The 72,089-nt window shown below is 40.3% G+C and overlaps 1 protein-coding gene across 1 annotated transcript; it reads right to left on the reverse strand.

Moving 5' to 3' along the window:
* Positions 1 to 7,017: 7,017 nt before the first annotated feature.
* Positions 7,018 to 33,708, reverse strand: LOC139602500 (polypeptide N-acetylgalactosaminyltransferase 18-like). The gene is made up of 4 exons (XM_071452391.1): positions 33,493 to 33,708; positions 30,643 to 30,757; positions 18,466 to 18,630; positions 7,018 to 7,494 (listed from the first exon to the last, which is right to left on the reverse strand). Exons 2-4 carry the CDS (start codon positions 30,682 to 30,684, stop codon positions 7,348 to 7,350), a joined length of 354 nt encoding a protein of 117 aa, XP_071308492.1. The 5' UTR covers positions 30,685 to 30,757; positions 33,493 to 33,708; the 3' UTR covers positions 7,018 to 7,347.
* Between the last annotated feature and the right edge of the window lie 38,381 nt (positions 33,709 to 72,089).

Below are 72,089 nucleotides of genomic sequence, written 5' to 3' on the forward strand. Positions count from 1 at the left end.
GTACGCTACTCAATGCTCACCTTGCCCACCTCACCTTGACTGCTGATATCCAGCTTTACTTCCTAAAAAGAAAAAGAACAGAGCTGTAACAGAGTCACACTTGACACTCCCCCTGCAGAGACAAACGGTGACTGACCTGCTCAGGGGAACCTCCTCACTCGGGATGGGTGGATGGATTTTGCCCTGGATTTTATCCTTCTGCGTCTGAAAGAAAGCGAGGACAAACGTCAAAGGGCTGCAGGATATCTTCACAGCTCCAAACATCTTCTGTCTATCTAGGAATATCATCTCGAGTCCGGCGACACCCCACAAACTGCGTGTCCCTGAGCCTTGTCCTGTTGCAGCAGCCTCTGCGGCAGGGCAGAGCAGCTCCGGCACAAACATGTGCAGACACCCGTGACACAGAACGTGACCAACGGGGGGACGTTAAACACGACACATTATGCTTGTGGTGAGGGTCTCGAGGGGAAAAGGCAAAAGGGACCCCAAAGACACAGTAGGTAACACGGTACACCCGACAACACGACGTGGACCGGAACTGCTCTGCCCTGCCCGCCTGCACGCTGCCATCAAATGTGGAGTCTCTCCCTTTAGCTCTCCTAAGAGGCCCCTTGGAGAAGATTGCTTTTCCCTCTGCTAATTTTTCAATCTGTCCCAGGAACTCCCAACCTGCTGCTCTCCCTTCTCCAGGCCGTGACCCAGACTTATCTTTTGGATGATCAGCGATGTGAATCCACGTTGCACCTGAAATGAGTCTGCCTCAGAGGGCCCCGTGATCGCCTGTTAGCCTCTCGGTCAGCTACAATAAAGAAAACCAAAACCAATGTATGAGTTCAGAGTTATGTGGGCCAAATCCCAGCAAGTCAGCTACTTGCCCTCTCCTGAGTGTGCCTGGCTCCTTCAGGCTCCACCTTCATCCTGATTCCAAGGCTGGGGGCATTATTATGAGTGACACCTGGGTTAGAGAAAAGCAAAGTTAAATGGCATTCCTGTGAGTGCAGTGGACCTTGTGTGAGGAAGACATGGGAATGCCTCTGCTATGCTTCTGAAAAGCCCTGTGAGGGGGGGCCCTCAAATAAACACCCTTTCTCACCCTGCTGCCTGCAAACCCCCCTGCCCCCCAATAACTCCTAACTGGATACCTGCTCACCCTCCCTCTCCCAGTCACAACCCTCAACTCACCTGAAGCCTCCATCTCAAACATCATTTTTGACACTGGGCAGATGCCTCCTGTGACATGATCAATCTGCTGAAAGAAGTGCTGTGCTTGACACAACCTGGGATCTCTGGAAGCTGTGCACCTCCTAGAAACAATAAAAACACAAAACAAGAACAAAACCAGAAATTGCAAATGCACTTTATCACCCCTAAACACAAAATCTGACATTGTCACCTTAAATACTCCCTGTATTCCATGCCATTTTCTTCACAGGATCTTCCAAGCCTCGATTGCTTTAGATGCCCAGAAACACCGGCTGAAAGCAAGCTAAGCTGAAAGAGCCTCGTCACTGAAATGACAGGAGAGCCCTCACCCCAGCACATCCCAGAGAGGGAATGAAGCCCCTCAGCAAAGGCTGGGGTTAATATACCCCGATGGCGCCCGCCTCCCATTCCCATGATGCCTGGGAAAAGGGAGGGGGCTAATCCCACCAAATATAAAAGCCCACAGAGCAGCTGCAGCTGTTTGGCTCCTCTGACTCAAATTCAAAGGGAGTAAAGGCCTTGTTATAGAAAAAAGCTCTTCAGAAAAATAACAGCGCTTTCTTTTTTGACACAACTGCTTGGAGCAGAACAACAGAAAAATGGTAAGACATAAAGCATTGTGTTTAGGTAGCATACCTAGATAAATTGGGTAATTTGCTGTTAACTTACATAATTAATCTGTGTTTAACAAAAGCCATTTAATAAATTAACACCCAGAACTTCAGCAGCCCAGCTGGCCCTACCAAATCTCTCTGTTGATACATACAGTAAACAAAACCAAAATCCCAGGAATACCTATCAGAAGTCTAGGAAAGAAACCTCTTGAAATTAATCCTACCTCAAATACAAACCAACCTGTCCAGAAAGTTAGCTTCACTCAAAAAACTATTTACACAGAGTTAATAAGACCAAGAAGTAAAACAACACACCATCTACCACCAACGAATACAACAGTGAAGGAAAAAAACCCATGTTTTTTTCTTTTTTTTATTTCAACTAACTTCCTTTATTAGCTAGAACCAAAGATTTTGCCAGGGCTGTAAAAAAAACCAACAACTTCTTTTTCTTCTTCTCCTTCTGAAACGTCCCTTCTCCTTCCCAAATTCCTTACAACTTCTGAGTTTAAATCCAAGCCAAAAGCAAAATTCGTGCGCTTGTGAGTCCGGTGCTCCTGTCAGATTCTCTGTCTCACTCCACATCTTCTTACACTTTCAGTCTGAACGCTGTCCTGCCCTGATGAGTTTGACAGAAGCATTGGCACATGTTAAGAGGGCATTTCCCTCCCTCCCTCCCTCCCTCCCCAGAGCTGGTTTCCTTAGCGCATTTCAATCGATCCCAAGCCCGCAATGATGCGCGCTCACCTCAAGGCTCACAGCAAGCACGCAGCAGCTCAGGCTGCCTTGGCTCCAGGGCTCTGTGCTTGGATAGCTGAGAAAACTCCCGATGAGCCTCTGTTCCAAGACATTGGAATGCAATTTCCCTGTGCATTTGGTGGCAGCTTTGGGTCCCTCTGGGGGACGGCACCCAGCGTGACCCCCGCCCCTCGCCCGCCCCCCACCTGCTCCTGCACCGCCGTGGGGCTCCCTCTCCCGGGCACCTTGGGCTGCCCCCAACGGCATCAGAGCCCCGAGCCTTCACCCCGCCTTTCCCTGACCCCCAAAGAAGGCTCCGAACGAGTCCGACTGCCCTGGACAGCAGCGCAGCGCTTCCCCCAAGCCCTTCCCCAGATGATGAAATCTCCATGTGATTCAATCTCTCCTAGGAAAATTCAGTCAAGGGTTTAATATCTGAAAGCTTTACTCTCAAGAAGAATCATTTAAATTTGCCATCCTTGACAGGAGTTGTGATTGTGAGACCAAGTAGAGGAAGTCATGCTGCGGAACAATAAAATGATTTAAATATGAACTGGTTCAAGCCTGAACTGACACTTTGAATGTTTCTGTCTCTCTGCTAAAAAAATTGGGTGTAAGAGAGGGGTTTAACTTTGTTCATTGCTAAATACACAGAAATCTAACATTGAAGTGCCTAGGCACAATACACACAGGTTAGAAAAATGGAGGTGGTACACATTGCATTCAGCTGCAGGCAGAAGGATTAGCTACCTCACACATACCCAATGTGCCTTCCAAGATATTCAATTGAACTTTGGACTCTGATTTCTAAGAACAGGAAAGTGAGGCAGATTAGGAAAGTGATGCCTGCCAGAAATGTAAAGCTAGCTTTGATACAGGTTTGGTGGTTTTGTGGTATTTTTTTCCCTCCTGCAATGCATGCCCAGGTAAAAGGTGTTCAATAGCAAAGCACGTTAGGCACACTAAAAGTCAAGGCAATTCACTTCTTTAGTGTGATGATCTTTCTTCATCTCTTAATAAAAGAAGCTCTCTCTGAATGGCTGCCAGATCTGATGAGATATGGTCAGCAAAAATGCCTAAAGCACGAGACCTGTTCTGGAAAGTGCTGCCCATGCACAGCTTTTGATTCTTGTCTTTGCACTGCTTGTGTTGTACTTTTTCTACTGTTTAGAAAGGTCTCGGCATCCAATATTGGTGGCAAGGTCCTTTTTGTGCAACAGGATGCTTTTTGTGGTTGTCAGTGCTTATTCAAGGTGATCTGTCCACAAGTTTGGGACATATTTTTAGAATCTCCTCTTTAATTGTGAGCATTTCCAGAGCATTTAACTCAAGTGATACTTCTTGTGTTAACAGCTGAACAATGTCTAGGAGAATACAGAAAACTATAAAATAATGGTAAATCACAAAAATATGATGCACAGAAAACCCTTATTAACAGATGCTGAAAATAAGAATGTAACCTTTGGTGGCTTGTTTTGAATTTGAATGAGTGCTCTTGTCATCTGCAGCAAAATATTCCTAACTGCTATGAGAATAACTGGCATTTATGGGCACTTAAATATGGTTCTTTACTATCTGTGTTTGCAGAAAATGGGCAGATCTTCCTGAGGTTAGCTGTTGGTATGCCACTTCTAGAGCAGATGGGGAAATAAAACACTGAAATCAAGTGATTTTAGCAATGAGAGAAGCTAAGGGACTATCAGTCCAAATGACAAGCTGGGGCTCACACCATTCTTTGTGTGTGCTTACAGGAGCTTTGGTTCTCTAGGAGTAAGAAAGAGTCTCTATGTTAAAATGTTTGCCTGCTATTGTTCATTAAAGAAACCCCAAAACTGCCACCCACACAGACTTCTGATCAAGAATGTCAGCAGAGTTTAAGGCTGAACTCTTCATACTTTTAGGCCTGAGCAGTCACCACCTTCTAAACTGTGGTCTAGTTTATTTAGACTACTCAGTTTCTTTCCTTTTAAAATTGGAATTAAAATTTCATGCACCTTTGGCCTTTTGAACTAATATATATTTGTTGTTTTCATATCCTAAGATTATATTCTTCAATTGAAAAACTATCCTATCATATATGCACCTCAAATGAGACGACTTCACTGGAAACAATATATTATCATGAAAAGTATGCTTTTGTAGTGCTAAACAGTTTTCAGCTGGTTAATCACAAAAATCCCCTCAGACTGTTCAGAACAAGACTGAATTCAGGTAAAACTGTCATTTCATGTGACAATGCAAAGCTCATCTTAGCCAGTAAACAACAATACACTGCTTTGCTGTCAAAATGTAGCCATGAAGGACAGACCTGAGACTCAACTTTTGCACTTTTAAGTATTTTTAAAGCAAGGTGTGCAGCAGGGGGAAAGTTTAGAAAATCAGTAGAAAATGCACTGTTAGATAAAAGCCTTGCTAATTGCCTCCAGAGCCTCTGCGTGAACACAGCTATTTTGTATTCTGGTTGGAGAAGTTATTGTGGAAAACTTCCAACATTCACTTGAAAAAATGTTGAAAAAGGATCATGTGTTCTGTGTTTTTTGTCAGCATTAAAAATAGCTGCAGTGCTGAAGGTGATCTGTGTAGCAGTGATGTAATTGTGAACCAAAGCTGACATTTTGGTGTCTTATCTGCACGTCTCAAAAGGCTCTAGTTGGAGAAAGTGCACTTTAATGTAATTTTGCTTCTGTTGTGGTTGGCCAGTGAGCTGTCTGTGTACATGCATGCTGATGTTTTAAATATAAATTTACATGTATTTGATGATGTAGAGATACACACACACAAATACACATAATTTAGGTCTGCAAACAAAATGATGCTTACAGACACATTTTTACATTGATTGTAAAATGTAAGTGTGACCTTCTAAAATCTGTTTCCCTTTATATCTCCAGCTAAATAAGTATTCAGTGCTACCCAGTATAAAATGACATATGACAGCTACTTGCTTAATTATAATTTTTGCAACTACCTCTTGATTACCATACACAAAAAGGCTCAGTGATTAGTTTTGACTGATTAACTTCTGTTTATAAAAGATACAGAAAAAGACACATGGTGTTGGAGGATGAAATTCTGGTCCTTCAGAAAGATGAAGCCAAAGAACCTTCCCCAGCAAAAGAGGACAATCCTAAACCATGCCCTGCACAGTCACTCCCAGCAGATGTTGGCCAGCCTGGAAAGATCAGGCAGGCAAGGATAATCAGGAATTCTCCTGTCAGAGTTCCAGCTGGGAATGACTGGGTATGGTGTCAGTCATCTGTGCTCCTGAAACCGGTAGCTTTGTAAAAATAAGTATATAAACAGATCAATGAATAAATTCCCGGAAGCTGGATCCCTTCTGAACAGCCCATCTTCAAAAGTATTACCCAGGGTCTCTGATAGCAACCAAGCCCTAACAGCTTTTCCCTGAGGATGTGGAGATGCTCTGCAGGCTCTCCTCACATCACCAGCACAACTTTTTCCTCCTTGGTGCTGGTGGCTTGCCCCAGGTGCAAATGTGGTGAGAGAACACACAGTGGGAGACCTTGGGAAAGCACCCTAGGTGATATCCTGGCACGAGGGATGATACCTGACAAGATATTTGCTGTCCATAAATATTTAAGCGAGTACTGTAGGAAGGCGGCTTGGGGTTTCTTGCAATGTTCTATTTCCTTTAATTGTCAGTATCTCCTTATCAGCTGGTAGATGTGGTAGGTGTACTGTTATTGTCAAGAAAAACTGATCAAAATATGGGGGAATTTACATACAAATAAAAGCTGCTGGAAATGAACTCTAGTAATCCCAGTGCTCTGGTTTACCTCATCAAATTTCCTCTCCTCGCCAGTCTGAGCAGAGATGAAGAGATGTGGAATTGCATTCACACCTCCTTCAAGGCAGGAAGAAAAGCAGAGTGAATTCATCCCTTTTTCTCTTGGATGGAGCCACTTTTACCCAAGTCTGCAGCACCCAGGGAACAACTGCATTAAAAAAAAAAGACTTGTAAGAACAATGAAGAATTGGAAGGAAGGTTCAGCCACTGAAATGGAGGCCAGCCCACTGTGAAATGTCAGGGTTTATATTTTACTTTTCTTCCAGTAGCTGCTGCTTTTCTCTTGGGATATTTTTTCCCTTCTTTTTAATAAATTCTCTTCCCTGCCTCACTTGAGCCCTGGAGCTTTCTCTGGGGTTTTATTAAGTGGTACTGGAGAGGAAAAATACTTGGGGACATAACACCTCCACACCCCAGACCTTTCCCCTGTATTTGCACACCGGTACCTACCGTGGCCTAGACAGAGCTCTGGAGGGAGAATGGAGAAAATCCTCCCTTGCTGTAGCTGCTGGTGTGCAGGTAGAACTCTTTATCCAAAGTCTGCAGAATTCTGATGCTCTGCAGCAACATGCCAGGATCAGGCTTGGGTTAATGAAGCAATGAAACCAGCACTTAGCTTCCAAATTGATTTCCATGGAGACACCTACCCAGTAATAGTGTTTGGGCTTTTTTATTCAATAAAAGTTTGAGATATAAATATTCTCCATTTGCTTAATAGTTACAGTTGTAAAATATTTTAGGATAGCCTACCCGTCACCTGTCATTCAGCATCTCTATAAATGTCGTGAAAACATCATGGTGAAATAAAAACTTCTTATTTCCAGCCCACAAACCCTATTTCCACACACTCACAAAATCAAATCAGAGACAAAAAGGGGAGAGAAGGAGCTGGGGGGACGGGGAGCGGGAGGGATACAGTACAGCAGGCGACAATGCAGTACTTGCTACACAGTAGCAAAAGAAATGGGTACAAAATTTAGTCTGCTATAATGACAAGCTTCTCAGGACATTTGTTATGGACCAGCGTTGTCCAGTGCACTTCTGAAGGACCACTTGAAATCCAAATTCATTTTCATTGCTCTCCTGCAATTCCAGGCAGTGCTTGGATTTTCGGTTCTGGATAGGACCTCCCTGTAGAGATTGGGGCAAAAAGAAGAAGAAAAAGAAAAAGAGGGGTTTGTGTTAAACACTGACCTTGTTGCATTGCTCCTGCGGGGTAACAGAAGTTATAGAACATTCCAGTGTCCATCTACTGTGAAAACCTTTACAGTTAGAGACAAGGTGAGGATTTGCTGGATTTGGAATGAAGGTTCCTTTGTTGCAGGCTGGTTTAATCTCTGATGCAGTTTGCAATAGTCTCAATTGCCTGGTTTCCATTTCAGCAAATGGGATTTCTGGAATGGAGCTGTGTTTCTACCCATGCATTTTAACCATAAAAAAGCCAAAAGCTTTCCTGTTTGCTTGAGTTCCCTGATTTTGTGGTTCTGCTGCACTTCTGAACACCAAAATAAGGCAAAACACAGCCATGGTATGCTGCATAAATGATCAAATGCAAAAACTGTTTTTTCCTTGAATACTGAAATGTCTTTTATAATCTTTTCTTGCTAATTCTCAGTATTGATTCTGTTCAATTCCCAGCTTAATGCTGCCTTATTAAAGCCTTGCCTTCATTGTTGAGTTGCATCAAGCTTTAAATCTGCTATCACACAAAAACCTATAGACCTCAATTACAATTAAATTGTCATGCAGGTGACATAAATTACATTTCCCCCTCTTGAAATCTATTTTCAGTTGGTTCTCTCCTCCTCTCTCCTGTCTAAGGAAGGCAACAGATAACGTGTACACATCAGGGTCTGGGAGGTTTCTGCCAAGATACATGGAGATAGAGTAGGGTAAATTGCACACAGGTCTGAAAGTGGCTTTCTCTAAAAAGGACCTTGGGCTTGTGTAGAGAATCACTGGCTGAATCTGTAAATCAAAGAAAGGATTTGGTGCAGATTAGTACACCTGAAGTATGGAAGGAGCAGAAGCATTCAAATCGCTTATAGGTACGATGGGAAAAAAGAGTTTCTGTAAAAAACCCAAACTGAATACCCAATTCCATACAAAAGCCCACCACCTCATAGCTCTGTTCAAGTCTGTGTTGTCCCTTGTATTATAAAGTCATTACAAAGTGGAAGGACATTGGCACAAACCCCACAGAAAGGCTGTGTGCTGTTCCCCAGCCAGGGGCAGCTTGTGCCACTCAGGGCAGGTTCTGCTTCATGCACACAGGTGGCTCAGGGTCCCCTCCTATCCCACCAGTAATGCTTAGCGAGAACTTTCTCTGAGATGGGACTTCTAAAATACCATTTTGGGCCTGGTTAATGAAATACAGAATTAGGTTTGAAAGCTCCACATTTTAAATATAGCTTTGGACAAGAGGGACATTTCTAGAATAATCCACAAAAATTTGAAACGTGTGGCTCCCATAAATCCTCCTGGTAGGCCTATGTGCAGCCTTGATAAAACTCCCACTGATTACTTTGCCAGACAGACAGGCTTGCAGAGGCATTTAATACACCTCCATAATGAAATGCTGAATGAACTGTATTTTCCCACTGCTGTGTAACTGTTATTGACATTTGTATTAATAACAGTAGTTAAATTTGGCTGCCTGGTGGGAAAATAAACTCCAAACTATCCAAAAGTAATAACACTGCACGACATACAAGAAATTTGAAGAAACTAAGATGAAATTTTTTTCAGTTCTGTATTATATGCCATTTCTTGTCTTATCCTAGACACTCACAGTTTATCCCTGCCCCTCCACCAATCTCATTCCCCCATTCCCTTTGTTACTTTGGCCTTCTGGAGATCACTGCAGCGAGGTTGATTTTTTTTTCTCCAAGTTAATTTAATGAGCTCTGAACCAGATTATTCACATGTGAAACTCTGAGGTAATGGATATTTTCTCATTGTGAAAGGAACAGTTATCCTGTTTTCTTCCAGAATAACATTTCTATCCTTGATGAAAGCTGTAGAGTGTGGTTTTCCACTGGGGAGACTCAGGGTTGCATGGCACCCAGGCTCAGCTCTCTTGGCTTAAACTGGCAATTGGGAATTACACCTTACAAGTGTTTCTGCCTAAAGCCAAAATCAAGATGAACTTCCCTGTGTTCTCAGCTGATGCTGGAGGTGCTTGTGTCGCTGTTAGCTATGTAAAGCAGTTTTGCATCTTCCATTTATTGGTTGTCTCTCATCCGACTTCTGGTGCTTGAGACATTCTCAGCTTGGAACCTGCACTGAAGCTGAGGAAAGTTGTCCCACTTTGTCTTGTTAGAAAACTGCCTTAGTTGGGGTCCATTATTTGCCTGATTTCTGGACTTGGGATATGACTCTGTGCATGGCACTCTTAGGCTTCTCCTGTCATTTCTAATTTACTGGCGTAAGAACAGGAACAGAATTCCCTCTCTCCATTTTTTTGTGAAGTACAGCACTTGGAGCTCTGTTAGGTAGAGGAAGGCACAGGGTTAAAACTTAAAGACTGCCATGAGGACTTAGAATCTTTCTGCTTAATTCCCATTTGTGTCAGTGGTTAAGGGTTTCTTTCACTTGAATGGGCTGAAATGCCACGTGGATTTGGGGGCGGAGGAAGGAGGATGTTCACTGTGGAGACAACGTTTTTTCCTTTTTTCTAAATTTTGTAGAGCAGACCTAGGTGTTATAGTAAATGTGTTCATGAGAAACACTAATACAGGCAGCTACACAAACTAAGTGTAAACCATTCCTAAGGAAAAACAAAACAAACAAGCAACCAAAAAACCATATTTAAAGCCCCCTCACACTCCTTCACTCTCTCTGAAGTGCCCTCATGTAAAATCTGGCTTTTATTTAACAGAAACAAGGGAGTTGGGAGATAAAAAGCCAAGGAAGCTCTTTTTGATGTGGGGAAAGTGCTCTGCATTGGCTACTGAAAACCAGCCAGCTGAGTATATTGGAGCTGCTGTATGGAATACAAAGAGACACCAAAATTAAGTTGTGGTTCATGTGTGTGAATTGAGTATTGCAGGGAGCACAGATGCTTCTAGCAAGATGTGCTTTTTTTAACCACAAAAGGGAAATGTGAAGGCTCAAGCCCTGTGAGGAGCTAAGCTGTTCTGTTTCCAAGAGATGAGAGGCCTGTGCAGAGCCTCAGCCTTCAGCCTTCAGAGTGGGTGCAGTGCACACTTTACTCAGAGTCATTAAGAAAATTAAATCCTCCCCAAAGAGTTAGGCCCAAACATTCTGCAAGTGTTTTGAAAGCCAGTGGCTGCACTCTGCCCCGGGGGCTCTGGTGAAATCCAGCTGTGGTGAACGTGTGAGGACGGGGCTGCAGCACAGCTGGATGAGCACTCCCAGCTCACCTGCACAGCAGCTCTTCAGGGCACTGGGCAGATCATTTAAACCCCCACAGAGCCACTTGTTCTCCTCTGCACAGGGCCTTGAATGTGTCCTACAGCAATGGCCTGGGGTGCAGCAAGGAAGAAAGGCAGGATGAGCACGGCTGGCTTTCAGATCCACACAGACAGGGAGGAACAAGAGCAGTGCCTGGTTCAGCTCTGCCTCTGCTTTGGCTTTAGAACTGCTCTGAAGTACAGGGAGGAAGGTTTCTATACTCAATTCACACACATTACTTAAAATTTCCTGTTATTTTTCTACTTACTGTGTCTGTTTTCACCCCTTCATATGCCCAATCCAAACCTGGGACAGTGGTACTGTCCTGTCAGCTCTGGACTGCTGACAGTGCACCTAATACAGGCTGCAAAGCCTGAACTAGTGAGCTGTGTAAGGATTAAAGCACACAAACTGAGTAACTCCAGGAAAAAAATGAGCAGGCAGGACTGAGGCATCAAAAGCTAACACTGTCTTGTGCTCCTCTAACTGGCCTGGCCTCCAAATTCCAGCATTCCTGAATGGTTTCTGCAGTCTGTTGCCATCATTAGCATTTGGAACCCTAAAGCCAAATGCAGGCAAAGGTGCCCTTTAAGTGAATTATTTTTTGCCTTTTTTTATAGTAAGCAGTTATCCAGACTTGTATAAAACTCTCATAATTGGATTTACTGCATGCTTGGCAAAAGGGTTTATTGTGTTACTACACTTCATGCTCACTGAAAGGAGAGATGCCCATCTGGGTTCCTTCCCCCATTCTAGGCAAGATCTCTACTTTCCAATTTAAAGGCAAAACTTGATAGCCTAGAGTAATGTCTTTAAGCATGAAACATTAAACATAATTCTGTAGACTGAAAGAAGTTTCAAGAGGCATTGTGGGCAATTGAACAGAATTAGGATTAAGAGCACTGATGATGAGAGACAGCTCAATGGCAGAAGGAGTCTCAAGAGGATAAATAAGCATCCAGGTCAACTCTTCTGTAAAAAATGGACTGAACGTGTCAGCACTAACAGGTTTGACTGGGAACTGCATGGTTTTTGCAAAGCAAATTGAAGCAATTCCTGTGAGAAACACAAATGTTCTCAGCTCCTGCTGGTACCCAGACACACAGAAGGCTGACTGGGTGATTTGTAAGTGTACTGTTAATGCTAACACTGTCCCAAGTCAACATCCTGTACACAGAGTGGAAAGCAACGCTTCTGACTTCCTTCAGAGTTACTGCACTTTCTGCATTTCTACTGGATGGAAGGGGGTTCCTTCCCAGTCCTTCACTAAAGCAGAATTTATCCAGTGCCATGGCATTTAAGGACACCATCTGCTGTGCCTGCAACCCCTTGCAGTACAAAGTTGTGCAAAGCAATCAGACAGTTTAGACAGGCTAGTTTTTGCTGAACTGTTCTATGGGATCTGTTTTGGTTTACTGGGGGTGGCAGATGCACAGGTACCAAACCTGATCACTCTGTAAGGCCCGGTCACTTGCAGAGAAGAAGGATGAGGGCTGGAGGTTGTCAGCATTACTGCAAATCAGACTGATGGCTGTTTTTAAGGACTTACTCTAAAGGGAACACTTTTCCTTTCAGAGTTTACACCTGCTTTTTGCTCATCATATTAAGGCTCCTGTTATTCTGCCTGAAAGAGAAAAAACATGCTTGCCTAAACCTGGATTTTTCAGAAAAAGGTCCTTAAAGGTTAATAAGTATATCCAGCCTCCTATCACATACACTGTATAGATCACTGCATTCTCCAGTCTATTAATTTTCTATGTGGACCTCAACCAGTGACCTCAAATATTTACATGTTCACTCTGCCTTTGAGGCAGAAACTCTAATCTTTGCTGTTGCTTTGATACATTTGAATCAAAGAATTATGGTGAGGTGTATGAGACAATCTCCACTTCAAACAGAACACTTGATCTCCTTGTGCATTTCCCAGGAATACTGGGCTACATTTTCAGTGACTCTTAGTACACCAAATTTAAACCTAAAGAAAACTACTCAAATTATACAAAAAAGATATCTATTTTTTTCCTCCGTGTGATTCACCTCTGTATGGATGTGGAAGCAATAAAAAAATGTTCACAGGAAGAAGGGAATAATTTATCCCATCCAGTAATTTATGCATTTTCAGTATTGCCCATTTCTTAGAAATATTGGATGATGGTATTCAGTTTAAATTTTCTGCTTTTTAGCTGTATAAAGGACACAGATATATATAACATAGAGGAAATGAATTAACCTCTTCTTGAATGCAAAGAAGTATGACAAATTTTACAACTCTTTGTCTAACAGGTGTGCTGGAAGTAAAGCAGGCTCTTGAACATATCCTTTCCTGTTCAAATGTTTCATCAATTAACTTGAACTATTTTAATTCAAATATTTCTCACTCAAGTATATTGACAGCTGCCCTTACTCAAACACATGCTTCCTAATATATTTTAGATGAGTACTGTGAAAATGAGGTGCATTTAACTGCTTTTATGTATATGAAGTATCATATACAGCAGGTTTATATATTAAAAATATATTGTTATCTGTTCAGCTATTTGGATCTTTGTTTAAAGGGTAGCTAAGCACATGAGAATTTTTACAAGACTCACTTAAAATCTGAATTCATTTTTCCAGTACTAAACAAAACTAATTATGATGTACAATGTAAACTTAAGTAGTGCTATAGTAGGGATCAGCCAAACCATTTCTTAAGGGAAATGTAAACTCTTTCCCTCCTCCTGCACTCCAGTTCTGTTGTCAGGCACTGGCATCCACTTGCTGGTACTCAGTGTGTAAACACTGTGAAACATCCTCTGACAGAGGGATCAGGCACACCATTCAACAGTTACACAGCTTCAATGTCTGCATCACAATTTTGTCTCATTCCTTTCCCAAGACATCTGAGTGTTCAGGTTTTACATGATCATAAATGCTACATTTTCCTAATGCTGCACTAAATTTTTAATACTGCAGCTGTGACAAATCAAATGAAGCAGCCTCATCTGCATGTCCAGAGCAGGATTTAATAACTAGACATCTGTGCAATCATTTTCTGTTTTCTTTACTCTAGACTGGATGGTCTGATTTGCTTACTCTCTCCAGGATGTAGAAATAGACTGTACTGTTAATTAAGGTTTTAAAATAAAAGCAATTAAACCTGGTACAAGGAAATGCAGCTTCATTCAGAGAATGTAATTGGAATAGAAAAGAAATTAGAGAGATGCAGCATAAAAATCAGAAATGGAACACGTGGATCTCTACCTATCACTAACATTTCTCCACATATAAAAAAAATTATCACAGATTTCTAACAGGTTGCAGTCCTGGTAATAGCAAGATTAAGAAAAATAATAACCTGAAAATAATTAAATTCAAGCCTTTACTGAAATACCAAGAAGCTCTTCAGGATATCACCGCTGGAAATGTGTTTCACTACAGAAAATTGGGATAAGACTACAAAACCAGAAGTTTTGGAGAAGAATACATTAGCCAGACTAAGATATTTTACAGAAAGTAAACATGAATTATTACTCAATCAGCAGGGGCCAGGAAATCTTCCTGACATGCTAGAAAAACACGCAGAAACAGCTATTCTAGGTGTATGATGAGATTTTTGTAATTAATTACTGAACACTGTCTCAGGGCTGGGGGGTGGCTGTGGCAGAGTGGAAAGCAGATTAAAAAGGGAATCCTTTATCCCTACATGGCCCTGATAATGATGGGAAATGCAGAACTTAGAGCTGCATGCATTGTTGGTTTTTATGGGGCAGCAAACCCAGATGATGCTGGGTTGTGTTGATGCTCTGAGAGCCAGGGTTGCCTAGCAAGCCGTTTGTGAAAAGGAAGGACTGGCTCCATGCCCTGCAGCTGAGGATGCTGTGCTGGGCTTTTCTGACCACAGCTGTCCTGAGCAACCCCTACCAGCACTCAGCAAGAACTGCCTGGTTGGGAACTTGAAGGAGTAAGCTGCAGAGATGCATGCTGATGGGGGATGATTCACAGATGGGTATTTCTGATTTTATTTTCCTCATCACTAAAGGGGATGATGTTCACACTTGTCTTTTGTGTCCTCCCTTGCCCTAATCTGCCTGCTTATGCTACTGGGCAGCACTCAGAAACCTCCATATGCAGAACCCACCACATTCAGTGCTCACTGGCTACTCTGTGCTCCAGCTCTGATACTCAAGCACTAAATTAGAACTTAAGATGTGTTTCTAAACTATGTCAGTTCACAGCAACAACTGCTACATTTTATACTCCCTCTAGTAGAAGAGTTGGATATAGGCAAATCCTGCATTTTAAACACTTCTGGAGTCATATGTGAGACTTAACCTATGGAAAATATCCCAAGTTAATGCTTTGCCCAATGTTTTCTGCAGGGTAATTCTTCTCTAACTAAACCCAGAATTCTTTCCTATCTTTTCATTTATTGTGCCATGCAACAGCTGCTTTTGTAGTGAAACAATACCTTGATACAACCAAGAAAAAACCAGGAGTGCTGGAGACATTTGCTTTATTTGTTTTAGCACTGCATTTTGTGAAACTCTCAGAAAAGTTACCTTTTTCATTCTGAGATTACATAAATTATTTCTGCAAACAACTCAGGCTTGATTTATCTGCTGTGATCTAGGCCTGCTTCAAGATGTTCAAAGTGTAAGACAGAGGAAGGCAACAAAGCTGTTTTGAAGTGTGATGGACTGTTCAGATGGTGGGGAATTACAAAACACAGTAACATGAAATAAAACCAGAACTTTGCTTAGTAGGGGAATGGACATCAGTGGGACCTGCCTTTAGCATTCCAAAGGATGCATACCTGTGAATAGCAGTGAGGAACTGGTGAACAAAGCTTCTAAGGAAAAAATAAGTGTTAGGTTAAAAATTTGCTACAGCTATTGGTGATTTATCAGAGTACAGGAAACCTGTTGAATTCCCTGTCTCAGACATCAGTGTTCAGCGACTGACTAGATGTTTCTGATGGCTGAGTTAATTTTAAGAGTGCTGATAGCTCTTTTTAGGCATGCTGAGATGATCATTCAGACAAATCAAGCCTCAATCTTCTCCAAGAGAGCAAATCAGGGGTCAAGAAGGAAATCCTCCTCTTGGACTTACAGTGAATTGCTGGCTCACAACAGCTCATTTCTGTGAAACTGCAAGCACTGCCCATTGCCTGGGACAGTCTTCTGGATTAGGTAAATAATCCACTTAAATAATTTTGTGATCTGTGATGCAGCAAGTTGTATATTCCTAGGTTTTGCCTTCCTATTTGGTTTTAATAAAAGTAATATCCCTGTTGTACATAGAATTACAGAAGTGTCCTTTCAGATCATTGAGTTCAACTATTAATTCAACACTATCAATTTCATAACCAAACCAAACCATGTCCCTAAGTGCCACTTTTAGGTGTCTTTTCAATATCCAGGAATGGGGACTGCACCACTTCCCTGGGCAGCCTATTCCCCTGCCTGACAACCCTTCCCTGATATCCAATCTAAACCTCCTCTGGCACAGCTCGAGGCCATTTCCTCTCCTCCTAGCTCTGAGAAAAGATACCAACACCCACCTGGCTACAGCCTCCCCTCACAAAGAGCAATGAGGGCCCCAGGAGCCTCCTTTTCTTCTGACTATACACCCCCATGCCACCATGGCATTTTCTGAAAAATCCTCTTTGCCCAGGATTTTCTCCTGGGAAGCTGAGAAGCCTCAGGGAGGAAGGAAAACAATAATTATCTGATGGCTGCTCCTGTGTTTGCTGCTTTGGAATGTGGCTTGGGCATTGTTTACCAACAGGTGAATGTTTGATTGGTTCCATGTGAATTGTTTTAATTTAATGGCCAATCATGGTCCAGCTGTGCTGAGGCTCTGAGGAGTCTCAAGTTTTTATTATTATTCATTCTTGTTAAGTCTTCTGATGTATCCTTTCTCTTTCTTTAGTATAGTTTTAGTATAGCATTCTAGAATAGAATAGAATAGAATAGAATAACAGCATAGCCTATCATAATAAATCAGCCCTCTGGGAACATGGAGTCAGATTTTCATCTCTCACCTCGTCCTGGGGACCCTCACAAACACCACATCCCCATCTCCCTCAGCCTCGTGCTCCAGACCTGTCACCAGCTCTGCTGCCCTGCTCTGGGCACCTCCCAGCATCTCCATGTCCTGCTGACAGTGAGGGGTCCAAACCTATACACATTCACATCCTGCAGCTGCAGCTCATGCCTAGGAGCACCTCACTGCCTTGCTCTTTCTCTTTTTCTCTCCAAGGATGAAAATATTGTCCTAATATAGCACAAGTGATGTGAGGAACACAACTTCACATTGCTATTTACCAGCCTTAGCATAGGTTATACCTAGGTACTCTTCTTCAGCCAGATAAATGAGAAACTCCTTTCAGCACAACTAGGAAACCCAAGATTTTTATCTCTTTCCCAGACATGTTAACAGACTTCCAAAGGTTTATGGGGTTTAGATGAGATTATTTGTGAGAAATAACTCCCTTGGAAAACAAAAATACTGAATGATGATTTTATTTCGTTTGTGTGTGTGTTGTATTTAAGTAATCTAAGTTTTCTAATCTGAATGCTTCATAAGAAGGAGGCTTCATGCATTTTAACCCAGAAACTGAACTACTTGCATTATCATTATATGCTTATGATTAAACCAGTCTCTAGGGCCTAAGAAATAAATTGAGTGCAAAGTGAAGAAAATTAGGAAATGAATTTGCACCAGTATTTCAATTGATCTGCATATTCTAACATGGAATTTAGGCTGAGCTCCCTGGGACTCTGATCATAGTGTCTAGTTATTGAAAATGGCTTTTTCACCACTAACCACCACAAATCTGCTTGCCAGCACCTGACATGGCAAAGTTCCACTGTGTTAAACTTACCTTGGGAAAAACTCATCTTTCTTTGAAAAACAGAATTTGACTGTCTTTGGCTTCCAACCATTGGAACCTGTTTTGTCCTCAGGGTATAGGTTAGCCTGAAGCCAAAACAGGTTCCAGTGGTTGGAAGTGTTCCACTGTGGAAGCACTGAGATGCCTTGAGTCACCCTGCTGTTTCCTCTTAGCTAAACCAGAGTGATCTCCCTAAGTGTTGGAGCACCTTTTCCAGCCCCAGAACTTGTGTGGATTCTTTACTCTCCCTCATGTTTCTAAATCAGTTAGGAATGCAGACACCAGGCCTGGCCTTAGTGTCCTATCAGCATTCTCATCCCTGTGAAAGCACCTCCCAGCCTTTCCTCGAGCCTCTTTCTGCCTCTCTCACACTCATGTGTAAAAGCCTGAGCCTTTTTACAAAAGAAACTGCAGAACTAGCTCATTATGAGGCTGTTAGCACCAATGAGCCACTACCACCATTTGTGACAGCTACTTCTAAAAGAAAACCAAACAGATTTCTGTTCCTCTTTCCTAAATAGGTTACTTTGCATTTGACTCCACTGAAATAACCTTTTTTTCCACTCCCCATAACAGTGCTGTGCCTTAGGAGTTATTAATGGTGAACTCAGAAAATATAATACAAGTTTTGTACCCTACTGAGGTAGCTGACATTGGGATCAAAACGAAACCTGCACAGAGCTTCCTGGCTCTGTGCAAAGCAAGCGAGGATAAATCTGGTTCTGTTCTGCTAATAAACAGATTACTCACACTTCAACACAGAAACAGAGCTTCAAAACTTTCTGAAATGGCTGCTGGGCAAAAATTACCTGAGTAAATTGCCAGTAAAGCTTCATTCTCTTGGCTTTGGCATAATTGCATTCCATGAGCCTGGGCCTGCTGCTGACATCCACCAGGCATCTGTTGTCATCGTCGTCGATGGTGGGGCTCAGAACACCCACGTGGAGCTGCTGACTGCTCGTGTAATGAACATTCTGCAACAGGAAGCACAAACAGCATTTGTGGCCTCTACACAGAAGCAGCACTTTCACCCAAAAGCTAATGGCAAAGATAAATATGCTGAATAGGCTGACCCCATGGTGGCTTTGAAAGGATCTCCTTTCATGCAGGAAGCAAGACAACATTTTAAAAGTTGGTCTAAATTAACAATTAACTGCTTAAATATTGGTTAAGTATTTAAGAGGAAATATGCAAATACAACTGATTATTGTCTCATCATGGGACTTTTTCCTTCTGTTTCTGAGGGTCTTCAAAGAGGAAGATAGACCCCCTGGGACTGGCTTGAATATGGCCATCAGCTCTGATTAGACTGTTTCATCTGAGGATAACACCTCACTGGAGAGGTAAAAAAAGAGAACAGCAGCACAGGAGTTCAGAGCATCTCCGTCTTTTATAGGACAGATACAAAGATAAATTAAGGTTTTCTGCAAACAAATGCTAAAATCCACACTTGAAGCAGATACTATAGAAAGAAGATATATATATATAGATACTATAGAAAGAAAAAGTTGTTAGCAACTGGTGACAGATACAGGCATGAGAGAGAACAGAATGGCCACATTTCAAGGCATTTGTTCTCATTTGACATTTTCTAAGACAATACACACAGATACAAGAGACAAGGACAAGGGACAGACACTGGCTGCTCTGTATTTCTAGCAAAGAAGGGCCCTCAAAGGCCTCGGGGATTACACCTGGGACCAAAGACATGAGTTCATTATGTTATACAAATTCTTTCTACTCTGTTTGACTACAAAGATATGTGGAAGGTTTCTCTGGAAGAAAGGAAAGAAGGGGAAGGATGGAGGGGATATGTCCCCTTTCAGATTGGCAGGTTACGTGTAAGCCCAGGAAGGTAACACAGGATTATACCAGGACTGCCTGATTGCTAATCACAAATAGAATTTATTTTGCTACAATCAGACCTTTTTCTTGGAAGGACCATGAGAAAGATTAAAGGGAAACATCGTGCTCCAGGTTTTAAGTCTGTGGTAACTCAGTGGTGGCAGAGTCACAACAGACAAGAGTGGACAGAAGCACCAAATTAATGCCCCTGCCATTTACTGTAACTATTCTATTTGTCTGTAACAAAAGGGAAACTGGAAATTCTGCTGGGTGTAATTGGGAATCGTTTTGGTGCCCAGATTTTCCTGGTATTTGTTCATTGTTGGTGTTGTGAACTGTTTTATGTGTGAGTGTTCTCCTTTGTGAACACTCTGGTAAAATAAGAGAGAAAGCAGAAAAGCAGAACAAGCCAGGTCTGATGAAAGATTTCGGAGCTTCATGTAATAAATAAAATAAAATTTAAAAAAAAATGGAATGCTGTAAGTAGTCAATTCAGGGATTGAATACAACCACAACAAATGGTGGTGTTCTGGGCAAGACTGTGTGCCCAGTTTACCCTCCTGTAGCACTGCCAGGGCAGATGTAACCTGCCAGAGCTGCACTCAAGTTAATTACGTTACCATTAATGGTTTAGACTAAGCCCAGGTTTTGCCCCCTTAATGAAGTTTCATTGTTTTCACCCCACAGAAACAGTAACAAGCTTGAGCTGGCTGAAGTGAGGTGAGTGGAAGTTTTAAGAGGTTGAACAGAGAAAAGCTGAATAGTTTAGTTATGCCCTACAGGAGGAGAGCAGGGTAATAAAGGAACTGGCAGAGCACATTTCCAGAATGGATGGTTATGACTGAAGTAAACTCTAAGAACTATAACAAGATCACTCTGCATCCACAACTCAGGTTATTAACATTCCTGCAAACAAAACTGATGCCTTAGAAAACTGTTAAACATGAAGAATGCACTTTCTAGACAGGCCCAGAGCAACTATTTTAGACATGTATATGATCTATTTAGACATTTTTTTTTTTGAGAAACTGAGGTAGTGACCGAGCAAGGCTAAAAGGTCAAGATGATCTTACAAAGGGATTGTTAGGACACCCTACAGATGAACTTTTTCTTGCAGCTCGTTTACCTCTTACCTGAAATTACTACTAGAAAACATAAAGGGAAATTGTTGGTTATTTAAATTTTTAACTAACAGGAAGGGATATTCCATTTCCGCACGTTGTCACTACAGAAAACATGATGTAAGAACATAAAGGGGGGTTGCATTGTTTTCTTAATTACACATATCAGTTGCTGAAAACAGATGAGCAGGCTTGGCTGTAACTCTGAGAAGTGCATTCTGTGGCCTGAGGTCTGCACAGAGAAGGCAGCGTGCCTGCAAACCCTCGTGGCTGAGCTGCTTTTATCAGATTACAAAATTAGAAGTACTCATTAAAGATGCCCCAAAGTTAAAAAAACAGTCAGTGTAAATTAATTACTACTGTGGATACAAACTAATTAGTTATCAGTATCTTTGAAATATATTTTTGGGAACAATTTATTGTAAAAACTACTTGCAAATCTTGTCATCCTTTGTCATTACCATTAATTGTTTACTGATAAAAGTAATGAGCCTGATGTTCTACAGACAAGCATGAATAAGCTATGTGCATTTAATACCATAATCATTTTGAATCTGCATTTTTATTTTGGTATCTGGACAGGTGACTGCAGAAAGGACAGAGAGAGTGTCAGACACAAAGATCACTGAAATCAAGGCTCATATTTCTAGTTGCTATCAGTGGCTTTTTCATCACACCCTGGAAGTTTTTGGATTGTCGTGCACATTTGTTACTGGGTATCTGCCTCTGCAGAGCTAGAAACTGTACCCACTGGATGGAATATGTTAATATTTATTTAGGTAATATCTCCGCTGAATTCAGTTAACCTTTATTAATAATGTCTGATCATCACACAATCCTGTCATACTTACTTTCAGGTAAACTTATTTATTTGTATGGAAGAACAGCCTTTTTTCATAACCAAGCTGACAGATTAATATGAAACTCTAAGTAACCTACAAAAACACCCCCTCACAATCTAAAAGGCTTTTTAAAAGAAAAATAAAAGACTTTAACATAACTAGAGCTGCTCTTCAGTTTTAATATGTAAATTATCCCTTAAATCTAACTTTTGAAGTCATCATTAATTGCCTCACAGGCCTCATTTTACATTAATTGTGCCTTCATAGAACACTCTTATTGAAAACCTAATCCATGTAAGGATTCTTCACAAATTAAATGGTCATTACTTGTCTTCCTCTTTTAGCTAATTGCTTCATTATGTACTTTTTCAATTGTTTTGTTCTGCAGGGATTAATTTTGCATGTATCTTCATGAGCTGCGAAACTGTTAGAGTGTACTGTTAAACTATGCATGGTGTGCTGCTCCTTGGAACTGCAGGAACCACTCTCCACCTGTGTTACTTGGAGGTAACACATGGCAAGGGTCACTTAGGGCCCCATCCAGTTCTCTGCCAAGTGTGTCCATCTCATTGCCAGGCACAGTCAAGAACCCACACATCAATCACTGCGTTGCCAAGTTGATGTTAGCAACAGGAAGTAAAAGAAATCACTTTTTGTCTTAAAAAGCACAAAAGGAGACTGAAAAACAGGATTGCCACTGGTTTAGTATTCATGGAGCAATGTACTGTGCTGGCCATCTTTTATGGCTTTACCTTTCTCTCCTTACCACAGCTACACTTAGCCTGATCAGTCTTGTTCATCTTGCCCTGTGCCTAAAGCCTGATCATCGAATACAACATGCTGGGGTGGGAGGGACCCACAAGGATCATCAAAGTTCAATCACTGGCCCTGCACAGGACACCACAAGAGTCACACCACGTGTCTGAGAGCATGGCCCAAACACTTCCTCAACTCTGTCAGACTCGCTGTGATGGCCACTTCCCTGGGGAGCCTGTTCCAGTGCCAGCCACCTCTGTTGTCACGGTTATATTTTATGAAAAATCCCTTCACCAGGATTTTCTCCTGAGAAGCTGAGAAGCCTCAGAAAAGAAATGCAAAGAATAATTATCTGATTGCTTGGAATGGGGTCTGGAGGTTGCTTACCAACAAGTGCATCTTTGATTGCTGCCATGTGAATTGTTTTTAATTAATGACCAATCACAGCCAGCTGTGTCAAGACTCTAGTCAGTCATGGGTTTTTATTATTCATTCTTTGCTAGCCTTCTAATGTCTTTCTCTTTCTTTAGTATAGTTTTAATATATCATTTTCATATCATATAACATAACATCATAATATAATAAATCAACCTTCTAAAATATATAGAGTCAGATCAATGTCTCACCTCATCCTGGAAACCCTCACACCTGATGTCCCCAGACAGGCCTGGCCCTCCTGGCTGTGCCTCAGGACAGGCCTGGCCCTCCTGGCTGGGCCTGATGCCCTCAGGACAGGCCTGGCCCTCCTGGCTGTGCCTCAGGACAGGCCTGGCCCTCCTGGCTGTGCCTGATGCCCTCAGGACAGGCCTGGCCCTCCTGGCTGGGCCTGATGCCCTCAGGACAGGCCTGGCCCTCCTGGCTGGGCCTCAGGACAGGCCTGGCCCTCCTGGCTGTGCCTCAGGACAGGCCTGGCTCTCCTGGCTGTGCCTGATGCCCTCAGGACAGGCCTGGCCCTCCTGGCTGGGCCTCAGGACAGGCCTGGCCCTCCTGGCTGTGCCTCAGGACAGGCCTGGCTCTCCTGGCTGGGCCTCAGGACAGGCCTGGCCCTCCTGGCTGCAGGGCACTGCTGACCCACATTCAGTTTGCCATTGGCAGGAGCCCCAGGTCCCTTTCCACAGCACAGTAGCCCAAATTCTATCAGTACTATTAAAGACTGAGGCAAGAGCTCCTGAAGAATTCCCTGTTCAGCCAGGCTGGTCTTTTGCCTCACTGCCTTGCCTTACAACATAAGGTGCTGTCACACACATAAAGGTGTCTGGCCTTCACACCTGTGACCTGAACATGCTGCATCCATCCTGGTGAACCCATCTCAGTCATCTACTCACTTCTGCACTACCACAACAACCCCTTGCTCTCCCTCACTGGTCTTCCTCTAATCTTTGTTAGATTACTAAATCAGTCTTGCAATATTAAAATATCTCAAGGAAATTAAATTCTAGAGGAAAGCCACAAATATGGAATCTTCCCAGCTTAGGCCGTGAAGACTTGGAATATAAGAAGGTACAATGGCAATTACACTATGACTTGAAAGTGCAGGAGAGCATTAAACATGAGGCTAATAATGCACTAATTAACTTGCATCTCACCTGAGTCCATTGATGTGTAAGTGTATATTGAGTTAAACTGTTTTACTATTTCCCATACCGCTATAAATAACACTTTCCTCTCATAAAACATAAATATATCTGTATTACTTCCCAGTTGGTAATGTGCAACTACACATGCACAGTTGGTGAAAAAACACTTGTGAGAAATCTCCAAGTGCCTCCTCATCCTTCCTTGTAGGGTATAGTGATGTCCCATGTTAGCTGCTGCTGTAATACTTTTCTTTCCTGTGGGAGCAGCTAATAACATGTTCTCTCCCCAGAAACAGCAAAACCACAAAACTGATTCACTGGTAATGTATAATTACACATGCTGTAGCTGCAGATTACCTGCTGAGGCATTCATAAGAACAGAGGGAAAAACAATTATTCCAATGTAGGAGTGACTGAAACCAGAGCAAGCCAAAAAGCTCAGTAGTGTCATGACTGGCAGAATTTGGAGGCATGGCAATTACTTGTTTTGTTCTCAATAGAGCCTTTCTTTTTTTAACCTGTTGGAATTACAATCCTGTAAAGAGAGAATTTTAGTCTGTGTCATCTTGGGATTCAAATTGTTGACACAGTGAGGTACTTTGCAAAACAAAATTAACCTCAGGAATAATCCTGTGCACACAGATAAGCCACTGCTGGTTACACAGGGTGCTAGGCAAGTGCTTATGCCACACTTGCACTGCTAAGGAATTCTTTTTGTCTTGGTGAAAGTGTGAGCTATGAATAGCATTGGCTACATCTTGTAAGAAGCAACATTTGGTCAATCTTTACCATCTTTTTCTTTCAGGCTTCAATCTAGAAATAGTCTCCTCTTAATTCACAAAATGGATAAAAGCAAAATAAACTTCTCTCTATTTAAAGCTTTAACGAAAATTTAAAGAGAATCATTATATGAAAAAGCAGTATTTAAAAGTTATCTCAGAGTAACAACTAAGGATATTTCTATTTTTGGACTTCTCAGCCCTTTGCCTTTACACATCACCAACCTTGTACTGTTGGCAGCACTTGTGATCACGTACTGAGGATGTTTTCTGTAGAGCAAATCATTCCCTAGTGGCAAAGGATATTGGCCTTCTTACTGAAAACAAGCTAAAAACATGGCTTTAAGACTACAAGAAGTGATGATAGCTGCAAGTGCAAAAATGGGGAACATCTTGATTCATTTTCCTGAGGCATATTTGGGGAAGATCTCCATTGCTCAGTGGAGTGCAACGGAGGTAGGCCCAGCAGCAAGGACAGAAAGGGACACCAGGCACACATGGCACAGCCCACTACTCCCTCTCCATGCAAACAGTCCCACAACACAGCAGTTGGGTGAAAAATCCCTTCAATCTTCTTGGTTCCTTTCCTGACATTTCTACCTCTTGGTGTGAGAAATGAAACCCTGGAGATGAGAGCTCTTTTTTAGAGAAGTAATTGCTAGTTGATGTTAATGAAGTGGATAGGGTCTTAATTTGAAGTGTTGGCCTGTTGTTAAACATCGAATGTCAGAGTTCTAGGACTTGCCTTGAGTTGCTGTTGTTCTATGTTACCATTTTACCCTGTATTTGTACCTCTCTCTGTCATACTCTGTATTTGTGCCCCTTTCCATCTCACCTTAGATTTGTATCCATTCCTGTCAGGAACCACTTCCCCTGCTCCCCTGCTCCCAGGCCTTGCACCCGGACTGAATTCAAATGAGAGGCTGTGGGAACTATATGAACCCTCTCAAAACAACAAACCAGCACATGAACTCTGACTTTAACCCCCCAGAACCACACTAAATCACCCACCCTTGACCAGAGCCGGATTCCGTCCTGCCACCATAACTTTAATAGTGCTCAGCTTGGGTGATACCCCTGGACTACAAGCCAACATCATCTTCCGAAGGATTCTCTTGAGGGTGGAAGCCCCAGCTCTGCCGAGAGACAAAGCTGCACGCACCCTCCTGCTGCACTCCTCCTCCTCCTCCTCCTCAGCACTGTCCTGTGGCAGCAGCGGCGCTGTGTGTGACCCCTCGGGTAATAAAGGCCTTTTTAAAGGAGTCTCCTGGCCATATTTATCACACTGGCACGCCAGCCCGTCAATCTGCCTAACAAAACAGTTTGTGAGGCAGCAGGGCAAATCACGAGCTGATTAGCATTACAATTAACCCTGTATCTGAAAGAAAATAAAAGTTTACTGAAGCAGAGGTGTTCAGAGGCAGCAGTGTGGGGCAGACCACTGTGCTGGCAGGGCCAAAGCACTGGTGAGCTGCTGCAGGAGCTAGAACAAGAGCATGGCAAGGAGAAGGAGAAAATGTAACCCAGTGTAGCCTATGTGCTGTGAAACTTCACTTGAGCTTGAACACTGTTGGTGCAGTTTAACATTATCCTCATCCTAAACCCAAAACACAGCACTGTACCAGCTTCTAGGAACAAAATTATCTCCACCCCAGCCATGGCCAGGACAGCTGTGCAAAGGCTTTCCTTAATAAAGTCAGACATCTATTTACATGCAATATAGTCACAGTTTCGTGTCATTTATGGCCTGTGTTAGGAACACTGACAGGTAAAATTGCTGGAAACTTCCAGGTAAAGAGGAAAAAGGGTGAAATGTTTCCCCATAAATATGGAGATTTGGGGCCAAGTGTAAGTACCTTCACTTGCCTGTGATTAACAAAAAGAACACTATCCCAAGGGCAATATTGTAAGAAAGATCTCAGGTGAGAAACAATCAGGATACACACACACTGTGGACTGGAAATGGCTGGAACATGTAAGCAGCCATCAGTTTCTAGGCACCAAATGGGAGAGACTCACTTAACTAAGAAGCAATGAAAAAAGCAATGAAAAATCACGATCCCAGAAGCATGTTGTGGGGAGGGGGTTAAAGAAAAGACAAGATAGGTAAGACCCAAAGACCCAGCCCAAAACTAACAAACAAATATTAACTTCTGGAATTCAAAAACAATAGATCAGAGAGAGCCATGACAGACTTCACATCTGCTTGCTTTGCCACAGAGGGACCCTCATGTATGGAAAATACCCCAAAGAACCCTGGGACTATTTTTTGCTCAAGTAACTAATTTCTCCATCTCTATTCATTAACTGCATTCCTCCAGTTCTCCACCATCAGAAACAGCACGAGATTCACAAAAGGTCTGCAGACAAACCACCCGACTAGCAAGAAATGAAGCAATTAATTTCACTACAGAAATATACTACACAAAAGTAGTGTGCCACACTCAGTCTAACTATAAATGCAATTTTCCTCCTGGGTCAGCCGATGTAAAGTCCTGATATAGCATTTAGTTGGAACAAGACCCAATCCCTTAAAGAGCTTTTACCTTCTAATAAATTTTCCTCTTACCCACTTAAGAGGGCCATTATATCCTAGTGAACACAAATTCATCTGCAAGCACAAAGTCTTTGTGACACACAGAATTACTCTAAGTCAAAGCCTGGGCTTGCATTCCCATGACTCTGATGATGACTTAGTCTGGGACCTGAGGTAAATCACGGAGTATTTGTTAGGGCATCCCTAAAAGTGGCACAAATAACTTCTTGTAACAGATATTCCAGAGCTTGATCAAGCATGTAGGCTGCTTTAAAAGACAAAAGAATTGCTACAGGGTTGCTTTTGATAGAAAATCTTCTTCTGACTTCAGTAGGAATTGGAAGAGGCCTTTAAGAAGCCTACTGCAAACCAGACATGAACCATGCAAAGCAGAACCTGGCTGAATGAATGCAACTGATGGCAGAGGATTTGTAGGGTCTTCCACGGCCACAAGAACTGCTTGTGCAGGCCCAAGCCAGAAGCTGAGCCCAAATGACACTGAGAAACACCAGCCTTACACTCACATTCTTTTAAGGCAGTTACCAACACAGTTCCTGCTTGGGCACATGGATGAAAATGTGATTCCAATCTGCCCTCCAAATGCAACCTGGTAATTTAAAAGCACACTTAAGTCCATTCAATTGGGAATGATTGAACAAAAAAGAAGCACCACTCATTCTAACTTGATTTTATAAATATGATGCTTCTTCACTGTAAATGAATCTTTCTAAACCCCAGTTAAAATGATTGAACTGCTCAAAGAGGATTCTATTGTCTTGCATCAACCAGCCTGCCTTTTTTGTCTTATGAGGCAAATAAACAGATTTACAAGAAAACATTTGGTTGAAAAGTAAATAGTTTCTTCTAAGAATCAAATCCATTCATGTTTTGAACTCATCTGCCAGCTTCTAGCTCAAGGCAAAAGATTTCTATTAATATTTATTTAATAATATATGTTTAGTATTTTACAAATGCTGTTGCAAATCCATAGACAAGGGTAAAAATCTTAGTCGTTAAAACAGTATTCCAAATCAGAGACCAAAAGAGCTGAGTAGCAGCTCTGAAGCAAATCCAGAATCAAGAGAACAATCCTCCAAAGTCCTGCTCTCTGTGGCTTGTAATGGTTTGCCAGCAATGGATCCTTCAAATACAGTTTCCAATAGTTGGTGATTTTCTTGCACTCCTATAACATAAATAACTAGATATTTGTGCAGATGATGAGGTGACAAACATAACTCCTGGGTGAGGATAGTGGGAAAAGTCTCCATTTGTCAGGGTCCAATTCCTCACAGAAGTTTTACATCCTCTGGAACAAAATCAGTGATATATGGACATGGGACCATGTTCTACCCACTGTGTTTAAGATAAACAGGTAGCTCAAATGATTCTAACATGTGCTATTTCTGCAGTCAAAAATAAACTCTCCAGTTCTTCCTCTAGATGTTTGCTCTTACAAGCATTTGCATAAAATTTCCCTAGCAGGCCATTTTGGACAGACAGTGTCTGCTTGTCCATTATCCTGAATGAGAATGCTTTTCACACAGCAGAATACTAAAAAAATCTAGACACTTCTTTAAAAAAAGGAAAACGACAATGAAAGAGGAGGTGCAGTGAGCCTACATAGTCACAGATTGGAGAGCAGCATTTTAAAAGGGAAACATTATTTATTGCACTAATACTGTAATTACAATGTCGTTTTTGTAGAACAATGACTATTTTGATTAAGGCACTCATCAGCAGCCCCACAGCTGAAAGCACCACAAGTAATGTAGAGATGTTCCAGTGCCCAACCACCCCTGTGAGTGAAAAACCTTTTCCTGATATCCAACCTAAACCTTCTGTGACACAGCTGGAGGCCATTCCCTTGGGTCCTGCCCCTGGACACGCGAGTGAAGAGATCAGTGCCTGCACCTCCACCTCCCCTGGTGAGGATATTGAAGACCACACTGAGGTCTCCCCTCACTGAGTCTCACCCTTGTATGATCTCAGACACACTGAGGATTGTCAGAAGAGCATTAATAAACTGTTAAACAATCTGTAATTTATTACAGCTCTGGAATTTGTTTTCATACAGGCAGATCCAAGCCAGCATAAATTCAGATAAGGAAGCACGTATTATGTTACCTTGCACACTACACTCTGTTACAGATGAGAGTATTTTATGTAGGTCAGGCACTGCTTCCCTGGAGCCAGAGAAAAAGCCATAAGGAAATCAGAGCAGTGTCAGGCCTTATTTCAGTGATCCAGCATACTCCAAAATTTCAATTATGCAGAGATTGTGTCTCTCTGGCCTTGTCTACCAACATACCAACATCAACTCCTCCAAGGCTAAGTGCTGCAGCCCAGACAGGAGACATCTCATGATGCAAACCCAGAGACAACTCCTTGCACTCATGAGGAAACAATAATGTTTTGTCAGTTGGAAAAAGAACAGAAAAACCAAAGTGATGGTAATTTTCAACTCATTGCAACACTGAGCTGCAAAATAAGTTTTTGGGAGCAGAAGGCAGCTCTCTGGCCCTTACAGTGAGAAGAACAACGTTATTAAAAGAAGCAGTCTTGCATTTCTCTCTCCCTTTCCTTGAAAAAGTGAAAGAGGGAGAGAGAAAGCTGAAAGAGGGTCTGTGCTTCACTCTGGCTGAAAAACCTCTTTATCTCTAACAGGCGGAACAAAAAGAATTTCAAGAAGCCAGAAATAAAAATGAGTATTTTGTGTTCTATCTTGCTGTCTCAGGAGATAATTATCTATTCTTACAGTAAGTACCCTTTTTTTTGCTATTGTACAATGGTATGCTTATATCCTGGCAGCTAAAAGGCTCAAAACACAATGTTACCTCTCCCTTACCTTTCCTAGCAGGGCTCAGAATTGATTTTTATAACACACCACCCCATTTTTCACTACCATTATCTACCTAGGAATTCAACCCTTATCAAAAACCTGAGAGATTCTCAAAGAGAACAGAAAGGTGTTAAACTGTGAAGAGATACAGAAAGAAGTACACAACTCACACACAATACTGCATTATAGTAAACAGGTGAAGAGTGTACAATGGAAAAAGAAAATATATGCACTCACAATATATTCACATTATGAATACCTTAATTCCCTTCTGTCTGGAAGGCAGCATAAATGCCCCTATATTCTACTTTGCTCCACAGTGATTTTGCTAATTTAAATAAACCAAGTAATCTAGAAAGGTTTTTCTCATCACACCTGTGATAAACTGTTCTTACTGAGTCTGGGACCACAGGTAAGCAGGGAAATTTAGCTATCAACTCTGCAAAACTCTGTTGAAAGAACAATCCCAAATTCTACACATCTACCCTTGTCCCAGATTAAGTTCTGTAAAGAGAGCTATTGCTCTTTTTTCCCTCCTCTCTCCTCAAATAAATGTACATGTCTGCAGAGCTGTGGATCTCCTTTCCATGCCATCATCCATGGTTTGGACTGCTTTCCCCCTCTGCAATAAGAAGTAAGCTATATTTTAAATGTAAGCCACCAGTATGGGCTAATTGTTTTCCTTCCTTACCCTGATTCCAAGCTCCACATTCTCTCCTCCATATACTTCCATGCCTTCATCCAGCAATCCAATCTCTTGGAAGTATTCTCTGTCCACTATGAAGCATCCAAGCAGTGCAGGACTTCTGGAAGAATAAATCATCAGCAACCAAAATTAGCAGATAAATTATGAAGAATTTTATTTTTCAGGCACAGACTGTATTTATCATTGCTAGGTAAAATGATGCAGCAAAACAGATTCTTAAGAAAGTATTTCTCAAAGAGCTTTATTGAGCCTTGCCTTCTGACATTCCTAATTCTAAAGTGAAATGAGCACCATTGAAGGAAATTAGAGTCAAATTATTGAACATAAATATTCACCAGAGCAGTAAGGATTTCAGTGCTAGTAGTGTGAGATCCAGGTGCCCCAGTTTTGTTTCTGGGGCACCAGCCAGTGTAGCCTCTGTCCTTGCTAAGTCCTCAAGGCTCTTGCCTGTGACAATTGCAAATGATGTGCAGTTCTGTGTGTTTAGCCAGGTTCAGCTAGAGCTAAAAACTTGTGTCTGTAAGCTTACCTAAAGAAAGAGATTATTTCTTGAATAGGACCATCCAGATACATTTTTTTAATACAGAATCAAGCAAAGCCTGCCTTTACCAGCATAACATTAGTCCATTATCCTGAGCCAAACCTAAACAAATCACATAGCTTTACTGGATCAGTAAACTCTACTTATGTCATGGTGGGAACCAACCAATTTTTGCTACACAGAGCAAATTTTAGTCAGGTAAGAGTTCAGCCACAGAGGGTACAATTTCACCTTATGAGTAGAGAAGGATACAGAGTCATTTAGCCTTTTCATTTTTCTCCTACCTTATAATCCACAATTGCAAGAAATAAATATGTCTTTTCAGATTATTATGCTGGCACTCTGGTAATGACAAGATATTAATTAGCAGTACAGAAGAAATCACCCAGCTTTTATGGAGAACACTCAAGCTACAGCTAGTGGACACATCTGCTTTCAAACAGATCATAGGCTGTCTTAATCACAAATTCTACAGTTCTACAGAAATCTATATATTAATGCCTCCAAGTGCTATAGTACCCGTTTTATAACAATGAAAGACCATCTTTGATGTATTTATTAATGAAGAAAATAGCAGTTAACATCAATACAAAACTTATGCTTCATTTATGATAGGTCCTTTTGCCTTTGTTGTTGTTTTTAAGTGTTTCTCAGTGCACCTGCTTCCCTTTGCTATAATTCTAAAAGAATAATGGAGGCAGATAGAAACCATCCATCAAGACACATGGCTTTGTTTGTTGGTGTGCTTGTTTTAATTATCCAACACACACATGCAGCATATTGCACTGAATTAAAAAATGTGCCAGGGAAAGAGCTAGGGAACAAACCTGAAATTCATAAAGTACATGCACTGCCCAGTCCTCATGTGGAACAGAGTTTGGGGGTAAAATGGAAAAGTCATTACTTTGTGTTTCACTACTCTTAATTTTAAAAATCATAATGGTTACTCTGTATAATTAATCACAGGATCATAGAATGGCTTGGGCTGGAAAGGACTTGAAAGATCATCTCATTCCAAGCCCCAGCCATGAGCAGGTACATCTTCAAACAGATGAGGTTGCTCAGAGCCCCCCATTCAGCCTGGCTTTGAACACCTCCATGAATGGACATCCATAACCTCCCTGGCAACCTGTTCCAGTGCCTCACCACACTCACAGAGAGAATTTCATCTCAATATCTAACATAACCCTGCCTTCTGTCAGTTTAGAGCTGTTCCCTCTTGCCCTATCACTACCTACTTTTGTCCCTTACCAGTTTTCTTGGAATCACCATTTAGGTACTGGAAGGTGCTGTAAACCTCCCTGGAGCCTTTTCTTCTCCAGGCTGGACAACCCAAACTCTCTCAACCTGTCTTCACAGGAACATTTTTATAGTGTCAACAGAGTTCATTAACAGCAATAACTATTTCTAATGCTGTGGAAATTAACCCCTTTTCACGTTTGTCTTTGGCAAACCTGTTAATTTTTATCTCCTGCTTTCCAATTCTAGGTTCTGTTCATAGGTCAGTGCAGTTCAGAGGGTGCTAAACTGACAGAACCTGAGAAAAGTGCCTGCCCGCCAAGATAGCTGCTGGATGAAAAACAGCTGCCAGTGCTGTTTGAGGTTCTGCTTTCAGGAGGTAAGAACAGCATTCACACTTCCTTTCTGCAGGGAGCTGGAGCACAGGTACCAGTGCCCTCCTTGGAATGAATGTGTGTCTACAAGCAAGGCCTGTACTCTCAGCAGAGCTGCTCAGTGGGTTCAGAGGGTACTACTCCCCTCCCTGAGACAAAGGGATTGTTCTGTACCAGGCTGACAACACTCTGGACATGGGAACAAAGTGCAGACCCAGACTGTCTCAAAGCAAGGACCCAATGCAGCCTTTGCTCACAGTGTCACTGACCAGACATTAACTCCTGGGACACAGCACAGCTGTGCACCTATGTGACAACACTATAAAGAACACAGCTGTCAGGTCAGCTCTGCTTATGCAATGTAACTGCAAAGAAAATTCCATTTCTGGCCCGTAAGCACTAAATTAGCAGGCAAGACATTTGGAGAACAGAGTGCTGCAGAGCAGCCCTGCCTACCATTCCACTTGGGCAGGAAACCTGTTTAAAAAGATCTACTGAAAACAAAAGTTTCCTTTAAAAACATCTACTGAAAACAGGAGTTTTCTTGATGACTGTGTAGGCATCAAGGACATTTAAGTATTTGAAGTTTACAGTCAGTAAAACCTATCACACAGCTGAGCCCACTTGCCCCCTGTCACACCCAGGAGAGCTTTTAGACACTGTAATTTAGTTATTTATTACCTTATTGGAGCAGTTGTGTTCTCCAGTTTCCACCAGGACTTAGGAGGGTTCAGATACCTGCACCACAGCTCCCAGTCAAAGCCTTGTGCTGAGAGGGGATACTCCTCTATTTCAAAATTATCATACTTAATGTTATCGAATGATGGAGAAATTACTCTTTTCCTGTTTTCTTTTATCCTGGTGAGCACTGGTTCAGCCCTAAAAAAACAGAAATACACTGTTAAGATTACACCAATGCAAGCATAGCACTGATGGAAATCATGGAGTAGTTTGGTTTGGAAGGAGCCCTTAAAGAGTATTTAGTCCACCACCAAATAAACAATACAGCAGCTAATGCTGTATTTTTCAGAAGGAGCAAAGTCTAAAGCTGTTACCCATTCAGAGCCCTTTCTGCCCCAAAATAATACACTGCAACATATTCTCTAAGAGGCTCTGTTGTTAACCTTGATTTGAGCTGGTGGATGGAAGAAATGAGTATCTGCATATCATAGAGCATTTATACCCTTGCTACCCAGTAATGACAACTTCAGGCTCGCAACACTATCAAGGACATCAGGAGCAGAGTTAATAATAGATCTATCCTAGAGACAGAAGCTCTTGCCATTTTACCTCACTTTTACTTAAGGAGCAAGGGAGATATTAAATCCAGACTGAACACGGTAAAACACATTATTTTAGTTATGTTTACTTTTGCAGAGTGGCCAAAATAACCAAAATAACGCTTCTTGGTTTACACTGTAGAATGTAAAAGAAACATAATATTTTTTAATGAAGATACATTCACCCTCATGGGCAAAGGGCTACATTACTGGAGGAGATTTTTAATGTGCAGCTCTCTAATATGATTTAACTACCTTGTAATTAGATCAGCAGATTACTCAAACCATAAAAATGTATCTAGATCATCTTACACAGCACAAACACATTTTTCCTGCTCGTTATTAAGTATATGAGATAAGTGAAACAATTATCCCTCACACATCAGGTTCACAAGCAGGGTTAACCCTCACCTCCCTGAAAGTGCTCAGCAGAGTATTTTTGCCAGCCTCGGAGACTGACAAGCATAAATGTATGTACACATGTACAGCATATACAGATATATATACAAGTACTTGAAAAATAATATGCATATATATAAAACCACAAGCAGAAAGGAAAGTATTACCTCACACCTCACCCCGCGCCACAGCCAAAAGCAAAGGAGCCGCAAGGGGAAGCAGCACGGGCGGGCCGTAAACAACCCCTCAGAGACGTTCTCCTCTTAAAACACGAAACATAACTTTCCTGAGAAACAGGACGGAAGAAGCACCTGCCAGCCGCACGCGTTCCCAGACAACAAAGACCCACCAAGCTGCCGGAGCCCGCCAGCACCTTCCGGCAGGCGTGAGGAACGGGGCCCCGGCCACACCCTCACAGTCGAGCAGCACTGAGCAAAGGAGCTAAAAAGCCTCTAAAAGGGACGGAACGCCGCCCGCTCACAGCTGCCGCCCACCCCCGCAGAAGTCCTCAAAAGAACGAGGAACAGCTGCGCCCCACAGCTCCCCACCCTGCTGAGGATTTCTGAGGGCGGGCACCCGTGAGGGGAGGGCTCTTCCCGCCCTCAGAGGCCTGAAAACGGGCGGGAAGCCGTGAGGGGGCGGCGTTTCCGCCCTCAGCCTCGCCTCCGGGTCGGCGAACAGATGGACACGGACCGGCGGAGACTTCCGGGTGTCTGCGCTTGGCAAGTTAATTTTTTTTGCTATCTTTTTGTGCGGTTTTTTCTGTGTGTTTGGATTTTTGTTTTGGTTTGTTTTTGAGTTTGGCCCCCAAAGCCTCCTCAGAGCCCTGCGGGGGGAGCCGGGTCCGTCCTGACGGACGTGAGGGTGAACCAACCCTTCCGTGGGGTGCCTCCCTCAGACCCCAAACCAAAATAAAACACCCTCAGAAAGCCTTGTTAAACACAACAAACAGAACGGTCTTTTAGGTGTTCTTAGAGTATTTCAGGAGAATCTTTTCCAATATTTCTCAAATATAAGAACTGTTCCTCAAATGGTAGAAGGCCAATCAGCACAAAAAAGTGGTTTAAAACCAAGTTGGCATCACTAGATTCTCAGTCTAAGTAAGCTCTGAGAAAATATAAAGAGAGCGATAACAATGATTTGCATTGCTTGTGCAAAGTCTGCTAGAACAAGTGTGAATGCGTTTCTTTGTTGTAGAAAACTGTTGAAATGGAACAGAGAAATACCATGGCAGCATTGGTGTGGAACTTAGGAAAGAAATGGGTTGATTTATAGAATGTGTGCAGGTGTTTATTCTGTGGGGTGTTTCGTAAAGCAAGTTATATTTATAAAGCATGAATTTTATTTTAAAAACTTGAAGAAATGGGGAAAAGCAGAAACTGACAATCCGCTTTAAATCTAACGTAGCATCTCCAACACCAAATGCTATCTTATGCAATGTTTGCTTTCCTAAGTAATTTAACGAATACATTTTGACACGTGCTGTCTATTATCCATCTCCTGCACGTTTAATGACTGCTATATAGTTAGAAGTCTGGAGGATTCTAGGAAATTTCTTCTACATGGTTTACGAATCATCTTCCTTAAACCCCAATTGTCCCCATTTTCAGTCTGAACCTGCAGCAGTCTGTGGCAGTTTCATGGCAGAGTTGCTTTGTTGCAGTCTCACAGGCTCTCATCTTTAGTAAAAGGCAAGGAATTGGTTTGCATGTCCCATTTTTCTCTGATGGTGTTGCAAGCAAATCCTTTTTACTTCAGTCTGGCTGCTTTTCACATATTTAAAAATGTGCTCTTGCTTTTGATTGCTTCTCAAACATCTCTGTTAGTGTTTTACCCATTATATTCTGCATTTGTGATTTTTCTCCATTCAGACCCAGCTAACTTTACTTTTTAAAGGGGTAGTTTTATTCATGATGATTCCCAGCCAGATGTCATTTCCTGACCTAAGCATTCCCCAGCACCTCTTAGATTTCCCAGATATTAATGAAAGTACTATCTTGGTATATAAAACTGGCACTTGTTTCTAGCAGCTGAGGTATTAATGATAGATGGAGTAGGTTGTTTTACCCCAAGGCGTTGCTCTAATTCCAAATAAATGTGCGCTTTTCTTTTTTGTGCTGTCTCTTCACTTTTGCCCTGAGCTCCTGGTCCAGGTTCAGGAGAATGAGCTGCAGTGCTACACTGATAGATCGTTGTGTCTAACAGCAGATACAAGGAAGCTTTTAGTAACTCTAAAGCTTCCCTGTCGTTCAAGGCATCGTTTTCCTTGTATGTGTCCCAAACATGGGAAACACAGCTGGAAATACCAGTGTAGGAACATGGGAAGCTTCTGCCCAGCCGTTTAACCAGTTCAGTTTAGCTCTGTGCTGATGGAACTGTGAGATGTGTTTTCTTTGCATTCCTAATGAGCACAGAACAGAGGGGAAGGCTGCTAGTTTAAAGCAAAAAGCTTATTTTTAAAAGTCTGTGGTAATTCCTCACTCTTAAAGAAGTTTACTGTGGTCTATGAGTGTGTGTGGAAAAAAGGTTTGGGTTGTTTGGGTTGTTTGTTTGTTTGTTTGTTTTTCTTTGCTTGCATGTTGCTGACCTAACATTCTACATAATTCCAGTGTGTTTTCAAAAGTTCTTGCTAGATTTGAAAAGTTTCCAGAGAAGAAATTGTCTGGTCTAGAGTATGAGTTTCATCTAACTGTAGAGGAAAGATCTTATGAAATTTGTAATACTCTCTCAGGTTCTGAAAAACCTTTAGATCAATTTTATACTGATAACTGGGTTTAATACTCTGCTTTTCATTCACAAAACCAAAAACTTGGGTTAAAATTAATGTGTTGCAAAGTAGGTCTACCTCGGTTTATTGGTTCTGTCAAAAACCTTACTGTGTACTAACAGATATGTAATGTCCTTTTGAAACCCTGTCCATGAATTCCATGTTGGAATCCCCTAGTTCAGGAAAGCCTTTTTGGGGAGTCTTGGTGAGACAATTTTGTGTGAAAGCTTAACGTGTAACCATTTCATCCCTCCAGTGTTACCTGTGCAGATCGGCAGTGGCATTGCACTCTAGGTCTGCTGAATCCATTTCCTGTGCACAGAAACCACAGCAGTCACTTGTAGGTGGAGTAGGTCAGGAGTGTGGACATGGGCAGTGCAGGGGGTGGTGCCAAAAGGAGGAGAAGAAGAGAAATGAGGAATGTAAGGAACAGCTCTCTGGCTTTAGCTGTGGGTGTCCCTGAAGGCTGCTCGAGCAGTGCAGCCACACGTGAGGGAAAGGCTTTCCCTGCAGCCACAGCACCCAGGCCATCATCACACAGGAAACTTCCAAGCACTGCTGAACTTGGTTGTGTCAATGCCAAACTGCTGGATCGATTGATGGGCCAGAAGTGGCAGCTTGGGGAAATATTTGGCCATCCTCTAAAGGAGAAAAGTGAGGGCATAAAACTGGCGGTGAGAGGGTGATTGTCTGTTCATTAGAGACTGTGTGATGTAAGAGGTTTAAAAATGGCTTGTTCCTGAGTCAGTGGAGCTTCTCTGAGGCAATCTTCTCACACATGTTCTCTGGTGCTTTTTGGTATAAATGCAATTATTCTCCAATGCAGCATTCAGTTGGGCTGCAGGTTTTAGTATTGCTTAGGTAATCAGAGCTTTGAGAATGTATTTCTGGACTGGAGTAGATCTGCTGGCGTTGACATCTTTGAAAAGGTTGGCTGCTTGAAATTCAGTTTTGCCTGGGTGATCCTGCCATTTTCTAGAGAAAAGGAAAGTGTGATATTAGCCATTTTTAACATTTTGTTACAGAGTATTTATTATGAAATTGTGACCGTGTTCACAGGGGTTCTTGGATGAGGGAAGAGACGAGGATCTGACTCCATGTTTCAGAAGGCTTGATTTATTGTTTTATGATATATATTACATTAAAACTGTACTTAAAGAATAGAAGACAAGGTTTCATCAGAAGGCTGGCTAAGAATAGAAAGGAATGATAACAAAGGCTTCTGTCTTGGACAGAGAGTCTGAGCCAGCTGACTGTGATTGGCCATTAATTAGAAACAACCACATGAGACCACCCACAGATTTACCTGTTGCATTCCACAGCAGCAGAGAATCATTGTTTACATTTTGCTCCTGAGGCCTCTCAGCTTCTCAGGAGGAAAAATCCTAAAGAAAGGGCTTTCCATAAAAGATGACACCTTGAGTATTCTGTATTTCAACCAATTATTACTTGGGATGCATTTTGCTTTTGAATTCACGGGATGATGTTTAATTTAATATTCAGTCAGAAGTACTCGGTGCCATTTACCATGACAACCAAAAACAATGAATAATATATTTATGTCATCCATTAATAACCATCCAGCCATTTAAAAGTTTCATCCTAATGCATTCTGGAAATCTGCAAATTAATTATGGAAAACCCTGAATGAATATAAAATTGAAATGCTGAAGAATTTAAATGATGCAATTAAATGCTATTGCATGTAACTCAAAGTTATTTTCTTCTAATACTTACTCATCAGTCTTAATTTCAATACCAGCGTTTAGCAACAGAATCAGCTCTTATATCATCTCGAAACATTGGAATTTCAAGTCAAGATTGTGTTCTTTTTCCTTTGGTTGCATTATTTCCAGGCACAAATTGAAAGCCTTTATTTAAACAAAAGTGGTCTTTTTAAAGACAGATGACAATGCTCATCAAATTAAGGAGGTTGAGGTCAGAGGTGTCAATTCTTGTTGTTTAAAAAACCCCAATGAACCCAGTCATGGGAACTGGTCTCCAATCACAGGTACCTAAAAATCCTGATTAAACTCTGTGGTGCTGGCAAATCCATACATAGCTAGTACTAATAAGTAAGATTTGCTGACCAGGCTGCCTGAGAAGTTCATATGTACATAAATATCTTTATCCTTATCACAGTTAATGACCTGACAATAGCCATTGAAGAATAGTTTGTGCCAAAACTAACTTAGACTCAGTAAAATCCTGAATGAACAAGAGGTCATGCAAACTGTATCCCAGTTAAAAACCAGCACAGTGGTGCAGAAAATCAAAGCTGTTGGGTGTGTACATCGGGTGTGCAGTGAAATCTTCAGGCAGGTCAATTGCTTTGAAAATGAAAAAAAATTGTGATTTGAGGGAAGGGCCAATTTTAACAGCAAGAGAGAGAGGGTATAGGATCCCAAGGAAAAATAGCTTGAAGCATCAGGAAATCTTTTATTTGCTTATTTCTGTTTGTTTCACTGATATCAATGCTTTTGTATAAGCTCAATCATTTTGACCAAGGCCAAATGACTGTGCTTAGGTAGTTCTGTTTTAGGTACTATAAAATCTGAGAAATAAAAGACTTTGCAGGAATGTATTTTTTATCAGAAGTTCCACTTTGTGTATCCCTTTAAATCAGCAGTTAAGGGGAGTGAGACAGTTTAAAATCTCTTCATAGTCTGGACTGGAAGGCAGCCCAGGAACCTGAACAATGTCACCTCACTGAGTCACCCTCACTGCTGACAAATCAGCCTGGAAATCCAGGTTCTGAGCCAAAACAAGGAGAACAGAAAATAAAAGCCCAGGTGAAGACAAACAGTAGAGTAGGCAGGGCTGAAATGTTTTTTACTAGGCAATCTTGAAAATAATTTTGTTTAAATAATCTGATTTAAACTCTAGAGAGAATGTTTTCTTGAGGGTAAATTCATTGAAACAAACATTTTGAAAAACAAGTCATGAAGGGTATCCATCTTATAGAAAACAGATTTTTTTTTTTCTGTATTGTTTTCCTTCTCTTTTCATGAACAACAGTAAAATACATGTATTACATGTAAATGATCAGATTTGGCCGTTTCAAGCCAAATTTAATCCAACTAAATATGTGGGGAAAAAAGTAATAACAAAGTGAAGCAGGTTTTTTAAATTATGTGGTTTTCATCAAATAATGCTTATTTTGACATTCCATTATCTGGTCGCGTATTTTGGGACAAAAACCATTAATTATTTCTCATATATCCTTAAATAAAACCAGCCCAAGTCTCTCAGTACAAACACTCCTGCTTTAAATTCTGAGACCCTGAGTGTTTCATGCAGTTTTGCAGTAATACAGGTTTTTTGGAATATCTGATTATGTCCTTACATTGTTTTATATGTATCAGAGGAAATCTAACATTTGATCAAGGTGCTGACTGTGATTTTTTCATTTGATAGCTGTCATAAAATTTCTGTATGACATTATTTGGCCTGGGGTTTTCATTGATTAGTTTTGATTAGATTTTGGGGGTTCCTTTTGTTTTTTAAATTTAGTAAAAAAAATCTGCTTTTATTCTAATTCTCCTATCATTTTGAGAGCAGAGCAGTGAGTCGGGCAGTACTCCAAGCTTACAGAGCTGTGTTGTTGCTGATAACAAGGGGAGGTTTTCTCTTTCTCTTTCAGTGCACGAGAGGGGAGTGCTGGAACCCTTGGCAGGAGGAAGCCCTTCCCTGACACACGGACGTTGGCCGAGCGCTGTGGCACAGCCCCGGGCTCTGCTGGAAAGGTAATCCACGTCTGGGCTCAGTCCCAGCAGAGCTGTGCAACCCCATCAGGAGCACGGGGATCAATGTTCACCTTCCTTCCCTGATCCCCCACCACCGAGGCTTTCTGCATGCAGGGCCTTAGCCTTTGCACCAGTGTATGGATCTGTCCATGTAGGATCTAGCTTGCCTCAGGGGCACTACGAATACAACATTGCACAAGTCCTGCCATATCAATATTCATTTGTTTTTATTGATTAGTTGGCACTTGTAAATTCTGGGTACTGAATTAATGGGTGCTGAATAACTACTTCGATTAATGAAGCTAAAATTGGCTTTAGCATCCTACACTAACTACAGACATTTTTTTCTATTACAAAGCTAATTATTTCTTTTTTTATGATCTGCAGCTAATTTACTTATTTGCTGATCCTTGGCACCTCACTGGAAGCCACAGAGTAATGAAAGAGAAGCTATTTATAAAGGTTCCTAATTTACAGTATTACACAAGAGCATCCTTACTCTAACTCCATATTTAAACATTAGAATTAATAAGTGAATTTCACCAAATGACTGCATTTCAGAGGGTAAAATTTTAGAAGATTAATTTGAGGTGCTGCCTCTTTTACCACTGTTTTGGCACATTTTGTATGTGTCTTATTCATGCACGTAGTTATTAGTGGAGACACAGCATAAGGTAGGTGAACACATTCTTGAATGTGTGCTCTGACACACAGTCCACGTGTCATGGTGGTGTTGTCTTTGCTATTTCCTTTTTGCACAGAAGTTCTTTGTCTGATTTTTATTGAACCATATCTTTTGGAAAAGATATATTTTCCTTTCTTCCTTGGTAAGTATAATGGGGCCCATTTTTTCTTTTTTTGGAGCCTTCTCTACACAATAAAAACCCCAGTGGAGGCGGACAGTGCTCATCCTCCATAGCTGGTCTGGGGCCTAAGCAGCAGCATTATGAGAGTCACTAGCAATGTGTGTAAGAAACAACTCACCACAAGGGAAAATGAGACACAGGCACAGAAATCCCAGATCTGTTTAGCAAGCTACTTTTTTAGAGCTGCTTGGAGAATGTGACACGCAGTGGTGACGTCCTTGTGTCAGGTAATGCAGGTGACCAGCGCAGACACAGCAGGAGATGAGGACTCCAGACTGTCAAGCACTCGCACTGTGGGGGTATAAAAACCCAGGGGTTCCTTTGTTTGGGGCTCCTCATTGCAGGCACCAGACTGGAGCTGCTCTTTTTCTTATTGCACCATGAATAAAGTATTTTAAGGGTCGTGATGTCTGAGGCTCTCCTGTGGGGATCCCGGGATGGAGCCGGTGAAGAGACCTGGTCTGGGTGTGAGTGTGGAGGGCACAGGTGAGAAGGGGCCTCAGTCCCAGTGCAGGAGTGACTCCAGGATGTCCAGACAGGCATGGTGCCTTAGCAACTGCAGTTCACACCTCTCAAGGTTTTCATTAACTTTCATGGGAGAAGTAGCCCAGGTAAGGGCTAACAATCTATGGATGAGGGCTCTGTTAGTTAAGTGAAAAGGGAGATGTGCTGTGCAAAACTTCTTTGTTTATTGCTTTTGCTGACTGGCTGGAAGTGGGGTCACAGTAAGCTCGGAGGGCTTGATATGAATGAAATAATTTAACCAGAAAATACATTGTAGGGAGATAGAATATAAGAAAATAAAGGTAGTATAGAAAGTAATCTTAGCCCTTAAGGAGTTGCAGCTGAGCCAATTATTAGAGATTGGCAACAGGCCTGACTTTACCAGGCCACAGCTGTAGCCAATAATAAGAAGAGTGTTATAAAAGAGTGGATTGGTTGGTTGAGGGGAACTGTAGTCAGTTGGCTGCTGTGAGAAGAAGGAAGAGTCAGTGCTTAGAGGAGCTGCCTACGAGAAACATCAAGGAGGTACAAAACTCTAGCAATACGGAACTTTTGTAATATAATGACAACAAAGCATCTTAAGGAAGGTGACTCTGCAAAATGCCATCCTTAACCAATCTCACATTTGTGCCTTTAATAGTTGTTATTAAAGTGTGATTTTACGTAAATGAAGATGTACATGGTTTCCGGATTGATGGAACTCAAGCATGGGATTACTGTAATTTTGCACAAAAATGCACCAAGGTATTCTCAGCCAGCATCAGAATTAATGAATGAAAGCAAATAATTTCAGTTCTTGGGGCCATCACAACTTCAGTGATATTGGGAAATCTCCCAGTGGCACAGGGCCATGAGATGGTGGCAGCATTCCCTTAGTGCTGCTGGCACCACGAGGGGTGGCTGCACAGCCGTGTGTCCTTTGTGCTGGCTCACTGATTGCTGTGGCTGGGGATGCGTTGACATGAGCAAGAGCAACAGTCTCTTTTAGGAAGTTCAGGAGCCGTAGGTTATCAAATATGGTTTATATTGGCTAGTTTAACTGTTGAATAAAATGTAGGTGATATCTGCAATTCCTGTGCCAGGAATCGGGTGTAGAAGTGCAAAAACGCTTGGATTTTAGCGTATGGCGTTATACATCCCAGTACAGTGTGTGTAGGAAGGTGGATGCCAGTTCACACACATTTTCAAAAGCAGGGATGACTAACTGTCAGGCTGGAGAGCAGAAGTCAAAGTTTGCTTCTGTAATGGGCTGTGCAGAGTAGCAATATTTTTGTTCAGGTCTCTAGTAACCTGTGCATTAGGAATAAAAATTACAACTTAGCTGTTTAGGAGTCAGCAAAGAACAACTGCTGTCCTGTTTCTCTGTGAGCAAGGGCTGAGCTGGTGAGTAATGACTTCTGGATCAATGCTGATTTTTATTTGCTATTTCCTGATGCTAAGCATGAGTCTCCTTCACTTTCACTGCTTGAAGTACGTATGCCTTCACTGCTCTGTTTGTCATGATTTCTGCCTTCCCACTGAAGCTTGATCCTTTTAACAAGACCTGTATGGGGTAGTTTGCAGTAAAAAGTATGGATTGTTTTTGGGAATCTACTTGTTTCTGACTTGCACCTATTGCACTGAGCCATGTTTGTAAATGTGAAGCTGAAACGTTAGCAATATTGCAATACTGTACATTTTTACTTGTTATTCAGAAGTACTATTAATAGTGTCCTGTTTATGGATGACTAAGCAAAAAAATTGAAATGCAAGTGAAAAAAAATTTGGCTAAGAAAGAGCAAAGTCTTGCCCACATATGCTTTAAAATAACAGTGTTCTGAGTGGTGGCCTCAGGCAAATAGTTCGACGTGGAGTGATGGGAGCAGACTACTGGAAGTAATTATAAAAAATTGATGAGTTGATAACATAATGCTATAAAGCACCAGCTTCATCTGTAGCTTTTTAGAGTACAGGAAACTTTGACCCAAAAAGGTTTAGAATGGCTGGAAGGCATTTGATTGAAAAAAGGGGAGCTATGAAGCTTAAAATAAGAGGCAGATTAAAGTGCTGGTAAAGTTATCATTTTAACTGAGCTGACTTTTAGTAGACTGAATTCCTGTAAACCATCTAGTGCATAAAAATAAAGCAAAATGGTAACTGAAACTATATTTTGTAGCACAACATCTTTTATTTCAGTATAAGTAAAGGACAGTTTGAACAGTAGAAGTGGAGTTTTTAGAGGAAGGGTTTTGCTTTAATGCAAGTTTGGAGACTAGAATGTCAGTGGTGAACAGTTTGAGAAAAGCGAACATCTTTGATTTGAAGCTATCAGGATTTTTGTTCCTCCTTGTAGAGAAGAAAATAACCAGAATCAGTCACTAAGGTTCCTTTGAAGTGTTCTAGCAAGTTATGAACTGCACATGTTGGTAACTGTCTGCGTAGCAAAAGTGCTTTCCTTTTAGGAAGTGGGTGAGAGAAATAATTTGAAATTTTCATTTGCAAGATGATGTTCATGGTAGAAATGGCTATAAGTTGTCCTGGTCTTTCTAAAAAATATTTCTTTGACAGACCTTGTCCAGATCAGGAAAAAGAGTCACTAACAATCTCAATTCACAAAAATATGTTTAAAAGACCATTAGTACTTTAAACCAAGTTTAGAGGTATTCACTTTCAACCTACCATTGCTCTTGTTCCTTTTTGCAATAATAATAACTTCAATAATAATAATTTCTGTTCCATATTCCTGTTTATTGCTGTATATATGGTATATATATATATACCATAGCTATGCTTCTTTATTTATTGCTGTAACAAACACCCGGGAAAATTGTGCAGTACCTTATTCTAAATGATATAGTAACCTGGCCAAAAAAATAAATTAATTCACACTGTGCATACAGTCTGAGTGAAAAGAGCACAGCTCTCGTTTTGGTAGGTAATGGAGATTGGTACAAGGTTAAGAAACAGGTTACCTTTACAACCTTACAATTTTTGTGAAAGTGTTAGCACTTAAAAAAATTTTTTCTGCTTGGTTTTTTAAGATGTAGTGAGACTACAGGAGTTGGAGGCATGCCAACTTGTCTTGTGCAGGAACAGGTGAAAATGATTTTAAAAGCAATATTTGTGTTTTACTTCATTAGCTTTCTCTTACTTACTGGTATTCAGACTTGGTTCCTACTCATGCTTACCTGCACACCACCACCAAAAATCCCCCACACATTCCCTAGCCCTGTGAGCTCCCAGGAAAGCGCTGCAGGAATTCATCAATGGAATGAACAGCTGTCTGAAGGCTGCCCACACCTGCACAGGGAACTGGGGTTTAGCTCTTATCCCACCATGCTTACTGTCTCCTGCTTGCCACAGATCCTTGCCTTTGTTCTGGCTGTCAGAGCTGCAGGAGGAAGGTTGGTTCCAGAGGGAAGTTTGTGCTTCCTGGGTTCTTTGCACCAGGCAGAGAATTCTGTCATTGCTGGGAGCTTGGCCATCAGCAGAGCAGAGGGACTGATCTCCTGGGGCTGGGGTCAGCGTGATCCAGGGACAGGGATACCAGCAGTCAAAATAGAATCCCAGATGTGTTGTTTGGTAATGTGGGAATCCCAGCAATGAACATCTGAAAGGTGCTTTTCAGAGAAGGATTCTCTTTTACCAGAGTTTCCATTCAGAGGTTTATAAGGCCTGGTGCTTGTTTTGGAATTTGCTAATCTTCGATTTTCTCTGGCAATTAAAATGTGCACAGTCAGTGATGGAAATAGAACAATTAAGGTTGTGTAAAGACCTGGCCTACTCAGATTTTTCTTGGAGAGAAAAGAGGTGTGGCAGGGGAATTAGCTAAAGAAGGCAGTACTTCTGTCACCTACAGCCTACATGAAAACTCTTGCTTATTTAAAGAAATAAGCTGTCACTGTAACTTTGGTGGATGGGGCCCAAAAGGAGGATGAAATTCAGGCACTTTTTCATACACTTGTGGCATAATGAGTGGCTGTACTTCTGGCAGGGTATCACAGTACATGAAGTAAGTTCAGGTTACCTGTAATCTTTATATCACAAATGATCTAGTATGGGTCATAAATCCTGTAAATTTGAGGTTGCCTAAAATAGAGAGCAAAATGATCAGTCATTCTCATGAGCTGACCTAGCCTGGGTAATCACAAGGAAGAGTTGTGACAGGAACTAAAGGAAAATGCGGTTCATTGAATCTTTCATAAATTGATAAACTCTTGCAGCTTTAAAGGAATGACCCTTTCAAAGCAAAATAATGAAATCCATCTCTTGTCAGTTTGGGGAGATTTATAATTGTAAGCTGATGAATTTTAGCAATGCTGTCAGTCTGCTTTTCAGATCAATGCCAATGAAATATTTTGTTTACGATTTAACCTCCAGCTCCCCTGAAATTTGTGAGTTTTAATACCAGAAGTAGTTATGTCTAACTCTATCGATCCACTGGTAAATTAAATGGTAAACAAAAGCAACCTTATTATTTTGTCAAAATGCTCTCAATAGGAAGCAAAACTCTTTATTAAAACAGGATATGTTACACTGAAATGAAAAGGAAGTTTCATTTCAAGAACCATCTTCTAAAAAACAGAGCAAGACCTTCACACAGCTAGATTTATTTGATGGGAATAGTACAAAGGTAATAAAACTGAAATTGTATATTGAATTTCTTTTCCCTGGAATAAAGACAAAGGACCTAAAAAAAGATCTAAGACCTACCTAAAATGCACATATGATAAATTTGCTCCAGCAATGTATTTTCTTTTTTTTCCTTCAAGTAGCTAATGAATAACTTTTCTTTTTGAAATTTTAGGGCTTATGTATTTCTATTTCATGTCGAATCCCCTACTGATCTCTGAAATATGTTGTGCAAACATACATTGTATGTAGGTTATATATTCACAGTGACATTACTGTGGTACAGGAGCACAATGAACACAATCTTTAGGGGGGCATTTCCAGTGCTGAGTAAGTTAATATTTCAGCCACGTTCTAGCCCATGGAATCATTTACTTTTGAAAAGAGCTTTAAGATTATCAGTTTAAAGTTATCAAGTGTGCTGACCCTGCACTGCCAAGCCCACCACTAAACCATGTCCCCAAGTGCCACATCTAGGTGGCTTTTGAGTAATTCAGTAGGAGAGTAACTCCTAGGACAGCCACATAAATGTTTTTTCTTATGTGGCATGATAATTCCATAAAAGAACCAAGTTGTTAACAAAGTAATAATATATTTTTAAAAAATCCAAACCTGCACGTAATGCTAAACCATGATTTTAAGTTTTTTTCTTGATCACACCAATCTGAAGTGCTTGCATCACTACCGGCCTCTTAACAAATTTCTAGAGATTGAGATTTGTGCAGCTTACAAATGCCAGTGGTTCTATAGTTTATCCATCTCTAAATACCTCCTTGAGATGGTATTGGCTATTTAGGCTTGAGGCAACATGAAAAAATTGCTATTTTTATGATTAAAATCTACCTGCTACAAATAGGACATGAGAATTCCTTTGAAAGGCATTCATCTGCCTTTGGGATGCTCCCATCTGTCTCTGGGAGCAATATTATTCTCCAATAAGTAAAAGAACACCAACAAAATTAACTTGTTTATAAATCCTACATTTTAGACTCTTTTAACCTTTGACATGATGGTTTTCAAAGCAGTTTTTTTTTAATGTTTCCTCGAGTGCTTTGCTGTGCTGAAGCCCTGGCTGGAAGTGAGGCTACATGTCCATGCGGGATTAGATGGGCTCTGACTGAGGAGCTTTTCCCCGCTGCTCCAGGTGTTAGTGCAGGTTTTGTGCTGCCCCAGTGGCAAAGCCTTGTCTCCCCAGCCTGGGAGAAGTGTCAGTGCTCTAGGAATTTTCAACCATTCCATCACCTGGAAATACAGGATGAGAATGCTATGGTAATATTATTTAAATTGAAGCTAATCAGCATTTCAGCATTCTGGGAGCAGAATTTGAAATGTCTCTTTGAGGAGACATTTCTGAAGTAAGCCATACACCTTGTGGTGATCTGGTGGAAAATCTGTGTACGTTGGGTAAGTTGCAAAGGCTCTCAGGCGAAATAGTGGTCTGCATGGTAGCACTTACTGGTAATATTCTCCTTATGCCAATACTCATTCAGAGAGCAGGGTTCCATTGATCCAGAGGAATGGCAAATTAAGTTTCCCAATCTACTGTACAGGCGTGTGTGGGATGTAATCTGTAATAGCAGTGTGTAATAATTGCAGGAGTCTCTCCTGCAATCTTTCCCTTAGAGGCTTTGTGAATGTTATCTTTATATTTATCAACTACTTGTACTAATTAATAGCAAAAGCTAAGCATAATATGATTCAAAACAAGCAAACAATTTGTTTGCCCTGTAAATATGACATATTACAGAAACATTTATGCCAAGACCTCAAATTTCAGGAGTAGGTATAGCTTAGTGTGTTCTTTGCTTTTGCTTTTCAATGTGATTTCCTGTTGACACTGGTAAACTCTGTTCTGTTCAGCATGGGGACAAGAACATGACATGGCAACTTGCAACTCTACCCAGCCCTATGACAGGATGATATGGAAATTTTTTCTTGCTGTTTCCACCGATCTTATTGATCTGAAAAATAAAGGCAATGGAAGGAACAGGATTACTGTTTCACAGCAAACTTAGATTTCTACTCCTTTCAATTTTGGTCTAGATCTGCTCAAAGTTGCCATTTCAATTTTCCCTATTGACTGAGAGCAGGTAGAGTTCTGTTTCCAAACCACCAAAACACAAAAACACCTAATGAAGCAGCCCCTGCTGTTTCGTTGCCATTCTTGTCAGAGCTACCGCTGCTATTAGCAGAGAAGCTGACAAGAGCACCAGTGCCACTGAGCAGGTGGGTTGTCCCCAGAATGTATAATTCTGGGCAGTTTATCCCAAAATGACCGCAGTCTAATCCACACTCTTTTATTTGAAGCCACCATCTCGAAGGTCTATGAACTTTTCACTTCCTTTTTGGAGGAAGGGAACTGTGCTTTGAGAACCACCAGCATTCAGATGGATTGGCTGGATAGAATATATTGTATGGCTGGATAGAATATATTATACTGTCCCCTTGTCACAGAGCTCAAATTTCTGCCATTACCAAGTGTTAATGCCCCTCAGAGTTTCAGCAAGGTCTTTTACAGCTCTTCCTGACATGGGCAGATGTTATTAGTGTCACTGATGGAATGAATTGCCTCTGCCTAGGGCTGCCATGGCCTCTGAACTCTGAGATAGAAATTTTCTGTCATCATAATGTAAAATATACAAGCACTGCTGAGAGAATCTGGAGATTTTTGTATCAGAACATGCAAATTTTCATTTATTTTCACCCTCTGCAGTGAACCCTTTGTCTCCAGCGAGAGAAAGGGCAAAGGTGTTACAGAGTGGCACCTGCAAATAGCCAGCAGCCTGTTGCTGTCATTTGCTCTTAGCCGTGCTCCAGCTCTGCCTGAGCCTACAGAGGACACCTCACCTGGCTGTGTTTTTCTCCTGGGCTGCCTGTGCCTGATGAGCCATTCCCTGTAGGACAGATCATGGACACTCCTTAGTAACTCTGATAAACTGTGGAGAGCAGCTGAAAGGAGCCTTTGCAAGGGGATGCGGGGATAGCAATAATGGCACAAACACAGCTGCACTGGGGGAACACCCAGAGTAAATATTCTGAAAGTTACTGGGGTGAGACAGTCCCATTTCACCAGTGACCCTGTGAGGCTGAGCTAAGGTTTACTTGGCTTTCTTCATTCACTGTAAATGTTCGTCCTCTCTAGGTTGTGATTGCTCATGGTCATTACGGGCATGTATCTGTCTGCTGAATTAGATTTCAGAGGTAAGCTCAAGACCTGTAACAAAATCTCATTTAGTCTTTTTGTGATTAAAATAATCTCCCTACCTCTTTCTTTCCCTTCAGAAACAAATTGATTGCTGTAGAAGTGTAGGTAGAATCTTTTTTAAGAAGATGCCTGCTACTGGAATAAGATTGAAGTTGACATTTTGACTGTAGGTCCTTCTAGCTGAGGAACAGATTATTAAAATACTTCTAATTATAGAAATTGCTTAGGTGTCTTAGACTATGAAAAATAGTATTTTACAGGGGGTTGGGCAGTGTCTCCTCAACAGGAGAGTTCACACAGATTGTTCTGCCCGTTGGGATGCCAGTGAGCCAAATTGATTCTCAGCAAGTTCTGATGTGCTTAGCACTGAATCTGACTCAACTTGACAGTTCTCTAAGTCAAGTGGGATTGATAGCCTTACAGCAGCTCCACTTGTTTTTCTTTCTCCCTTATTTAATTGAGTAAGAGTTAGTGAAATTCTATTGTCTGTCTCTGCTGTGCAGACCCACAGTGTAAGTATAAAGCTGTCTTTGATGTGCTATGACCTCATGATTTTAATCTAGCCAGATGAATTGCACAATTATATATTTCATGACAGTCACAGTAGCTGGGCTACAGGAGTTGCTTGAGAGGCATAAATTAGCCATATGCCCAGGTATTTAATTAACAAGCATCCTATTTTGGATCTTGCTGAATCTGGCATCTCAACTGTAAAAACAATGAGTTGGTCTGTTATGCTTAGATGTGCACTTTGATTTTCAGCAGATAGAGTTATTGAGTCTTTGACAAATAAATTAGGTAAATAAGCAGCTAAGTATGTTAAGAAGCAGCTCCTGTCTGCTGTAAATTAGTCTGGATTTGCTGACTTTGAGAGAGGAGGCTCCTGCCATCCCTGCCCATGCACGTTGGCGTGCAAACAGCCCTATCAACTTAGCTCACACGGTGGAACCCAGTGCTCTGCCCTGTATGGTAGCAGCCAGTTGAAAATATTTGTATACAGACAGGGCTTAAAGGAGCTGTAGAGCAGTCTGATGGTGCTCAGGTAAGGTTCTGTGATTTGGGAACACAATCAGAGACAATTCAGAGCAGCAGTACACTTGTGTTTTCCAGACTTCTGCAGTGGCAGGACTATAGAAATTATCCCTGTGTTAGCTAAGAGCTGACCTGCTGTTCTTATGCCACTAATACTGACATAGACACAGATAGACGTATTTGATCCTTAAATGCAAGACTGAAATTTTCAAAAATAAAACTACAACATCTAAAAATAAATAGGATGCTGCGTAACTCAACATCTGTCTGTTGAAATCGGAGCTGCAGAAGTTTATAGTATGAAATAGTTATGTGTAATATTTAAAAAGGGCAATTTTAGAACTGATAATCAACACTTGAGGTTATGTAAACTGAAATAAGGAGCATGCTCTCATTTTCAAGAGTAAAAGCTACTTGCTTATGAAAGGCATGGGAGCAAGAAGAAATTTCTTCACTACTCCCATCACAGTTTGCTTGGAGGTAGATGATGAGCTTCCATCAGGGAAACCATCATCCTTCTTCCTTTTTGCCCTATGTAGGCCCTAACTGTGGATCACAGGATTTAGCAGGGCCATTTACAGCACCGCAAGATAGATAGAAGGGAAGGTGTAGCAGTTATTGTAGACAGCACTGGATAATCCATCACTTGGATAAGTGAGCAGCCTGTTCTTCCTTTCTGTTCTCTCCAATAAGGACTTGACAGACAAGAAATTGTCCTCTGTGGTACCTAAACTATAAAAAGTGTGCTGGAACTATTGCTGGAGTGATTGAGCCTTGCTTTGTGCTGTTTCCTGCTGTGTGTCATGGTCTGCATGTTCCAGTTCTCTTCCCCTGATATTAGCCCTTGCCAAGAGGACCATCAGTTGTGAGAAGGTTCAGCTGTCTGTCACACATTAATGAATTCACCTTTTCTTCTAAAACTCAAAAGACAATAAGGCATAGATTAGTGTTTAAAAAGTTAGATAGTGTACTAACATGGTAACTTTCAGGTAGACAGATATTCTCAAGCTATGTTATAATGATCCCTGAATCAATTCTTTAGTGAATTATTGAAGTTAACCCTCACCTTAATTAAGGTCATGGAAAACTAAGTTTGATATCAAAATTTATTTATCTCTTAAATCTTTCTCAAGATGTCACATCTGAGATAGGAATCAATAAATTAATTCACAATGCTGATATATTGCAACCACTTGGCTTTAAGAAAAGAACATTTAAATATTTCCTTATCTAAGTATGCACACACTCACCTGAGTTTATTTTCAATGTTACTCATTAAAAAAAAATCTCTTGCCAGTGTTCAGTGCTCATGAACAGTTATGGTTTTCTGAGGAATCAGTACTTATTCCAGCACAAGTGTCTGGGTTTGGAATGGGATCATTTCATTTCTTGAAATCAGAATATGAAATCAGGGAGTTGCAAAACAGTATTTGCCACTTAATGGAATCTGTTTCTGCTTTCCAGTGTGTTAAGTTTTTAGATCTGAATTTTCATCTTGATAACTTTTCTTTGATTCCTTACTGAGGTTTATTGTCCAGAGAATGTGTTGTGTCATCAATCTAAGCACGTGCATTATTCTTTCCATTATTTTGCAATAATAGAAAAAAGTCTAAGTAATATTCAGTCTAAAAATCTTTCTAATCTCATCTTGCTTATTCTGTTTTAATTTTATCTTGCTTATTCTGATAGAATTGCAAAAATCAAAACTCACTTGTGTATTAAGGTATTCTCAAAATTGCAGAAGAAGCTACTAAAGGTTTGGAGAAATTTTCCAATCCTTTTAATTCCATTAAATTCTTTTAATTCCATTTACAGAGAATGATTTTGTAAGGCTATACATATTTCCATTATTTCTGAAGTTGATAGAATGAATTATATTCTAGAGTTGTTAATCTGTTTTTGTGGATGAGTAGAAATTATCAAAATATTTTTAAATATCTTTCACATCCAGTGATGGTCCACGTTCATCGCGTTACCTGGGTAGTTAGCTGGAAGCAAATAGGCAATTTTGTATTAATTTGTGAACAAGCCGTGTTAGCATTGCAAATGATGCAGATGATGCAAATACAGAAAATGGTCTTTATAAAATTAAAATCACTGACAGTATACCAATATTGCATTTTGAAATATTCCTAATGCAGCTCTACTGGTGTCTTGAAAATCATCTAATAAAGATTATTGCTCTTTGAACTGTAATAACAGACTAACCATTTGAAACATGTGCTATTTCCCTGAATCATTTCTTACAAGCTGTGGAAGACCTATGGGTGAATTTGAAAGGAAAAACCCAAACCTGTTGGGTTTTATGTCACTCTCATCTAATTAACATAAGCAGGTGTCTATTTTTTTCTGTAGATGTTATTGTGTCACTTTACAGAAGTGCATGCATTTTATACATACAAAAATGTTTTAAGAAATCTGTTTTTCATGTTATGCTGGAATTGGTTCTATATTCTCTATTTGTCTTGTGTTTTACACCTGGAAGGCCAGGATGAGCAGTTGAGAAACTCATTTTGCATGGACTTGACTTTTAATGGCAGGTAAATCACTTTGTTGAGATTCTATTTAAATAATTAATATTGTGTGAGACTGAGGCCACTACAAGATGTTGTAGCCAAAAAGTGACTTTGAAGAAAGATTCCTAAAATGTAGTCATGCAGAAATGTCACAGAGGCTTGAAAAATCAGAATATTATTGGCAGATGGTTTTAGGTCTTCATTTCCTTCTGGACAGTTTTTCAGTCTTGAGATGGTATTCTCAGTAGAAAAAGGACTTTCAAGGATTCAGGTCTCTGAAGCTCTTGATCTTCCTTCCAGTTCCATTGAGCAGTTCTGATATTCTGTAGCTCAGTATCAGAGTATCAGTAGCTCAGTCTGAGTAGAACTCCCTCCAGATCATAAGTTACTTAGGTGGGCAAAAGTATTCCGAGAACTTGAATGATACCTTTTCTTGGATGTTTCCAGGTTTTGAGCAGGGAAACCATTTTCCCAATGCCTGTGATACTTTATCCTCCCCAGAGCAGCCAGTGAGACATTGGAGAATGGTAACATGCATAGGTGGTAAGCAGTTGTAGTTGATGAAATCCAATTAAACTGGGTAGCAATTTTCTTCCATACCTTTGCTTCTCCTCCCCAGCTCTGGAAGTACAAAACCGGAGGCTGGGCTGGTATCCAAGGAGGTACAAATTCAGCCGGGCTTCATCCTCCTGGAGTCAAGATTCAAGTAATGGGTTTGTGTTTCATTAGTAGTTTGTCTTTATAAACCGAGTTTCTTCAGGCTGAATTTCATACTGAAAACAAGGGTTAAGTCAACACTATCTTGGTTGGTGTTGCTTTGAGAAAGATTGATTCTTTCATTTATTCCTTTGCTCCTATACCGCTGAAATGCATTATTTGCCCTAAAATGATGGGTGTGTGATAACTCTAATGGGCAAAGCCAGGTAGGTCCATTTTTGCTCCTCACTGAAAGAGTAGGAAAAAAAGGAAGGAACGAAAGAAATAAACTTCAATGTGTGCTTCATGTTGGTTTTGGAGCACTGGGAAAAACCCATTTAATTTTTTTTCCTCTTCATTTTAGGTTCTGAAGGAAATGCTCACCTTTTTAGCCAGCAGATGGTCAATAAATATTCTTTTAGAGTAGAGGAGCAGTGTAGATCTATAACAGCAGTTGTCTCCATCTGTTGCTTTTCCCTCACTTTGCATTGTAATTTTCCTTTAGTATGGAGTTGCTGTCCTTCTTCCCCTTCTGACCACCCTCCTTTATTCTGGATAGCATCCTGGACAGGAAGACAAATATGGCTTGTGATGGGGAGAAAATGCTGTCTGTGCTTCTTTTTTGAGCCCTGAGAGCAATTTCTGGAAATTTATTAATTTTTTTAATGCCAGTTTTTAAATAGCCTAAGTTGGAAACGAACTAGGGGAAAAAAATAAAATTCAGTGTTGTAGTATGGAATGTTAAGAAAACCAAATTGAGGCTATGGAGCCTTACCAAACTAATAAAGTGATTCTCATTTACCACAGTAGGGATTTTTAATAACCTTTTCTATAGACATGATTAGATCCTTAGCAGAAATAAGAAGGTGCTATGGCCTCCCAGAAATACCCAGGGTTGTTTCAATGGTGGTCTGAGGCTCACTGAGTACACCAAAGACAGAAAAAGCTCATGGGGTATTGCTGAGATGGTTAAACTGCAAGTTTTCCCTTTATTCCTGAGGTTACCAAGTGAATACTTGTTACAGATTTCTGTGTCATGTGAACAGTGCTGACAGACTTGATGTATCAAATCTGACATGTCAGTGAGTGATTTACCGGGGAATGTGTGGTAAGCAAAAGTAAAATCAAGGGAAAGTAGTAAGTAATATTTTCTAGGAGACCCACGATTTCTGGGATTCTCAGGAGAAGTGTGATTTTAAATTCTTGTCTGTGGGAAATCCCTCCTTTGTGTGTTGTGATTGACCTTGATATTTTCTCAGATGGGTTCTTGTTACTGGCAAATGCTGATCAGGATGAACTTAGGTCCTAAAAACCCAAAAATGCTAGTACTTTTAAGTGATTTTACTTGTAGAAATATGAAAGTAGAAACCTTCCTGCATCACACATCAGATTAGGGATAACGGCACCAAATAACTCCACAGCCCTTCAAAGTTCAATTCCTGAGTGTTCCTTTCAATCCAAAGGTACTTTTCTGTATTCTCAGTAAAGCTGCCCAGAAATTATATCAATGCAGATGTAAATAAATATTATCAATGCTTTAATCCTCTAATAGAACTCAACTTCCATAATCTGCTGAGGGAGAGCACCGCAGGGAAAAAAGCAAGTTTGAGTTATGACTGGAAGTGTAAGCTTTGGAATAAGAGATTGTTAGAAGGTACACTGAGCTTCATAGGTAATGTACTCAGTGCCAGGAAGCTGCCAGCTGAGATTTCAGTGAAATATGAGGAGAAAATAATATCAAACAGTATGATCTCTATATACTTTTACAGGCCAAGCACAAATAAAAATAGCACTCTCTGTTATGACAGTGTGAAATATAAAATGTAAAGCTGAACACAATATTCTGGCAAGTAAACAGAGGAGACAATCTTAGCTGAAGTGAGTGTATCAGGAGGTTCATGCGGTGTTTCAAGCCTGTAGTATTTGAGGGGATCAAAGTTCTCCAGACCTTTGTTCTCTTGTTCTTTCCTACATTGCCAAAAGCTAACAGAGAAAAGACAGCAACTAACATTTAAAAGTATTTAAAGAGCTCTGTATTCAAGTAGGTCTGTGTTAATGATTGAGAATGACAGAAACACTTGAAGGAGAAATATTCAGGGTGCCAAAGATACATCCTGTTCAACTCTTCAACTTTTCTCACTACCTAAAAAGTGGAGTTTGGGAGCCAACAGTTTTAAAGAATGCTGCAGATGTGCTCTGTACTTGTCCAGTAACTCCAGGAGAGGTAAGCAAAACTCTTATTCCCCAACCTGCAGACAGGGCTGGGGAGTGACAGATGAGCTCTGCTTGCTGACAGTGTCATTACCAGAGGCCAGAGCAGGGACTCTCTGGGACTCTAATTATCAGCATAAACTGATAATTATTCATGTACAGCGTTGCGTGGGTGATTGGATGGGTTACGCTCTCTGTCAAGGCAAATGTTCAAACTGCTTGAAGGTGGGGAATATCCTCATGGATACACTTTTTCTCCTTAAGGGACTCATTCCAAACTGGTTCAAGTGAGTGACTGATGAATTTCAGTGTTTTTGAGTTTAGTATTAAGATCTGGAAAGTGCAGGGTGCCTGAGTTTATCTTTGTTTCGTTGCAAGGAGTGCAGAGTACACTCTAAGTGGTTTATCTCAGCTAAAGCCTTCACCTTAGGGGGCTGTGTGTTTGCTCTACCATTCCCTTGTTTGTTTAAATTACTCCTACACATTTCCACGTGTTCTACATGTGTTAATGGGCTTATTATTTCACAGATGAAACACTGTCTTCCCTCTGAGGATTGCCATTTGCAGAGAATCATTCTTTTCAGTGTATTTCTCTTCTATTTCCTCAAGTACCACCCTGACCTGCCATGTTGGACCTAGACCACAGCCTCACATCAGAAAGGTAAATTAATGGATTGAAAAGGCTCCTGGAAGGACTCCTGGCTTAGCTCCTGTAAGTACCGTTTTCAATGAGAGTGGAGGGAGAGGGGAAACTGGAAGGATGACAAGACAAACTATTTATAGGCATTGAAGTTATACATTGTAGTCTCTGTGCACAGCACATCAGAGAACAGCGTTTTCTTGTAGTTGGAACACCAAAATCCAATTGCAAGTGTAGAAAAGGAAAGTATTTGCATTCTTTTTGCTTGCCTCAACTGAAAGGTCTTAGTTCTTGATGGTCTGAGCATTTTTACAGTTCAGAATTGGTCACTAATATTAGGAGATTGAGTTCTGCCATCTGACATGTTCTGAAAAATTGGCCTGTATAGCAGCATAGTGCAGATCCTCAAACCTTCTCAGCATAAAGAAGTGACAGACACCACCTCTTCCCTCTGTCTAAAGCTAAACATCTTATGTGAGAAACAGAGAACTTGGCCTGTGTTTGTCTCTAACAGCAGCTGCTTAAGTGCCTTGGCTGCATAAACACTTGGTGTAAGCAAAAATGGATTCAGATCTGACCCCCTGTTCCTTTGGATCTACTTTCCATGTGTCTGCTGTTTTAATGGTTCAGTTCTTGAACAGAATTTTTGTAAGAAACCGAACTTATACAGAGCAGTTCAATTTTTTTCCTTTTTCTTCCTCCTGGCAAGAAGTATTCTTAAATTAGAGCCATTAACATCTATTGTATTGCGGAGAGTGCACGTGCCAGACATTTTTTCCCTCACTAATGTGGAGTGGGAGAAACAGAAGTTTGACTACATTAATGGATTGTGGGGAGTACACTCGGCTACCCACCAGCTTACAAGGCAAAATGTAGCAGCATACAGAACTATAACAAAAGGAACTGAGCTGCAGGAGGCTGTAATAAAAGGATGGTAAATGAAATCTAGCTGCATATCACCATGACAAGTAATTCCTAATGGAATTCACTGATCAAAATTCTGCTGGCCTGTCTAAGGCAAAGGAGCGGTTGAAGCCTGCCCTGAAGGCTTTGTGCTGATAATGCATAGGTGAGATAATCACACTCAGTAGTAGGGACCTTCCTAAGTGTTAGAGTTACACATATCAGAATTATGCTTGTGTTGGGAACGCTGGGATCTGCAAGCATTTCCCTCCAAATTTCACAGATGCAATTCTTCTGTTAAAGATAAAAGCTTTTTTGGCAAGCCAGTACCCTTTTAATTTCCATTATTCTTTTAAAAAATAATCTAAACGGTCAGATGACTTTGACATACTTACCTGTTTCATAGGGTACAATTAGTTGCATGCATTGAAAGATGCAAGATTGCCATCAGAACCATAACTCATGGTGTGAAAATAGATTCCAAGTGAAAGAAATTAATAAATCCATGCTGGATTATGCTACTGACATTTCTCTATCTTCAAATGTTTCTGTGAGAAAACAATGATGTAAAACAAGGAAAACTTAGCTGAATGAAAGGAATAATTTCAGGATGACTCCCCTTATGAAAGATGTCCTAATTAATTGTTGTACAATATTTAAGTGATGAGAGGAAGAATTGTATGGAATGTAAACAAAAAGTGTTTTAAAGCATTTCAGAAGTTTTAAAGTTATTTAACAAAGGTTTAGGTATTGCCTACTTTGTTTTCTTTTTGCAAAGGCAAAGGGGAAATTGGCATGCTGAATCACAGTAATTCGTGTCATTAAGCTAATTGTTACCCAGGCAGTGTGGCAGTAGTCACTGTTGGAGCCATTCCTGGCCAATTTATCAATATTAGAGTCTAATACATTGATTAAAATCAGTTACATATGTCAAGTGAAACCTTGGTTTTCCTGCTTCACGACGCTAACTATTTGCCAAAATAGATCTATAGAGGAGTTTTCTTTTTGGCAAGTTGAAAATGTGTCATATCGAGGCACTAAGCCAGAGACTTGGAATCAGCTGGCAGAATGACAAAAAGCAGAATTACGTTGAAGGGAAAGAAGTAAAGTTTCTCTTGGATGAAGGATCAAAATGATTTCTGGCAAGAGAAATAGCTATTGCCAAGGAGATGTGAAGGCCCATCTCTGCTCTCAGCTACCAGCACGTCTGGTGCGGCTGTAACAGCTTCTTCTGCTGTGGAGTCATACGTGCCGCTGTGGCCTCTGTCCTTCTCATCAAAACAGCCTTAGTTCTCTAATCATTTCCATGAGAATGACCATTCCTGGTTCTTTTCTGAAATATTCTATTTGTGCATAAACATGTCTAAACTCTTAATAACCATTCTGTAGTCCATGTGCCTGATCTGTTTTCACTTCTATTCAATTTCCACTCCCCAAGGGAGAAAATTGAGTCCTTTCTCAAAGCATATGACAATAAAAGGATGTAATATTTTGGCAAGCCTCATTACTGTCAGGTGACCTGCTGATCCTCATTTATCAGGAGAGCACGAAATAATAGAAATAAAATATTTTCAGCAATTGTAAGTGGTTATACAAAGACGTACTGTCACCAAGGATGTAGGTCACTTCAGAAATCAGAGCCTCAGTAAGGGAGTACCTGACCTGAAAATGAGCAAAACTTGGAGAAGTTAGGCTCAAATGATTTATTGTAGTGGTCCAAGCTGACTTAGGTGGCACACCACATGCATTGCTTTGGAGTAATCACCTGCAATGTCATGTAGGAAGTAGCACAGGAGAATGGTTAGGAAAATAATAATGGAAATGAAAAAATGACTGTTCCAAGGCCAGCAGTATGTAAAACTCTGCAGAGGATTGGTTTATCACTGCAGGTAATACAATAATGCAGACACACACACAACAGGTCTTGCCAAACCATCTTGGGGTTCTCCATTCTCCTATTGCCAGCTTCCAGCTCCCAGTTCACACTGCTTTTAGCTGGCACTTGAGTTTACATTTTGAAAGGTAATGGAGATGCAATTTTGTGGTTGGCCAATCATTCCTTGACCTTGGTACAAACCTGGGAGAGAAGGGAGGGTGGTGGGAATGCAGTGATCATCCACCTGCTTGTAGCTGCTACCTTGTAATGTCAAATCAGGCAGGACTTGTGCCCATCCAAGAAGGATTTCATCAGGCCTAGCACAGACAAGCTGAACGTGTCCTGCCCTCTAATCACAGATCTGGGCCTTTGTATTATTTCAAATTATTATTATTAGTGAAAACAACACTAATATCAACATAACAGAAAGCAAAGTAATATTGCTGAAAAATAACACACCAAGGTATCTTCAGAGTCCAAATGTTGAAATTGAAGGAGAAAAATAAAAGGATTTGCACACTGGTCAAGATGTTGATTGTGATTTCAACCAGAAAGTGCAATAAACATCCCTGAGGAAAAAGTTTTTGTACTGATATGTGCAGTTAATCCACGTCCTCACCTCTCTTTCCTGGTCACAGTGTTTCCCAATTCGATTTCTATTTCAGTACAGTTTCTATAGCAAAGAACTTGCATAAAAGAGAAGGAGGGGGAGATTTTCAAAGTCCCCTTGCTAATTAGGTGTCCAGCACTCATGGATTTGGAAGAGGAGCTGGGTCCCTCAGAACTCTTCATGCCTTTGAAAAATTGTCCTGTAATCTCTGCCAGTTCCCTGTACAGCCTCCAGCCTTCAAAGACTTCAAGCCCACAGAAGAGACAGTGCGAGATGCCTGGGCTGCATTCCCCTTCCTGTCAGACCTGCTATTTACAACTGGAAGGTTTCAAAAGGACAGCCTATATGTTGTTGACAGAAAGGAATTTTAGGGCTCTTAATGTTTTGCACATGAACTCCTTACCTGCTGCAATGCCTGCTTTAGTGTAACTTTAAACATAGGATTTCAGTAGGTCTGTGTGGAATCAATACATGTGACAATGCATTGAGCACCACTGCTCAATGCTCAGGGTTTAATCAGTTTAAGAAACATTAAGTCAGAATCACAGCTTTAAATGACTCTGCTGTTTTCTAAAACTGTGACTCATTTGTTAGGCCAGACAAGCTGGGAATTAGTTATTCCATGTACCATGCTCAAATTCATTGAATCAGCAGTAAGAATAGCAAGTTATTTTAAATCATTCATCTCCTGGCTCATCGGCAGTCAGAATGTCTTTTATTGGATCTTAAAACTAGCAGTGAGGATTTAAAGAAATTTCTGTTAATAGAAATGAAAAAATACTGTCTGATTTTTACTCGACAGAAGTTCTTGAAATGTTAAGTGCATATTTCTCTTTCTCACCACGGCTGTTATGTGGGTATTGCTGTATTTTCTGAGCTTTCAAAGGCATAAAAAATGAAAGCCTTACCTATGTCCCTGGACTTTGTTAGATAAATAATTTTAAAGGATTTTTTTATGTTTTTAAATCACCTGGGTTTGTTTGGAAAGAAAGAAAAGATATGGTACTGCCACCTTTGTGACTGGGACAATCATTTTTACTGCAATTTTCCAGCTAACCTGCAATGTCTGCTCTGAAATAATGAAATAGACACGATTGCCTGAGGCCTATGCAAGGAGTCTGAATATGTCTTTTGTTCTAAACTTTCCAAAATAAATTGAATGGAAGCCCAGTGTTTGCTGACATTACAGCTGTAAATAGAACATGGTGTCTTAGGGCAGAGTTCAGGAAAGGGGAGAAAAACAGGGAGCCTTTTTCAAAGTTTTTTTTTTCATACATTTTCAGGTTTGCTTACATCAAAGATTGTCCCCAAGCCTGCAGGAAGGAATTTCATTACTTGCTTGTAACATTTTATGGTTTCTAAAAAATATTGCCTTGATGTTTGATCCAGCATTAGGGAAAGAATAATTTCCATTTCTGGTTCTGCATCATTTGATCTTCCTGAGGTAAGGAAATTGAAAGCACTCTTGCAGTCATTGTAGGCACACTACGCAGGTTTCTTCCAGGAATGCTACTGATGAATTCATTTGGTTAAAAAGAAGCTGAAGTTTAATCTCACCTAACTATAACTAATACAAAGATCACAAATACAGATGATTTTCTAGATTTGCACTTAGAGTTTCTCTCTTTTGATCACAGGGGACCTTGGACAGCTCCTTCCTTAATTTCTGCTCTAAGTGTTCAACAAAGTGAATCTTCACTAGTTCTGTGTCTTGATAGTGACTTTTGATAATAAATAAACATTCTTTTTTTTCTAAAATACTGCAGCCTAGGAAAAAAAGCATGATCAAAAATTACCTCTAGGTTTGTGGATACAAAGGTAAGTTGTTAATTTTCAGGTTCTTTTGTTTACTTGAAGCAATTATTGACGCCTCTGAAAACCAGCACATTCTGTTGACTAAATTCACTGGAAGGGAAAAATTTACATGTTTTATACAGACCTAAGTCACTGGCATAGAACAAACAAGGTACCACAAGTGAATATATATTTCACTTAATTGCAGGAGATGTGTGATTCTTTGAGGGGAAAAATTCAAATAGCTAACACTTCAAATGCAGGGAACTTTTGCTTCTTTTAACTATTAAATAATTAATAAGCTAAATATAACCCCCCCAAACTTTTATTATTTTCATGACTAGAGGGTGCTGATTTGTCTAATTTATTTAGAACAAGAAACATTTAAAAATGTTATAGCTTTGGTTTGCTCAGTCTGATTTCTTAAGAATTCTTGATAACCCAGAGTGAGGCTCGAGGATAAGAAAGGTAGGAGGTGAAGATGGTAGGGCAGTATCACCAATTCAATTTAATCTTGAATTCTAAAAGCCTGTTCAAAATCAAATCAAACATAGAAGGAAAAATTAGCATAAGAATCACCAGCAATAAAAGTAAAGAGAAAGAATAAAGTAATTGCTTTTCACTAAAGTTTAAAGCAAAGCAATAACTGAGAAAATACTGCAGCTTAAAAAATGATTTTCCATTGTGATGATTCATGTCTAGCTGCTAATAGGTGTTATTTCCCTGCTTTGCAGTAATGCATTCATTACATGCCCAATTTAGAGCAAAGTTAGCCGCAGAATTCTTTATAAATATCCAACAGTCACTCTTCAGCTCATCTTCAATGCTACATCAGCACCACAACCCAGATGGTAACAGTGCAGCACGACAAGAAAATGTGCACAATCCTTCTCTAGCACTGTCTTATTAGCTGAAAGAATAGGCAAAAATGACAGCAGTTCATTGTATAATTCCTTAGTCCAGTTTCCAGTCCCTTTGGAATCAGCATTAAAATGCTTGTTGTTTGGAAAGAGCATTTGCTTTTCACAGGCACACCCTGGATAATGGTTAGCGCTGTACTGGGAGCACTGGTCTGGTGGAGGTCTTTGTGTTTTGGCACGCGTCACACGCTGTGAGTCCAAACATGTCCTGTCAGGCAGGAACCATGGGTAAGACCATTCTGATCTAGAAATACTTCCACACAGTCTTTGTGTCATATACAAGGTGAGGGAAAGGTGCGTCCATTCAGGCCAATGAAATTACACTGAGGAAAGGTGGGCTTGGCTGAAATTAAACCCAACAGCGATTTACCCCTAGAAATTGGTAGCCATTTAGCGGTTACTGTCGCTACATGAATTCAAAGAAGAGGAAAGATGTACTGGTTTACTCAAGGTACTGAAGAAAGAACCTTTTTAACTAATGCAGTAGCTAACTTTCTTCAAGTCCAGGAATTTCCAGAGTACTCTACAGTGAACAGACAGCAAGGAGTTTTCAAAGACATTTCTATCTGACTCTGCTGAGTGCCTATGAAACTCTCAAATTTATTTTCATTGCCCCAGTCTTTAGGGAACTTAAAATTTAGGTGAAATCTGGGTACATTTGTAAACACCTCCAAAACACTACATTTTTTTCAGATGAGTGGATTATGATGCTCATTTGCAAGAAATTGTGAAGAGAAACATTTGAAATCCAACTTTTGTTTCAGGAAGCTTTTAAAGCACCTGTTTTTTTACAGGTTATCAATTATATATTGCATAGGTACTGACCTGTAAATATGAGCAATGCAGTATGTATGTTTACAGTTTAACAAAGAAAGCATTATAAAATATGTCACTCAAAATAATAGTCCAAAAAAGATTGATTTTGCCACTTTGGACATGCCTTTGCCAACTGTCATAAAATGATTTTTAGAGCACTCTCAGTTCCTAAGGATTGTCTGTTGAAGCAATAATATGAGGAAACAATCTATCTGTCTGGAAATGCCATTGTCAAAATAAACCAGACATATTTTCAACTCTGGGATGTAGCAGTGATGAAAATGTAACAGTGCTGAATCAATGGCAGAATTGTCCATGAGTTCAGCAGGACGGAGGTTTCATCTCAGAGCTTCTAATTTTCATGAGTTTATATATTCATTTTCACCCCTAAAAGGACACATCAAGAAATACAAGCATTTAGTTATTCTGATGCACAGACTAGGAGAGCAGGCCAGGCCATCTGGCATCCAAAAAAATATTATGATTACTGGGGACTTGTTTCCAAAATATCAATTGCTGAATTGGTTTTTTCATTCCAGCAAAAGCAAACAGGTTAAGAGCTTTCTCTCTGAAGGTGATGTTATTTCTGCACAATACAACAGATGGAAGTGCTTTTCACCCCACTCATCACTAAGCAGGAGCATTGAGCCTTATTTTGAGAAGTCTACCAGCTGAAGTTTACAGCTTCATCAGGAACATATTCTAACTTCTGCTATCATTTCTTGAACAAGTTACAGCTTTGTGCATTGTGTTTTGTCTGGGAAATGTTCCAAGTTTCAGAGACCTGCTCTCCACTAATTTAAAGTGGATGTTGTGTGAAAAGTAAAATGTCTTTGTAATATGGGGCTGTAAAGTCACAGCAAATTAACACAGCCAGCAGTGCACAGAATGACACATCTGTGCCAAGTACACCTTTGTGGCAAGGCACTGGCTCTCAGTTTGCTGCCTGGGAATCTCTGCTGCTCCTGGACAAGGTCTTCTTCTGCAGGTTGGCTACAAAATAGAAATGCTTTAGCCTCGTTTTTTGAAATAATAAAAAAAAAAAATACACATGCTGTTAACCCACTCAGCTGAAAAAAAAGCCACTGGCTCAGCTGCCACCATTGGGCTCCTGACTCTTAGACATCCAGTGTAAAATCAAACCAAATCATTGAACACAAAGGGCAGTGGCCTCAGGTCCAAGTCAGATTCCTCCCTTAATTCCAATTCCTTTGTAAGTCCTATGTATTAAGGACAATAATTCATTTTTTTTCTGGCAGTCAACAAGTGCGTATATGTCGCAGACATCTTTCATGAAAAATCCTTTCTTAGGATTTTTCCTTGTGAGAAGCTGCAGTTTCAGCAACCAAAAGTAACCAATGGTTATCTGCTGCTGTGGAATGCAACAGGTAGACCCGTGATTGGTCTCCTGTGGATGTTTGGATTTCCTGACCACTCATGGCAGAGCTGGCTCTTGCTCTCTGTCTGAGACACAGATCTTTGTTAGTCCTTCTTTTCTATTCTTAGCTTAGCTAGCTTCTGAAGAAACCTTTTCCTTTCTATTTCTTTTTAGTATAGCCTTAATGTAACATATATCATAAAATAATAAATCAAGCCTTCTGATCATGGAGTCAACATTCTCATCTCTTCTTCATCCTGAAAACCCTTGTGACCATACATATAAGTCACACATATAAGTCATATCTGTACCGTCCATATTTCTAGGCTGTTAAAGAGGGCTGGACAAATTATTAACTCTTAACGTTCTTACCAGCATTGCACAGCAAATTACATTCTAATGGGCAGGTCATGAAAGGAGCAACCTGATGTGGTATTGGACTGAATGCCTAGATTCACAACATTGGGAGGGGTGGTAATAATAATATTTTGTGTAGCTGTAGAATACGTAACTGTACAAAGAAAGAGCAAAATAGAACAGAACCAAACAGAAATAATAAGACCACATTCTGATAGGTGACAGTATTGAGTATCCAGTTATGAGAGCCATTTTTCTAAGGTGTGTAGAAATGCTGGAGATAGTTATTTAAGAGTTTCTGCTATAAAAGTTTAATAACAGAGTAATATTATGAAACTGAGAAAACAGGCTAGCTATTGAAATTACCATCCTAGCTATATAAATTTGGCTGTAGATTGCTATTGCCAGTAAAGGTAACAACTCTGCACTCAAGTCAATGAAAACTTTTTAAATATCAAGTCCCACAGCAACCAAAGCAGAAAAAGTTGAGCAGCTCCAGGCGAGCCAATAAATACCACTGAATTTTATTACTCTGAGAACTGAGGAATGAAGAAAGTTGCACCCTGAGCTTTGTGAGCTTTGAAGAGAATATTTAAAAATTAGGTTGAATTTTTTTGGGACCTGAGCTTTGATACGTGGAGTACAATGGAACTGAATTCATATGAATTTTCTTTGTTACAAGCCTTGCTTTGCTGGCTGAAACTGTAACCCAGGCAGAGAAGAAGAAAGGCATTGGAAAATCTCTGCCTCCTTCTGCCCCTCAAGTCATTACTTGTGTAAATACTTAGGAGAGAAGAGGGTACTGTAAGACACACTGAGACAGAAGACAAGTATTTTATGACAAATTAGCTTCAGATATTATAGGAGTCTCTATTAGGAAAATAAAGGAATGCACAAAGATCTTACCAGGGCAGCCATTTAAACCATGCTGCAGCCTGGCTGAGTGCTCAGGACTGTCCTTGGTGCATTCCAGTAGTACAAGGACTTCTGTGGTTTGTCATTATTGATTGGTGGGGCACAAAAGATCAGTTTATTGTGATTTCATTTCTCCAGCCCTAGACTGTGGAAATGAGCAATCCTCAAACACATTTACAAAGGGCTGTAAATGCAATTAATAAGAAAAGCCACCCTGCAGTATAGGTGGAAAAGCCCACACCTTAGGTCAAAGATGCTCAATATACTTTCAATCTCATCTAACCCATTGGAACTTGCAGATTTGTGTTTCCTGAAGGCAAAATCTGAGAAACGGAAGAAGTATTTTCACTTACTTCAGTTTAAATAAGAAGGTGGTCTCTGTTCTCAGCTTCTGCAGCCATCTGTGTATGTGGTCATATCAAATCCTACTGATACTAATTTCGATGGCAAAGAGTAATATAATGAAGAGTTAAGTTTATCAGTCAAATGGATAAAAATAATCCCACTTCAAAAGAAATGATTTTCTAATTCTCTAATGAGTACCTGATTTACATGTAAACAATGGTTATGGTTAATTAATTAAATGTCACATGATTGTTCAAAGTGCACTTACTGCTACTTGTGATGCAGTTTAGTCATAAACAACACAGCCAAGGAAGAATACTTTGAGACACATTTGCTTGGGCTTGCTGCTATTGGAATATCCCTGCAATTGCATTTTGCTTCCTGAAAATGGGACCTACATGGGTAGGTCCTTTTGTGGCTGTAGTACCAGCATAGCAGCAGGGCTGCTCTCCTTTCCTGAGAAGGGAATCTGCAGTGTGTGTTTGAAGTTATTATTGCATTTCCTGATTTAGAGTGGAGATCTGTAGCACAGAGTGGCAATCTTCTCACTTTGGTGTTTTGGTAAACCAGAACTAACTGTTGCCAAAAGGCTTTCCTGTGTTCTCACTGGTACAGTTGGTGTCTCCTCCTTAGGCTCGCTTTGTGGCTAGAAAATTTTATACTGACAGCTGTATGTCTTATTTTTGTTTGCTTTGTTTTCTCATGTTGATCTTTGCTGATTCTTCCCTGCAGTGTATCCTTGAATTAGAATCAATAGACAGTTTATTGTGGAGGAAGAGGAAGAATGTATGCAGACGACAGAGAGGGGAATCTGAAGGCTTTGTGGCCGTTGGATTCTGTCGTAGCAATTTCATTTCTAATCAGAGACTTTATTTATTACCCTGGCATCACCTGTCATCCTGATGAGGATAATGATTCAAGTGTGGTACATTTGTACTTCCTTTAAACTAAAAATAGGCTCCTTTTAGTTCTGTGTCTTTTCAGGATGTCTTTCATTTTTCTTTGACAGCTTAACTCTGGTTTTCATTTTAACTTAGGAAATAGTTCATAAAATACAAGTAGACAAATTCTTCCAGGGACCATGATTTTTAAAAACATTTAATGATGCAATTTTTGTAGAGGGACGGCACTGAATGTTTTGTGTGTAAAGTAGCTATTAATCAAAAACTACAATATGTAACAAACAAAGCAAAACAAAATTGGATTCACCTCTTTTCTTAAAAAAGAGCTGTTCCTAATGATGGAAATTAGAGATACTTTAGCAAAATTGAATGCTCTCTATCACAGAGCTGAAACCCTGGAAAATGCACCAAATGCCGTGAAACCCAACTGGAAATTCTTGTTTTCATAATCTATTACAAACTTGATGGATAACAAAGTCATGGTTGACCTTTCGGGGAAAGCAAATCAGATGTTTTTTTCCAGAGCATTTATTATGTCCCTACTGGATTCCTTATTTATCTGGTGTGAAGAAATCATACACATGACTTCTGATGAAGACCGTGTGTAACTGTATCTATTTCTGCTTGGGCTGAGGTTTTCCCTTTATTGGTACTATTGCATAGATCACCTTGTTGGGATGTATTTTTCCATGCAGAAAAAGAAAAAATATAATATTATGTTTTTTAATGTAAGGAATGCAAGTTTTCCATATCTTGAGGCTATCTGGAGCATTATTTGGTTTAAAGGAAGCATTGTTAGGGTTAGGATTCCCACTTTGAGGCAATTGGCCTGTGTTGATCTAAAGGAATAGGGACTGTAGCATTTTCAAAACCTTTGTCAGAGGTTTCTCCCCCTTGTTTACTTTGTGTCACTGATAGAAATGTATCATTTTTGGAGTTGATATTTGTCATACCAGACTATGTGCATTTAGAAGGGAACACCCGCATTCAGCATCACAACAAAACCTAAACACCAGCAAAGTGGTGACAATCCTTGAAAGGAAATTGTAATTAAGTTTTTAATTATTTATTGTTACTTCTATAATCATTTCATGTCTGAACAGTAGCTTATGATAAAAAAAATCTCCATCACCTGGAGCCGTGAGGCAAAGGCTTTCCATTAGTCATCATACTCTGCATAATGAGCAGCATTGCTAATGAGACACAAAGCACTTCAAAGTTATTCAATCAGCAGTCTGAATAATGAGATTTTACACAAAAATGTAAATAGTGAGCATGCAACAAAAGCAGTAAGGTGGATTATAGCTTTTTCTTTTAAGCCACCATGAATGGATAGATTGAACGAAAATTAATTACATTTTATAAATAATATATGTTCCACAGATTCCTAAGAAAACAGAATAGGCCAGGGCACTTGGTGCTTTAGAAGAATATGAAATTAAATATGAGACATAGCTGCTTTGAATAAGCTTTATTGGAATCTCTAACATTGCCTTTAAATTTTTGTGGGAAACATCTGCAAAATGTTTCTTATAATAAGTCAGAAGATTATTAATACCATATTTGACAATTAGGTCAGACTTAGAGATCGGTCTGTAGTATACATTGATGCAAATTACATTAAAATATATATTCTATAATATAATAGGCATCAAGCCTGTCAGAATTCAAGGGGCATCCAGACAATGCTCCAGTCATGCTGCTTAACTTTAGGTGGTCCTGTGAGGAGCACAGAACTGGACTTGATCCTTCTGTGTCCCTTCCAATTTGAGATATTCCATGGTAGCAAAATACCACGTCACATAACAGCAACCTGAGAAAGGACAATGGGTGACTGAGAGTTGAACATAATTTTTTCATATGTACAATCATATGGTTTTTAATCCTACTACTTGAGAGAAGCAAAATTAGAGGACAATGTTTCAGTTTTATTTAAAATGCCATGAAAATCAGTATCAGGACTGGTAAAACTAATGGCAGCTTCATGATAGATATTACTGAAAAATAAAAATTTTTACTGATGGAAACCAGGAACATTTGAGATTTGACTTTGGATGCTTTGGAAGGTCTATGTTGCAGGATCATGCTTTTTTCAGAATAATTCCTGTATTTTTATATGAAAGAAAAAATGTCTTTGATGTAAAATTCTGCAAATGTTCAGGTGGAGCTTTATAAATCAATCAGTAGATTATGATTATGAGCAGTAGCAAACTCAGTTTCAAAGCAGTGTGCTCCCTTTATAATCATGTCAGCAGGGAAAAGCTTTGCTGCTGGCCATCTGCTGTTCAGGCAGGCTGCACTAACCTTCCACCTGCCTGAAAGAATAAAGGTGTTCTTTACAAAGAGACACCAGAATTGTATTTAAAATTATTATTCAGAGCTGCAAAAAATTGTCAAAGTCTGAACCAGCAATGGATAGAATATAACTTAGAATTACTGAGTTATGTTGCATTGAAGAGAAATATATGATATGGGTCTCAATTTCTTACAAAATCTATTATCCCTTATGGAACAAACAAACAAATGAACAAGCAGACCCAAAATAAAACAAAGAAATTGTCTGAAAAATAGATAAATTTCTAGTGAATGTTTTTTACATTGCTGATTTCACTAATTCTGTTTTAAATATGTAAGCTACTAATTATCTCTGGTTATCAAACCAGATTCAGTGGCTAGGAGATGAAGTCCAATGTATTCAGACTTTAAATGCAAACCATGAAATTTTTACAATTCCCAGTTTGGTGAGAAACAACAAAAATCAATAAATAAATTTCAGTTGTAAGAGACTTATACAGAAGAGACTGGGATTAGGATTTTCAAGTTTATCTGTTAGAAAGGGCAGAAAACTTATTGAGCTTCACTTTTTGCTGCACATAAATATCTGATGGTTTAAATACCACTCCTCCCAAGATTCATTGCTCCCAATGATGAAATGTATTTTTAGCTCAGCAGCACATCTCCTGGTGTGGGATAGGTAGCTGTAAACTGGACCAAGACTTAAAATAATGGCCCTGTCATTTTTAATTGTTCAGGAATAATATGAATCATTGTGAACTCATTTAGTATTAATTTGGTTGTTATAAAATGCTTCTATAGATCCTCTCAACTAATTAGCTTGACCTTCCTTTTGAAGGGTAACCGGTGGCTGTCTGGTGTTCAAGCTTGACTTGGAGCAGAAGGCAGGCTGGGAGCAGATTCCTGAGCCCCAAGTTCAGCCTTTCCAAGTTTCCTTCCCACCCTTTGACAAGAACTTGGTTGGATAAATGCAACAATGACCTGGTTTGCTGGTTGCATATGAATAATGAGACTTGATGTTCAAAATGAAAAGCTTTTCTGGATCTCCTCTAGCTGTGGATCTCCTTAATTGCTGTGATGTTTGAGGTAGTTAAAACTTCTCCACTCTTCTGGGAGTAATGATGCTTGTGCATCAGCACAGGAATGTTTAATGAAGAGTGTCTGGGATGCAAGCATATGCCTTAACAGCAAGTTTAAAGAGAAAGAAAATAAACTGTATTTAAGATACATTTCTTCAAAAGGGGCAACACCACGCCAAGAGGGAGAGACAAATAATTCCCTGAAAAAACAGTGATTTCATTTGTCCTACATGACTTCAATGAGATCATAACTTTTTTTTTTGAGAAATAGTGATGATTTTGCTAAACTGAGCTTTTAATGCAGAAGCCAGTGACCCATCCTATTGACAGAGATGGATACTGCAAGTGCAATAATTTGATTGCCAGAATATGACACAAAGTAGATAAGGTATTTTATCTTTTTCATCCACTAGATTATGCATTCTCCTTACTTTGGTATTTCTGATATATTTTCTGAGAATCAGTTTTGTCTCATGTAAATGGTTCTCTGGAGAATTTCATAACTAGAGGCAGCAGAAATAAAAAATAAAACCTGTCATTAAGGAAAAAATATTTTGCATTGTTGGCACAAAAATAATCCAAATATGCACATGGCCAGGCACAGCAGTGGAGCAG

Source organism: Agelaius tricolor, unplaced genomic scaffold (assembly GCF_023055355.1).
Source record: "Agelaius tricolor isolate 1412-34295 unplaced genomic scaffold, bAgeTri1.0.p SCAF_34, whole genome shotgun sequence".
NCBI classification, from domain to species: domain Eukaryota; kingdom Metazoa; phylum Chordata; class Aves; order Passeriformes; family Icteridae; genus Agelaius; species Agelaius tricolor.

Coding starts and splice junctions, on each gene's coding strand:
- LOC139602500 (XM_071452391.1), bottom strand. CDS start 30,684: ATGGAAGTATATGGAGGAGAGAATGTGGAGCTTGGAATCAGG. Junction 18,631..30,642: donor ATGTGGAGCTTGGAATCAGG/GTAAGGAAGGAA, acceptor TTCCTGTTGCAG/AATGTTCATTACACGAGCAG. Junction 7,495..18,465: donor TTTACTGGCAATTTACTCAG/GTAATTTTTGCC, acceptor CAATCTCTACAG/GGAGGTCCTATCCAGAACCG.